The 72089-nt window shown below is 38.6% G+C and overlaps 2 protein-coding genes across 3 annotated transcripts; both read right to left on the reverse strand.

Annotated features, from left to right (window-relative positions):
* Positions 1 to 34123: 34123 nt before the first annotated feature.
* Positions 34124 to 37040, reverse strand: LOC111892752 (uncharacterized). 2 transcript variants are annotated; one of them, XM_042896240.2, is made up of 3 exons: positions 36766 to 37040; positions 36482 to 36659; positions 34124 to 36263 (listed from the first exon to the last, which is right to left on the reverse strand). In XM_042896240.2, the coding sequence occupies exon 3, from the start codon at positions 36214 to 36216 to the stop codon at positions 34321 to 34323; it is 1896 nt and encodes a 631-aa protein (XP_042752174.1). In that variant the 5' UTR covers positions 36217 to 36263; positions 36482 to 36659; positions 36766 to 37040; the 3' UTR covers positions 34124 to 34320. The 2 variants fall into 2 exon arrangements, with proteins under 2 accessions (XP_042752174.1, XP_023744574.1); XM_023888806.3 differs by lacking the exon at positions 36482 to 36659 and having other exon boundaries at positions 36766 to 37039.
* Positions 37041 to 44285: 7245 nt separating this feature from the next.
* LOC111892762 (uncharacterized) lies at positions 44286 to 47407 on the reverse strand. Its single transcript, XM_023888818.3, has 8 exons — positions 47112 to 47407; positions 46512 to 46639; positions 46358 to 46414; positions 46183 to 46275; positions 46023 to 46101; positions 45815 to 45939; positions 45577 to 45720; positions 44286 to 44724 (listed from the first exon to the last, which is right to left on the reverse strand). The coding sequence occupies exons 2-8, from the start codon at positions 46635 to 46637 to the stop codon at positions 44485 to 44487; spliced, it is 864 nt and encodes a 287-aa protein (XP_023744586.1). The 5' UTR covers positions 46638 to 46639; positions 47112 to 47407; the 3' UTR covers positions 44286 to 44484.
* Positions 47408 to 72089: the final 24682 nt, after the last annotated feature.

A 72089-nucleotide genomic window follows, 5' to 3' on the forward strand; every position in this document is an offset into this window, starting at 1 on the left:
CACATAATCACATATCATATCAAATCACAGATGGCTAACACATAAACCATAATCACATAATGGGCCGGCCTTGGTGCCTTAGACCCATTGGTATGGTGAGAAGACTCACCTGCAACTGTCGGCTAAAGAAATTAGATCACGCTGCTCTAACCACCGACACGAACCCCTCCACTGGTCAACACCAAATAACTGAACTCAATAAATACCAATAATTACCAAAATACCCCTAGAAGTCAACTGGTCAACTCTTGGTCAAATTCAAAGTCCTTAGTCAAAGTCAACTTCCTGACTGACTCTACTTGCCGAGTCAACCCGCTGACTCGTCGAGTCCAAGAATCTTCGAGTCCCATCTTGCTCAACTCACCGAGTCGTCCCTTGACTCACCGATTCATGACTTAACCAGAAAAGGTTAGGGTTCCATGACCAGACTCGCCGAGTCCAAGAACAGACTCGCCGAGTCCAAGGCAATCTTCAACAGACTCGCCGAGTTGTTCTTCCAACTCGCCGAGTTCATGCACATATTCATACAACTCGTCGAGTAAACTCATGTGACTCGCCGAGTATCTTCAGTTCTCAATCCATTCAGAGGCTTTTGAAGCCATGCAGGGACTCCAATCCATAGATCTACCCTTCTACAAGCTATCCCTTATGTAAAGTTGCAAACTTTACGTGATACGAAGGAGATATAAGCCCAAAACACACTAAGGCTTGGGTTTTAGACAAAGGGGCTTTACCAATAACCCAAGAACTGAAGCTTTATGACATTCTAAGTCATCATGAGTCTAGATCTGGACCAGCAACCCCAGATCTAACCCCCAAATTTGAGATAGGTCTCAAAACAAGCTAAGGGACTCCCAAAATAACCACCAAGGATAAACCAAAAGAAAATAGCTTAAGATAAGGCTCCTTACCTCAGAGATGTGCCCAAAACTGATGTAGATCACAGATCTATACAAGCCCTTGATGCTAACTTCCAATTTCTCATGTTCCTTCCACCAATTTCCTCTTCTAAGCCCCCAAACTCCTCAACAATGAAGCCTCACACGAATTTTGGGGTTTCTGGAACTCAAAGGGAAGGTAAAGACGCTGAAGGAGGAACATAACATTATTTATATAAGGCACAACCCCGAGATTAGGGTTTTTCTCTCTTCAGCACCAACTCGTCGAGTCCAACTGCCGACTCGGCGAGTTGGTCACTTAACTCGCGACCAAATCCCGCTCCGACACGGCGAGTCGGAATACCTACTCGTCGAGTCCCTTTCTTTATTTACACTTTACCCCCTGAACTCTTGATTCTGACTTGGGATGTTACATTCCCTTTCTTGGACTTTCTAATTTTGGGTGTTACATTGACCACAGGTTGACTATTGGACTTATGAGGGTATTTTGGTAAATTGGATTTTGATAGCAAAGGGGCATTGGTGAATATAGGTGTTGGAGTTGGAGCAACATCCGGAAGAGTTTGACACTACCTTCTGAGCTACTTGCGAGGTGAGTTATCCTCACTATACCAACAGGGTCTAAGGCACCAAGGCCGGCCCTTTATCGGATTTGTATCCTGGTTTTGTTTGATATGTTTATTGATCTGCTAGATATGCATCCTGGTAGTTAGGATGGTATTATGTTAGTGACCTGGTTTAGGTCGGTATCCTGGTATATAGGATGATGTTATGTTAGTGACCAGTTAGGTCGGTATCCGGGTTAGGATGTTGTTATGCTATATGATCTGTTAGATCAGTTTGTTGTCTATGGATTGTTACGTGATTATCTGCTATATGTGCACATGGTTTTTTGATTGGGGTTTGGGTTGAGGCGGGTCTTGCTTTGTGCTATAGGCCAACATACCCAGGGCGGAACGGATAGACTGCAGGCCCAGGAGGGCACCTAGTCAGGCCGAAGGCCCGACGAGCGGTCCGGATAGGCTGAAGGCCGTGAGAGGGCAGTCCAGACGTGCCAAGGCTTAGAGAGTGGGCCAGATAGAATGAAGACCCGATGCGGGTAGACCAATCACACTATAGACTCGTGATGCATGGCTATTTTGTACTTATATGTTTATATGATATGGTTATCTGTATGGCATTGGTATTTTGGGGGTAACTCACTAAGCTTTCGAGCTTACAATTTTAGTTTATTGTTTTAGGTTTAGCAGATGGCCGCGAGAAGGCGAAGGCGTGACCATACACTTCCTCGATTGATGATTATGATTTCTGGGAACTCTGATGTTTAAACTATTTTGAAAACAAATTGTAATAATTGAATGGTTTTAAATGATTTAAAAAGTTTTAAATTGGCTTGAAATTCATGGATGTTAAAGCCATACAAACCATAACCATATCATAATAAACAACATGCATATAGAGTCTGTAGTATGACTGGACCACCCTCACCGGGCCTTCATTCTATCTGGCTCACTCTCAAAACCTTCGGCATGTCTGGTCCACCCTATCGGGATTTCAGGCTGTCTGGACCGTTCTCCAGGCCTTCGGCCTGACTGATATGCCCCATTGGGCCTGTAGTCTATCCACGCTGCCCTGGGTATGTTGGCCTTCAACACAAAGAAGGTCCGCCTCAACCCAACCCTAAACATACAATCAATACATATATATATCAAACACTAGCTAGCATGTACAAACATGCAAATCGATCTAACATATCACTAATCAAAGCATCATCCTATATACTAGGATACCGACCTAACATGTCACTAACATAGCATCATCCTATATACCTGGATACTGACCTAACAGGTCACTAAGCATATCACCATGCAATAACCAGGATAATAATCCAAAAAGGGCTAAAATTGGTGCTTTCGACCTGTTACTATAGTGAGGACTCAACTCACAATGTCGATCGGAACTGAAATATCAAACTCCCGAAACACGACTCCAAACACCAACACCTACAACCACCATTGATCCAATTCCATAAATTCCCAAATTACCAAAATACCCTTAGAAGTCAAACTGGTCAACCCTTGGTCAAAGTCAAAGTCAATCGGTCAAGGTCAACAGTCCATGTTGACCCAATTTGTTGAGTGCAACTTATAGACTCTTCGAGTTCCTTCAGAACTCAGAAAGTCGCGAAAACCCCATTCAACTTGTCGAGTTACTAGACAACTTGTCGTGTCCATGCAGTATCCAGAATATCGAGAAAAACTCTAACCAACTCGTCGAGGCATCTCGCTAACACGCCGAGTTCATGCAGAATCCAGAAAGCGGGAAACCCTTATCCAACTCGTCGAGTTCCTTCAGGCATTTCTCATTCAACTCATTCCAGTCGAGTTCATAGCTCCAAACTCCAGATCTAGCTTTCTAGGGTGAAGTTACCACGTAAAGTTGATAACTTTACGTGCATGCAAGGTCTCAAAAGGCTTAAAACACCAAAACTAAGTATAAGAAGAAGTTTAGGGCATGGAGAAGGGCCAAAGATTCATAAAGCTTGAGATTTTATGTCAAAGAGGGCCTAGAGGAGTCCATATATGAAACCATGTCCTTGTGACAAGCTCAAACCCGAAAGTGACTCCATTTTGCACTAGAAATGACCATTTTCTTTCACAAAGGAAGATCTAAGCAATGATAAGTCATGGTATTAGCTTTATACCTCATATTGGTAACCAATACAAAGCAGATAACGGATCTACAACCTTCTTCTGGATCCAAGCTCCTCAATCTTCAAGTTTCCTTTCAAAAGAGCACCCAAAATGACTTCCAAGCTTACACACTCACACAATGGGGAAATTAGGGTTTTCTATGGTAAGGAGACGATGAGAAGGTGGTAAGGAGGCTAGAAGGAGGGCTTAAGGTCCTTTAAATAGGGTGTAAACCCTAAAAATTAGGGTTTTCATGCACAACCTCTACTCGTCGAGTAGGTTCCGTAAACCATGCGGCCTGATCAGTCTCTACACGATGAGTTGGGGTAGCCAACTCGTCGAGTAGGTCTATAATTATGAATATAAAAGCTTTAAAACTTTATACCTAGGAGTCAGGGTGTTACAGATATTCCTTGATGAGCCACTTATGGAAGATTCTCATGGAAGATGTTGATGTGATCATGTTCATGGAAGATGCACATGCGATGATGTTCATAGAAGATGTTCAGGGATAATGCTCATGGAAGATGGTCATCGATGATGCTCATGAAAGATGTGCATCGATGATGCTCATGGAAGATGTCCATCGACGATGCTCATCGGTGATTCTCATTGATGATGCTTATAAGGTTGAAGATTCTAGATGTGCCCACATGACATTATGTGATTAGTTGAAAATTAGGGAATCCCCTTTATGGGCTAATTATGGATGGGTCTGGCCCATCAATATTAGGGTTTCCTATGCTTACATATAAATAGGATCATATCCCATTCATTATTATTTGTGAGAGTGTCTGCGAGTACGTGTACATAGTAATTTCAAGAGAGCAATTATTGTGAGGTTGAGTGCACATCCTTTGGAGCAGTTAGTAAGCAAGAGAGTTTCTTTTGTTTTGAGAGCTCAAGTGGGATGTAACATTTGTGTGTGATTGTAATTTTTCTTGGATGTTTAATAAAATCCTTTCGCTCTCTCTCTCTCTCTCTCTCTTTGTCTGTCTGTTAGTCTCTCTCTCTCTCTCTCTCTCTCTCTCTCTCTCTTTTTCTCTCCCTCTCTCTCTTGTTCTCTTGTGGACATATGTCACCTTGACCGAACCATATTAAATATTATGTTCAATTTTTATTTAAGTTTTTTAGAAGTTTTATTCTGCAAGTTTCATTGAAGTTTATTGACATTTTTTCAAAAGTGCTTAACTTGTTTTGTTGTCATCCCAACACCTTACGCTACCTAAATGCATAATTAAAGAAACGCACCGATGAGAGTTTCTTTGTGACGAACTCCTTGGATTTTATTACATTTATTTGTAAATTTTTCACATCACCATTTCACTATGTATATTATTTTATTCCAATCACGACATTGGTTGAAGCGTTGAGACGTTTAACATTTCCTAAAGAATTTAGGGATATTTATAGATCACACTTACACAATATTAGTCCTGAATGAAATCTTACTACTAATAAGGAATTGATGCTATTAAGTGGATATGAAAAGTTGAAGTTCAACTGTGAGATTTGCCTTTGAAATTATTGAAATGAATCTCTCAAAGTATGTATGAAAGTAAAGAGAAAACTATGAAATATCATCAAAGGTTTAAAGCTGAAAATGAAGCAACATATCTAGATAACTAACACCAAACTCCTATCTAGAAAATTATGAAAATGTCACTAGAGGTCTGCTGCCAACCTGTATAATCTAGAGACAAAAATCTGATTTGAACGCTACGAAGAGGTCAGATCATATTTTTTTCAACATTTCTAAACAACATTTTTCTTCGAAAAATAATTTTTCCAATATTGGTGACAAAGTCTAAAGACCAACCGGATCACTTGAACTTTTTATTTTTATAGTAATTTTTTGTTATGATTTTATAAAATCTCTTATTTTTATAAAATATACTCTACTTAAATATTATAATTTAAAGTTCAAAGAGTATTAGTATTTGAAATTATTATGATGAATAATATGATTAGAATATTTTTTTACTTAAAATCATTGTGGCATACATTATGATGCTTTTTCATGCCTCTTGAGACAATCAATGTTCACTAAAAATCTCTGAATTGATTATAATATATAAATTCATTAGTCAACGTGTATTTTTGCTTCATATCATCAACACAAACTGTTTCATGCTCAAGTCTACTTGAAAACCTATTTGATTATGTCTTTCTATTGTTGCAATCAACTGGTTACTCACCATGATCACTCATTGTAAGAACCTAAAATTTAGAGAGATTTGACTTTAAGTCAAATATTGACCAAAAAGAGTAATTTGGTAATTTAGAAGAATTTTATAAGTTTGTGAAGCTGTAACTTCATGAAATTGGCCAAGATAAGTGAGTTCAAAATATGAAGTGGAAGAGAAGATGCATTTAGGCCAAAATGGTAAAATGAGAATTTGTTCTTTTTGAGCAAAGCTTTTGACTTAATAGATTAAGATCCATAATAAGTCAATCGGAAGCGATTTAATGGAGTTACAGAACTCATCCCCACCTTCATGTGGATATAAAGATCATAGAAAATGGGATTGAAACGAAGAAGTTATGTGTGTCAGAAGCTAGAAGAAAATTTGTCCCAAACTGTAATGGAATCAGCCATGAAGGTTGTTGTTATATAGCCACCACGACGTGGTGAAGACCTTGCTACACCGCAGTGAGGTGAAACGGTGATTCAGACAAAAGTCTCACTATAAGTAGAGGGTAATATACTTTGCCACCACGCCGTGGTACATGGGTTCCTGCAACGTGGTGGCGAAAGTAGGATGTCGTGAGAGATAGACATCACAACTCGGTTAAAGGCTGGCCACAGATTAATAGCTCACACCACGACACATTAGACATACCATCACAACATGGTTACACAATCAACCTACATATTATAATCTATCAAAGCCTCATTTTCAAACCAAAACACCCCCAAATCAGGGGAGAGCTGTAAATAGGCGATTTTGAGGGTGAGAAAGATATTAGATGGGCGAGAGATGGAACTTAACAAGGATTAACTTCCTTACACTCTTAAGGTAATGATTTCTCCTTTAATTAAGCATTGAGCTTTAAATGGTGAAATTTCTAGATTGGTTAGAATGGTTGAATTGATCAACCTATAGCTTGAATCTTGATTATGATTGTTGAGAGTGTCTAAAAGATTTAAACAAGATTTAGAAGTGATTTACATGGTAAAATCCCTCCATAAAGAATTAGGGTTTCAAACCCTAACTAGTGAGAGGTTAATCGATGCAATAAAGTAGAGTTTGATGAATTACATAACACCCTACAACTTTCAAACTTTTTTAAAAAACTTTTTCAAGCTATGGTTATAAAACCATTTCGGGTGTTTACCCACATTTAACAAACACCGGTCCGATAAAAACATTTACATTTAAAACATTGGGTGTTAGCATTAAGCATCTATACAACCATAACAAACAAATATGAATTACATAAATAACATTAAATAAGGAACTTAACAAGTTCCACTTCATTGTTTATCTCTTAATCTTCTAACTTCCATTTATCAATTTTCACCTTGAGTATAACCTGAGATACATGGCATTAAAAAGAGATATGTAAGATAATAATATCTCGTGAGTTACGTGGGTTTATGACCTAAGACATTTCAAAGCATATCAAACATTTGTTCTTCGAAATTCTTTGCTTTCAAAACATTCTTAATTTCAAAGCATTCTTTCAAAAGATTCTTTTCAAAAACATTTAACACTTTCATTTTAAAACATTTCATATATTAAATCATTTCCTTTCATCATCATAAAACCATTTTTCCATGTACCCTAAAGCAGGAAAATGCCAACACGTACTGTAACATCCAAACAACTAGGGATAAATTTTCACTTTTAAAATAATATAACGTCCATTTATTGTAAGTTACAACCATTTGTTCATAAACCATTATTCCGAAATCAGAGTTAATACAAAGGCAATGTGAAAACTGGAATCATAAAAAACTTGATGTGTGTGTACAGTCATGCATTCGCTGCTCGATAAGTACCTGCAAAAAATTTAATCCACACTGTAAACACAAAACTTAATGAGTTCCCCAAAATACTACATATAATACAACACAAATAAATATTTATGAGTTATCAACAACCCTGGAGATTACCCGAAGTCTAAGTGGGCAAACGGAACACCTTGTGGGTTATCAGCAACCTTGGAGACTACTTGAAGTCTCCATGGGAAAACAGCACACCCTGTGGGTTATCAGCAACCCTGGAGACTACCCGAAGTCTTAACACACACAATAACACATATCACAGTAACAGTAAATAAGACCCAACTAGTCAACACGTATATACTACCACACATGTAAGTATAGTGAGAGGACTCACTTGAATGAAGAGTTGGAACCCCTTACTTTTAGCCCCGCAAAATTAGCTACACGAACCTCCTAAAGCAATCACAAGCTAAATCTCAAGCTATAACTTAAAACCTCTCTAAGTTTGACTAAAAGTCAAATTGGTCAAAAAGTCAATGGTCAATGGTGTCAAACTCCACTTCAGTAGGTCACCACATTGTGGCCACCCATCGCCACATCGTGGGAGAAAAACGACAAAATAGTCGGGCATCCCCCAGTCTCCACATCGTATCGTCCATTCTCCTGAACTGAAATGAAATGCATGCTCTTGGTCAACCGATCCACGATGGCCAAAATTGAATCCACTATGCACGCAGTCCTGGGAAGCTTCGTGATAAAATCCATAGTGATGTCCTCCTATTTCCATACGGGAATCTCCAATGGCTACAAGTTAGGCACCGCTCGACATACCATGCCACATCCCACTTCATGCAGGGCCACCAATTATCAAGATGAAGATCCCTATACATCTTCGTCGCCCCGGGATGAATGGAGAACCTCGAATTGTGAGCCTCCTCCATCAGAATTCGATGTACACCGCCCCAATACGGAAACAAGACTCGTCGATGCAGATTCAATAAACCGCGACTATCAAAATTGAAGGAAGCCATCTATCCTACAATACGCTCGCTTTTCCGGTGATCTTCCTTCATAACATCAACCTGTGCCTCCCGAATCTGCTCCAATAACGGAGTAATCACAATCATCCTCACACACATGTCTCTGATCGGAGCCGCGACTGCCTTGCACCTGAGAGCATCGCCCACCACATTGGCCTTCCCTAGGTGATAAAGGATCTCACAATCATAATCCTTCACCACATCCAACCATCGATGCTGCCTCATATTCAGATTCGGCTGATCCATCAGGTACCTCAGACTCTTGTGATCCGTTTAAATAGTACAATGGATCCCATAGAGGTAATTTCGCAAAATATTTAGGGCAAAAACCATGGCCCCCAATTCCAAATCATGCGTCGGATAATTCACCTCATGAGGCTTCAGCTGCCTCGAGCAAAAGCGATCACACGACCTCTATACATCAACACTACCCCAAACCGGAGATCGAAGCATCACAATAAACCACAAAATCATCAACACCCTCTGGCAGGATTAGAATCGACACCTCACACAACCATTGTCTCAGAGTCTCAAACGTTGCCTGCAGCTTAGGCCCCCAACAAAAAGTAATAGACTTTTTGGTCAGTCGGGTCAGAGGGACAACTATCTGGGAAAAATCCTAGATGAATCTCCAATAGTAACCAACCAAACCAAGAAAGCTTCGAATCTCAGATGGAGACCTTGAAACCTCTCACTGCATCACGACCTCGACCTTGGCCAGATTGACGAAAATACCTTTCTGGTTGACAAGGTGCCCCAGAAACTGCACCTTGTGCAACCAGAATTCGTAATTGGAGAACTTTGCAAAAAGTCTCTCCCTCCTCAAAGTCTTCAGCACTTCCCTCAAGTGTTCATCATGCTGCTCATGAGTCTTGGAATAAACCAAGATATCATCAATAAATACTATCACAGAGCGATCCAACATTGGTCTGAACACGTGGTTCATGTGATCCATAAACACGGATGGAGCATTGGTGAGCCCAAAAGGCATTACCATGAACTGATAATGACCATATCGAGTCCAAAAAGTTGTCTTCTGCACATCCTCGTCCCTGAACCGCGTCTGATGATAACCCGATCGCAAATCAATCTTGGAGAACCAAGATGCACCCTGAAGCTGGTCAAAAAGAGAATCAATCCTCAGGAGTGGATAATGGTCTTCACCATAACCTTACTCGTCTCCCAGTAATCAATACACATACGGTGGGACCCATCCTTCTTTTTCACAAACAAAATCGGTGCTCCCCAAGGTGAACTGTCCGACCGAATAAATCCCTTTTCTAATAGCTCCTACAACTGTGTAGACAACTCCTGCATCTCGGGAGGAGCCAACCGTTACGGTGCTTTGGCTATCGGAGCCGAATCTAGAACCAGATCAATCATGAACTCAACCTGCCTCTTCGGAGGCACCCCTGGAAAATCCTCCGGGAATATATCCGGATAATCCTACACAATCGACACATCATCTACGGTCGCCTTACCCTTATCCCGGGTATCCATGACATAGGCGACATAAACTGAGCAGCCCTGCTAAAAATAACGTTTGGCCGTCACTGTAAAAGACATAATTAGACCACGCTGTGGTCTCTCCCCATGAATCACCAAATCACCCCCACTTGGGGTCCGTACCCGAACCAAATGCTTCTCACAGTCGATCACTGTCCCATTAGGGCTCAACCAATCCATGCCCACGATAACCTTGTTCCCACGTAGAGGAATGAGAACCAAATCAACCGAATACTGGTCATTGAATAGCTGGAGAGTACAACCCCGATGGACCCTTGCAACCTGAACAAACCTATCATCAACAATCTCGACATCTAGAGGACAATCCAGCTCCCAGGAGCTCCATCAAATTTCTTGTTAAGAGCAAGCGATACAAAGATCGGTTTGCCCTCGAATCAAACAATACCAATGCAGAAATACCATTCACAAGGAACGATCCTAAAATCAAACACACGAACATAAGCAAGCAATTTAATATAAATAAAGAGATAAGGAGAATATACATACCCGTCACCACATCGGGAATTGTACGCGCCTCCTCAGCCGTTAACTGGAAATCCCTGTGCTTCGCCACAGGCGCATCTGCCCGACCGTTAGTAATCCCAAGAGTCGCAGGAGCAGGTGCTGACACCGGTGCTGCTGCAACCAAACTCTAACAATGAGCCTAGTTGTGACCCATCTGATTGCACTAAAAGAAAAGTAGATCATATACTGGGGTGATGGTGGTGGTTGCAGTACAATACCTGCTGATATGACCAGTCCAACCGCACTTGAAGTAGCCAGAACCACCCACCCTACACGTCCCCTCGTGCGACTTGTCACACTTGGCGCAACGGCATCGGACCTACTGTCCCTTCCCCATCGAATTAATAACCTTGGGCATCTTTCCCATACCCTCAACAATCGACACAAAATCTGGCTTCCTCTTCTTCTCCATCTCTAGATTAATCTCCCTCTCCCTAGCTCGTGCTATTATATCCTCCAGCGTCTTGCAGTTGGATCGGCTCGCAAACTGCCGAATGTCACTCATCAACATTTCATGATACCGAGCCTTCTTCATGTCCTTGTCCGCAATATACTGTGGAACCAGAAGTGACCTCTCCCGAAACATGGCAGTGATCTCAACCACCGTCTCAGTAGTCTAGCGGAGATCCTGAAACTCTCGCAGCAACTGTTGCACCTCAACCACTGGTGCAAACTCAACTCAGAATTTGGTTGAGAAATCATCCCACGTCATTACATTAGCAACATCATCACCCACCACATGTCCTACCTCCTCCTACCAGTCTCATGCCCTATCCTTAAGAAGGCAGGACGCTAGTCTGACCTTTCCCCCTCGAGACAACGGTTGGTATAAAAGACGTTAGTAACGTCTGCTAACCACCTCCTGCTCGTAATCGGGTCCCTCATCCCATGATAATTTGGAGCTCCGCATGCTTAGAACTCTGTAAAGGTAAAAGAAAGCATCCCAACCAAATCCACCATCTCAGCGCGAAAGGTGCTCAACCACTCATCTAGAATCTCCAGTATACCCTCTTTTATCGTCCCAAAGATCACATTAGTATGATCAAGGATACTGAGCGTAATCTCAGACGAGATGAAGTCCCTCGTCTGGTCATGAAGTTGCCCAACTCTAGAACCTGAGCCCGAACCCTCACCAGCACCAGAACTGCCAACAAGTTTGCCTCTCAATGTCACCATACTGAAAATAGACCATATAAACCATCAAAATACGCATCATTATATATATATATATATATATATATATATATATATATATATATATATATATATATATATCGAGGGAATCACAAACTCCACAAGTTCCCTGGTTTCATCGTAGCCCTCCTTGAATCGAGTACGAATCCTCTGCTTTCAGTAGTACGGGACCATACTACCTTCCAAATCGTTCCATACTATCCTCAAATATTTCCTTGACTCAACCAAGTCACTTTATCTATACATCTATCCCTCACAAATAAGGCTCCCAGTACTAGATCTCATCCTAGGTTTTTCTAGGGAAAAGTCCACCCCACTCTCCACCATCAGCCGCAGAAGGAATTCCCCCTAGCTTCCTCTAACTAGCTCATGAATACAATTACATATTACAAAAACCAGATAATTCTTCGAATGAGAGGTATCACACTACAACGGTTGGACTCAAACAAGAGCTGCGTAATAGAGTTAAAACCTAGGCTTCTCAAATTATTTAGTTATCATAATATGTAACTTAGCATATTCGATTACTAGTTAGCTAAAGCTAGTTAGAATTCCCATAATCACAAAGCAAGCAACATTCGGGCATCAATTAACCATGTTCAAACATTGCCTAATCAGGCCACCCTATCACTGACTAATCAGCACTAGGATGCAATGCTACAAGCTCATACAATAGGCATACAAAGGCATCTCGCCTAGCATTCTATCATGAAAAAACTAAGCAGGTCCTTAGCCCTGACTAGCATGCGATTTACAGATTCACAGATCAAAACATAAAAGATAAAATGTATGGGTATTTTGGGAAAACTTACTTGAGCTCGGCTGATTGCATGTACCACACCCTGTCTTATTTTAGAAAAAACTTTTTCTTAAAATGTATTTCTTTTTGAAAAACTTTACCAAAACCTCAGTTTGAGTTCAGACACACCAGAGAGTGTGCCAAAATCCCTCAAACCAAGGCTCTGATACCAACTTGTAACGTCCCAAAAACACAATCCAAAAATTTCATATTTAATTTACTAAAAACGGTATTCTAAAACATCATCCATACAACCCAAATGAAAATAAGTGTATCAAACATAATATCAATCAGAGTATATCCCAAAAGTGGAAATCATGGTGGTGTGTGTGATGTAGTCATCACAGGCTCTTCCCATTGGAACCAAAAGTACCTGAAACATAAACTAAAAACCATAAGCACAAGGCTTAGTGAGTTCTCCAAGATACCACATACCATACATACATAGCATATTACGGGCCCCACCCAAAGAGTATAACGGGCCCCGCCCTAACTTGCATAACAGGCCCCATCCAAATGAGTATAAGGGCCCCGCCTTAACTTGCATAACGGGTCCCACCCAAATGAGTATAATGGGCCCCGCCCACATACAATTCATATCATATAACAAATAATAAGATACGGGATAATCATTGGACCCCCACTTAGGAATCATACATGTAGCACCTGGTTCCTGGTATGTACTCCTTGTGATTAATATTTTAAAATAGTGCATTTTTGCCTTGGACTCGGCGAGTTGAAGGACCAACTCGCCGAGTAGGAGCGCGATAAAACATGGGGTATGAACTTTGGACTCGGCGAGTCGGTCCCCGGACACGGTAAGTAGACCCTGTTTGGGCAAAAACCCTAATCCAGGTGTTTGCACCCTATTTAAACGCTCTAACTTGGCCTCCTTTGTCCCTAACACTTCCAGAAAGCTGTAGAAAGAAACCTTAGCCCCCATATTGTTCTTGAGAGTGATTTTGGCTTTGTGAAGAAGGTTTGGAGCTTAGAAGAAGAAGGAAGAGATTGAAGTGTGCAAGGAGGGGAGGTAGATCCGGAATCTACACTGTGAGAAGCTTCCATTCAGGTAGAAAAGTTCTTACCTTGATCACTAGTTCAGTAGATCCCCTTTTTGTCCCAAATTAGTGGTTTTCAAGCCCTAAAACCTCAAACTCCATGTATTTATGCTCTATGTTCTGAAAGGACTTTAGATTGGGACCTTATGGACATCTTAGAAGAGTAAAGTCTCTGTGGTTGGAGTTATTGAGGTCCCTATTGAGTGTATGACCTCTTAAAGAGCTTGGATTTGCCTTCTTGGGATTATAAGGCCATGCATGCACGTAAAGTTTGCAACTTTACGTGATAAGCATGCCCTAGGAGCATATATCTATGGTTTAGAAGCATTGCATGTCTCATATTTGGTCTGTATGCGAAGTGGGTCGAAGGGACTCGGCGAGTCCCAAAGTGGAACTCGGCGAGTTCTATGAAGATGGTCTTAGACTTGGCGAGTTGGATGAACAACTCGGCGAGTCCTATGAAGATTTCCTGGAACTCGACGAGTTGTTCTTCAAACTCGGCGAGTCATATGAACTGTCACTGAGTAAGAGGGATTTAAGTGTTGAAGGTCCAACCCTTCGTATCGGCACGCAGAATTAGCAATTTAACGTGTAGCAATAGTCCCCGAACCCCCCAAATCCTCTTAAGGGATGCTCGGGTGAGGATTTGGAAGCGAGTAGGAGATCTGCTCGTGGGGACTCGACGAGTTGTTCTTGGACTCGGCGAGTCGGATCATGATTCAGTTCTATAGTCCCGAGTAGTGAGTTAAGGGTGACTCAGTGAGTGGGAAGAGGGACTTGGCGAGTAGGACCGGGTTAGTAGGAGAAGGACTCGGCGAGTCTGTGCCACGACTCGGCGAGTCCAGTCAACTGGAAGTTGACTTTGACCATGGAGTTGACCTTGGACCAGGGGGTGGGTCAGTCAATTGACCTAAGGGTAGTTATGAGTGGCTAATCTATGTTTATGGATTTGTAGCCAGAGGATTACCGGTGCAGCAGCCAGACGTCTAGCAGTCAGACTTTCGGTAGCTACTTTTCGAGGTGAGTTTCCTTCCAGTAGTAACGGGTCTAAGGCACCAAGGCCGGCCCGTATAGACGTTGTGTTAGTGTCGGAGTGTGGGCAGAGCCCGTATCTCATGGTTGAGTTTGATTATGATATATGCCAGTATGATAGAATTGTTTATACTCGTTGTCTGTGTGATACTTGTATGTTATGGTTTAGCAGCTGAGTGTGGGTGAGGCTCGTATCTCTCAGATAGTGGAGTGTGGGCGAGGCCCGTATCTCTCAAATAGCAGAGTGTGGGCGAGGCCCGTATCTCCCAGATAGCGGAGTGTGGGCGAGACACGTATCTCCCAGCTAGCGAAGTGTGGGCGAGGCCCGTATCTTCATGAGTGTGGGCGAGGCCCGTATCTCCTAGCTGTTCATTGTATGTTTGTAAGGTATGAGGTATTATGGGGGAACTCACTAAGCTTCGTGCTTACGGTTTACAGTTTTGTTTTCAGGTACCTCTTCTTCAAGGGGGAAGGAGCTGGCGCGGTAGCGACACATCATACACGCACCTTGTTTTCCGCATCATGAGTCATTCTGGGTTTTTGTACTCTGATAGTTGATTGTTTTCATGTTTCGGTTTTCAGACACGATGTATGTTATGAAATGGTTTGACCGGACAGTGTTTTAATTACAATCGTTTACTAAAGTATTGACTTAAAAAGAAAATTTTTAGACGTGAAATTTGGGTCGTTATAATACAAGCACATACACATACTAGTGTCACATAGACAATGAGTATTCCAACATATCAGATCATGGGTCGGTATGATGGGTTTTGAACATAACATCATTCCTATGGTGTACATGCAACCTTAATTGCTTTGATTTAGGTTTTTCTAATTTAAACATACAACTATGAATACAAAAGCAGTAACCTATATATAGCTGTGGCTGCTAGGGTTTTCAGGTGGAAACCCTAATACCTAACTTAGACAACAAGCAGCCCATGAACTTCTTCCTTAGAGCCCATGGACGAATTCTATAGGGCTTCCCTATAGAATTTCGTCCACTCCACTCTATGGAGTCCATCAGCCCATTTATGTAACTATCAATGTTTTGCATAACAGTCACCCCAGTTTCTTTTGATCACCAAATTAATTTCTGATCAATACTAATTAAATAATATGATTTCCAAATAATATATTAATCTTGTAATATATTAATAAAACCATTTTCGAGTACTAATTTATTATTCATATAATAAATTCTACTTTTCCTCCTCTCGTCATCCTGTCAAGTTGCATCAGTGAAAGCAACCCAAAGGACCATGCTCATAATCGGGTCAAGTACATACCAATAATAGTTATGAGCTTAGACACCTAATTCAACAGTCTCCCACTTGGATAAGTCTAATAACTATTATCGCAAGTACGACTTTAGAACCTGATTAGCAATTCTAGCTTTCAAAAGCCGATGTTAAGCTCTAATCTTATCAGCAACACATCCTTTAGATAAGCGATCATATATTCCTCCATTCTCAAGATATCGTATAGACATGAGACATGGATTGTAATCATTCTCTCCGTCTATGTGTTGTTTCCCGATTTCCGATTGATGGAACCTTGCTCTTGATGAGACCTCGCTTCTGACTCTGGGATGGGACCTTCTTGGTTGCCTGGATGTATCTGCAAGATCACAAAGAACAAGGGCCGTCAGCCGCTTCCTGGGAGGAGTTCCCGGGAGAACACTCTGATGGTCAAGTTAGGATGGCTTTAGGGTTTGTGTTTGTTCTTTCTAGATCGGTTGGGGAGCTTACCTCGCTAGTATGAGAGTGCGTCCTTTTATACCTAGCGCCTCTGCCTGGTCCGTACCAGACAGGATCGCTTTTTTGGGGAGACAGGATCAGAGGAGCTGATTGGAGGGTCATGTGCCTTCCACTGTTAGAGTGCTCTCATTGGCTTTGATGGTAATGCTCTGATCCCATTGTTGGTCTCCTGGCCGTACTTTTGTCTTGGAGCGAATAGCGTCACTTGGCGGGCGCGAGCCTTTCGCTGGGCGTTCCGCTCCCGGGGGCGCCAGCGGGCGCTGAGCCTGCTGGGCTGGATCTGGCTGGTGTTCCCGGTTCTAGGGCTTGGATGCAACTCTGTTGTGTTGCCCTAGGCACGCCATCAAGTCCCCCAGTCTAGTAGCCGTAGCGTTGCAGCGCTAGTTACGGCGTTCTGGACTTAACTGAATGACGCGTGCTCGTTTTTCTTTATCCGTCGCTCCGTTTTTAATGGTGACGTGATTGTTGGCAGTTACATCATCACATCAGTCATTTAAATGTCCCGCCTCTTCTTCTTCTTTAAGAGGGCCTTTGCACACTTTCTTTTGCTTCCTCTATTCTTCTTTTCTTTTCGTGTTCATTCTTCTTTCCCTCTTATGGCTAATCTTCCTGGGATCGTCTCTTCTTCTGCCGAGTACCGAAAATTGGAGGTCATATATGGCTTATCCTCCTTAGAAGGTGTGGAATTTCCCTCTGCTGGCTCAAGTATCTCTTCTCCCCCTGGAAAAATTGGGGTTTTCCTAAAAACCCTAGATGCTGGCATATGATCGCCTCTGACAGATTTCCAAGAGGAGGTTCTTCAGAAGGATGGCTGTAGTCTTCAGATGTTGACCCCTAACGCTGTTAACAAAGTGGTTGCCTTCGAGATGATCTGTAGAGCCAATGGGTATGTTCCCGACTATTTCGTTTTCAAGTTCTTTTCCGGTTCTGCCTTGCCGGTGACAAGTGTACTTTTTCGGCCCGTCGAGGGGGGCATGCCTTAGTTCTTGATGGGCGTACCCCCAAGAATTGGCAAGACAAGTGGTTGTGGGTGAATCAGGAACTGGTTGGGAGTGGTCGTTATCGTGCCAATATTTTTGCCGATACTGTCCCCAAGCTCTTTCCTCACAATCAAGAAGTCGCCGATTACCTGAAAAGTGTGCAAGTAACTGCTGAAGATTACTCCGAAGCGATCCTGTCCGGTGTAGGGATGAGCCCCTCCTGGAGGCGGCATGGCAAGATGGCGGTGTTCTACTCTGTCGTTGATGGTGAGTGTCGTATTCGCTCGCTTTATTTTACTTTTGGTGTTTCTTTTAACCGCCTCCATGTGACTTGCATTTCATTCTACTTTTCTTTAGGTGTTGAGTCTTCCTTATCCATGGATGAGGTATTGCGTAAACGCTATCGAGGCAAACTGGAGTTTCGTGAGGTGGATCTGTTCGAGCATCTTCCCCCTCCTTGTTGGGCAGATCGTCTCAACACCCCTACTCATCCAGTCCCTCCAACAGGCTCATCGGCACCTAGGGGAGATCTGTTGTTTGCCCGCCCAATTTCCTCTGTTATGCCAACGGGCGGTGTTTCTTCCTCTTCCCCGGAGGACTGTGAGGATAGCAAAGAGGGTATTATTGCTGACGTTCGACGAATGCAGGTGAAACGGAAGGCTATGCAGGCGATGGGTGAGCCGGTGACTGGCGCTCCTCCCGCCCCCAAGAGAGTGCATACTAGGAGCAGCTTTTCTCGCCTGCTGAGCTCGATGAGTTCCACGCCAGTAAACTCCACCTCTTCTGGCGTGGTTGTGATTCCCGATGATGACGTGCAACAGTCTGAGGGGGTCAATAGGGCGACTGAACATCCCGGTCTTTCAGATTTTTCTTCAATCCCTTCTCCAAGTGCTCCGTTTGTCCCCTCCAAGCTTTCTTCCCCAAAAGGCTTCAACCCCCCTCCCCCCGGGCCAGTTACAGTTTCCACAGATGGTGGCCCTGGTGATGGTGCTTCTGGGTCGGCGGTTTTTGTGCCATCTTGGGATCTTCGCAACGATTCTCGTCTTTTTGTTCGTGCCAATGCCTTGGAGTTCTCGCGCCATGCCTTCCCTCTAGCTGCAGTGGGGGATATGGATGTGATGGGTAGCCCTACCCTTTCTCACAACATGGCTTATGCTGGGGCGCAAGCGATGTTCTATCTTGTTGCAGGTTCCCGGTGCATCCATAGCCTTGGTGAGATGGAGGCCGCTCATGCCACCTACGGGTCACGTGTGGCAAGCCTGGAGCACCGTCTGGGTGAGCTTGGCGATGATCTTTGCTCCACCGAAAAGAAATGCGAATTGCTGGCGTCTGAGAAGAATGTTCTTGATGAGGCTAGGGCTGCATTAGAGGCCAATGTTGATTCTCTTACTCAAATGAATGAAGGCTTAACGATCCAGGTTGAAAGTCTCGAGCGTGACGTCGTTGACCGTGACAAGCTTGTGTCGTCGCTGCAAGCAGATGTGTGCACTGTTCGTTGAGATTTGGATTGGCTGCTGCGAATTGGTGTTGTGCGTATCGTTGATAATCTGATAGAGCATCCTGACTTTACCAATCCTATCAGTCTTATCCGCCATGCTGCATATGTGGCCGGGGTTGAATCTGTCCAGAAAACTTTAAGTGGTGGTGAAAGTGGGGAGGCGGGTGCTAGTTCGCTGTCTGTCGGGCCTATGGTTAGCGTAAGTGATGCTCTCTTATCCTTTGCTAGTATGGATCACGCAGGTCTGTTGGGTCTGGGAGAGATGGCTATTGATGGTTTGCGAGAGTTGTGTTCTTTTGGTTCAGAGGGCACTCCTAAGGATGCTGCGAGTCGTGAAATGGTGCTTGTGAATGACATTGGTGTGGGAGGGAATGGTAAAGATTGTGGTGCTAGTGGTGATGGTCGAGCAGGTGCTGGAGATGGTGATGGTCGAGCAGGCGTTGGAGGTGGCGATGTTGATGAGGTGGCAGATGATAGGGAAGTTTCTGATGGGTTGGCTGGGAAAGTGAGTGCGGATGATGTTGTGGAGGGGGCTGTGGTTGGTGATAAGTCTGTTAGTGATGGTTCGAAGCCGTAATATTTCCTTGTTTTGTTTAGTCTATGTGCTTTGCTTTGCAATGGTTGAATTGCCCAAAACAATGTTTTTTCTTTTATATGTATGTGTTTGATATGCACTAAGCATTATCTATTATCTCCTTTTGTGTTTTGTGCTTGGCTTATTCGTTTATTACCTATTGCTCAAGATGTGCCAAATATTTTGCCTTGTTTGTTATTATTGACACGCTAAGTGTTCACATTGAGTGCGCTTAGCACTCATCATTCAATCGTTGGATATTATTACACTAAGTATGAGAAATCAGCAATTGCATTACTATTTAACCGCGGGTTTTTTAAATACACTAAGTATTAAGCTCATGTCGCTTATGCATGAAATTTTATATATGTCGAGTACTAAACTCATGCCTTTAAATATAGGAATATACTGAGTATAAATTCTCATGTCACTTAGCATGGATAAATGTACTCTAAGTACTTCTAAGGTGCAATATACTCGATGGGATACCAACCAACTAGAGTTACATCTTTCCTCTTCCTTAGAAAAAAATATTTCTTTACGTTCCTAGCATTCCATGTTCTTGGAATAGGTCTTCCTTCCATCGTCTCTAACACATATGCTCCGTTCCTGTTTACCTCTGTGACCCTGTATGGGCCTTCCCACGTTGGGCCTAGCTTTCCCTGGGGCTGTGCCCGATTGGCCTCATTTTTCCTCAAAACATACTCGCCCACTTAGAAGGCCTTCTCCTTTACCCTTTGGTTGTAATACCTTTCTGTTGCATGTTTATACGCAGCTTGGCGCACTCCCGACTCTTCGCGCTTCTCCTCTAGGATATCTAAGTTTATCCTCAGGCCTTGTACATTGCTTTCCTCATCTTGGTTGGCCACCCTTAGCGTATTCACTGCCACTTCCATGGGGAGCATGGCTTCAGTCCCATATGTCAAGCTGAAAGGGGTTTCCCTTGTGCTTTTCCGTGGTGTAGTCCTGTATGACCATAGCAGCATTGGTATCTCCTCTGCCCAATTCCCTTTTGCTTTGCCCAACCTCTTTTTGATCCTATTGACAATGGTTCGGTTGGACACCTCCGTTTGACCTTTCACATGGGGGTGTGCCACCGATGTGAAGCGTTGGCTTATCTCTTTGGCAGTGCACCATTCTCTGAACGGGTTCTCAGCGAATTGCAAACCATTGTCACTGATGAGAACCTTAGGTGTTCCAAATCTTTTCATGATGTTTTTCCACACAAATTTTATCATGTGCCTCCCAGATATGCATGCCAATGGTTCAACTTCAATCCACTTTGTGAATTAATCCACGGCTACCACCATATACTTCAACTTCCCTGGTGCTTCTGGGAATGGACCCACTATGTCTATGACCCACTGGTAGAAAGGCCATGGGCTGGATATGTTGCTTAGCGGCGCCGGGGGTTCCGCCTGGATTGGGGCGTAAGATTGACACTCCCCATATTTCTTGGTTACTTCTACTGCGTCTCAATGTATCGTTGGCCAGTATACCCCCATTCGTAGCACCTTTCCTATCAAAGCCCTCGCCCCTTCGTGTGCGCCTACCTGCCCTGAGTGTGCTTCCTGCAATATCTCTCTCCCCTTGGCTTGATCTAAACATTTTAGCCATGGAGACGTGAACCCCTTCTTGTACAACTCCCCGTTCACCATTGCGTATGAGGGCACCTTTATACGTATTTTTCTGGCTTCGTCATGGTCGTCCGGCAACACCCCTCTCTGGAGGTATTCACAGAATGGCGTCATCCATGTGGGTCCTGCGGGGGTCAGGATGTTCACCTGCTTTTCATCAATGCTTCTCTCCCGGAGCACCTCCACTAAGACTTTCTTTGACAGGTGGTCGAAACAAGTGGACGCTAGCTTGCTCAAAGCGTCTGCCCTCTTATTCTCACTTCTGGGTATCTGCTTGATTGTAAATTGGCCGAATGATCCTACCAGTTGCTTTACCATCTTTACATACCTTCCTATTCTTTGGTCTCTTACCTCAAAACTCCCATTGACTTGGTTCGCTGCTAACCTTGAGTCGGTTAGTGCTGTTACAGCTTTTGCACCCATCTGTATGGCGAGTCGCAATCCTGCGAGCAGTGCCTCATACTCCGCCTCGTTGTTCGATGTATGGAAGTCGAATCGAAGGGCGTAAGTTACCTCTTCTCCTTCTGGACTAGTCAGGATCAGCCCCGCCCCTGAGCCTTCCCTGCTGGACGCTCCGTCCGTGTACAGGGTCCATGAACCATTGCTGGTAGGGGCCTCTTCAACTACCCACACCTTTTCTTTCGCCGGATTCCCTTCGTCAAGAATTTCTAGTAAGAAATCAACCAACGCCTGCCCTTTGATACTTGTTCTTGGGCGGTAGTTTATGTCGTGCTCTCCCAGTTTAATTGCCCACTTGGCCAGCCGACCCGATGTCTCCGGCTTAAGCAAGATCTGTTTAAAGGGGTAGCTTGTGAGTACCTCGATTTGATGTGCCTGGAAGTATCGCCTTAATCGTCTCGCAGCGTAAATAAGTGCCAGCACCAATTTTTCCAGCGTGGGATAATTGAGTTCTGGTCCTTGCAGCGCTCTGCTAACAAAGTATATCAGTCTCTGCTCTCCTTCCCTTTCCACAGCCAATACCGATGATATCGCTTCACCTGACGTCGATAGATACACTTGTAATGTTTCTCCCGGGATGGGGGTTGCCAGGGTCGGCATCTTGTGCAGTGCCTCCTTGATTCTCTGGAGTGCCTTTTCAGCTTCATTCGTCCACTGGAAATTGTTTTTCTCGATGCATCCCTTTAAGGTGTGGAACAGTGGCATAGCCTTGTCGGCAGATTTTGAGATGAACCTACTTAGAGTTGTGAGCTTCCCGTTCAGACCTTGTGCATCTCTAAGAGAGTTTGGGGTTGGCGTCTCGATGAACTCGTCGACCTTGATCGGGCTGGGCTGGACGCCTTGTCTAGTAACATAGTAACCCAAGAATTGCCCCTCTTCCACTCCAAACGTGCATTTGGCTAGGTTTAGTTTCATCTTGGTTACCTCTAATGTTTTGAAAGTCTCTTCGATGTCTTGCAACATTTTTTCTTCATTTGGGCTCTTGATCACCATATCATCTACATATACCTCAATATTCCTTCCAATTTGCTTGGTGAATATCGAGTCAACTAGCCGTTGGTATGTCGCCCCTGCGTTCTTTAACCCGAAAGGCATCTTGGTGTAGCAGAACGTGCCATGGTCTGTATAGAAGGATATTTTCTCTTCGTCTTCTTTTCTCATCAATATCTGGTGATACCCTTTGTATGCGTCCAAGAAGCATTTTAGCTTGTATCCCTGTAGCGATTCTACCTTCTGATCGATTTCCAGGAGTGGGTAGCAATCTTTAGGGCATGCCTTGTTTAGATCAGAAAAGTCGATGCACATGCGCCACGACCCATCCTACTTACGGACCACAACTGGGTTTGCGATCCATGTTGGGAACGTTGCCTCCCTTACTATTCCGGCCTCCGTCAGCTTAGACACTTCTGCATTGATCGCCCTGTTACTGTCTCCTCCTTGTACCCTTTTCTTCTGCTTAACCTCTTTTACCCCTGGTTTGATCATCAGCTTATGTTCGATGACCTTCCTTTCTACCCCCACCATATTCGTGGGGGTCCAAGCAAATACATGTTTGTAGCGTTTGAGCAGGTCAACCAGTGCTCTTCTTGTGTGGCTTGGGAGGTCGCTTCCAACATCGATCGGCTGATTGGGATATCCCTCATTGATTACCTCCTTCCCTTTTGCCGGACTGCCCCTGATCCTCTTGGGCCCTTTGGTTATTTCTACTGGCTTCATAATCGTATAGCACCGCAATTCTCTGGGCGGAGTGGCCAAAATCGTGGCTTCGCCCTTTGGTGTGTCGAATTTCATGATCCCATGCATGGTTGAAGGTACGACCCCTAGCTTCAAGAGGGCGGTCCTTCCCAAGATGATGTTGTGTTCTGCCGAGTGCCGAATGACCATAAAGTCTATCAGGGCGGTCTTCTTCCGCTGCTTGTCGTGGCTAGTGATTGTTAAGGGGAGGTGGATTGTGCCCAACGACCACAGGCTGTGGCCGGTGAATCCCACCAGCCTACCCGTCGTAGGTCGCAAATTGTCTTTCCAGCGATCCGGGAGAAGCCGGAAGCAATGCTCATATATGATGTCTGCTGAGCTCCCGGTGTCGACATAGACCCTATGGATAGTCACGTCTTTGATGGATGCCTGTATTATCAGAGGGTTGTCGCCCTTCCAACCGTCTGGCCGAGGATCCTGTATGGATAACGTGAGCGAGCATGCTGGCGTTTTAACAATGATTTGCTCTCCTCGCTATTCCTCCCTACTTCTTTTGCTACATATCATGAATATCTCCTTGGGCTGAACTCCTTCGCGGGATGGACCCTTGGCGTTCTCAGCATCGAATTTGGCGCGTAGGCTTCGCGCCACCTCCACCAGGTCTCCCTTAAGTTGTTTCTCCTCCATCTCCTTCTTTAGCACCGAACAACTAGCTGTATCATGCATTTTGCTTTTGTGGTATTCACAGTACCGAGTCTTAGACGAATTGGCTGGCTGCTGTTTCTCAGACACTGTATATACTTCTGGGCGGCGACCCTGTCTGTCGTCTTTAATAAATGGTCAGAAACGCGGTGATGGTCTTCTTGCTTGGCCATAGTGTCTTCCTCCCCCTCGGAAGTCCATGTGGGTCGGGTGGTGATGTCTAGTCGCCATAGCCTTCAAGTAGGCCTGCTTGGCCGCCTCACCGTCTTCCTGCCGTAGGTACCGCTCCACTCTTTCTTTCAACTCAGCTCGTGTTAGAGGCTTCTTTCCCATGAGTTTTTGCGAGAGGGTCCCAGGCAGGAGTCCCTATGTGAAAGCACCAGCGATGAGCCCTTCGTCATGCCCCGGTACATCCAGCGTAGCATTTATGAACCTTGTAAAGTATTCTCGAACAGTCTCCCCTCCCTTTGTTTGCAGCCTATAATTGAATGAGAATCGCCTTTGTATTTACATAGCTGCATGAAGTTGGTGCGGAAGAGGTATTTGAGCTGAGCGAAGTTTGAAATGCTGCCCGGTTGTAGCGTTTTGAACCATGTGCCGGCGTTGCCATCGAGCGTCGTTGGGAAGTATGTGCACCAAAACTTCTCGTTAAGTTTTAACGATGTCATCGTCCATTCATACGTATCAATGTGGCTATCTGGGTCGATGGTTCCATTGTACGTTTTAAGCGTCGGGAGCTTCGCAGTGTTTGGTATTTCGTAATCCAGCAGCTCTTTAACGAATGGAGATGTTACACTTCGGGAAAAACCATCCTGGTTTGGAGCAGTTGACGTCCCTTGCTGGTATTGCGAACTCATTCCATGCTATAGGGGCGTAAGGTAGCTTAGGCTTGGTCTATAAAAGGGGTATGGTTGGAATGGTAACTGGATGGGATGGCTAGTGGAGAAAGGGTGCATGGACGTAACAGGGTTGATCATTATCGGTTGTTGTAAGCTGTTGTTCGGGGGAATAGTCGGTCCAGTCCATGCTCCGACCGTTAGGTATACGGGTGGTGAGTTGTTCATCATGATTTGCGCCAATGGTGGTAATAGTGCTGCAGAATTCTGTCCACCAGTCGTCTGGAATGATGTAGGTGTTACAAACGACGGTGAAAGGTTGAAAATGTGGCTCGATGGAGGTGCAGTTGAGTGGACTGTCCGCATCTGTTGCAGCGGCGGCGCAAGGAACGGTGGCGTCTGAAGCTGTGTGGGCGAAAGTAGCTCCACCGGAGTTGCTCTTTGCTGAGAAGACAACGGTTGCGAAATATTTCCGACGGCTGCTGTAGAACTTCCTTCGCCCAAAACTGGCCTATTGGTCGCTGTAGGCGGTGGCGTTTCGTTCAACGTCGCCATGGGACGTATGGGACTAACTGGCCGTCCCTCGCTACCGTTGGACGCCATTGATGCTTGATTTCGTGCTTTTGTTTGTGTTCTTCGTCTCACAAACGGATGGCACCAAATGATGGAACCTTGCTCTTGATGAGACCTCGCTTCTGACTCTGGGATGGGACCTTCTTGGTTGCCTGGATGTATCTGCAAGATCACAAAGAACAAGGGCCATCAGCCGCTTCGCGGGAGGAGTTCCCGGGAGAACGCTTCGACGGTCAAGTTAGGATGGCTTTAGGGTTTGTGTTTGTTCTTTCTAGATCGGTTGGCGAGCTTACCTCGCTAGTATGAGAGTGCGTCCTTTTATACCTAGTGCCCCTGCCTGGTCCGTATCAGACAGGATCGCTTTTTGAGGAGACAGGATCAGAGGAGCTGATTGGAGGGTCATGCGCCTTCCACTGTTAGAGCGCTCTCATTGGCTTTGACGGTAATACTCTGATCCCACTGTTTGTCTCCTGGCCGTACTTTTGTCTTGGAGCGAAGAGCGTCACTTAGCGGGCACGAGCCTTTCGCCTGGGCGTTCCGCTCCCGGGGGTGCTAGCGGGCTCTGAGCCTGCTGGGCTGGATCTGGCTGGTGTGCCCGGTTCTAGGGATTGGATGCAACTCTGTTGTGCTGCCCTAGGCACACCATCACCGATTTAAGACGATTGACAGTAGATTTCAGTTGAACACATCAACTTAGTCCAGGCTTGGCCAAGCGCTTAGGGTGTCATCACTAAATCATCGAGGGGCCCACATATATTGCTTTTATCCCACTTTGGGTAAAAGGAATGGATAAACATTGACTCATATGCTTGCACTATTTACTCATCAAATCACACACAACAATACGTTTTATAACATCAAGTTATTGATGCATTTACGCATTATCAATGTGCAACCGAATCGCAAACAACAAATCATATCTCTTCGTTTCAAGAATATAGGATATTATCATCTCACAATCACCCGTGATAAAATCCATGAAGTGATTCACGTGATCGTGGCTTTATTCCAATACTCAAATCTTATTTCAGGAACACTCATGAACACTGCAACAGACTTTTGCTATGTCTAAATGCATTAGACAAACTACATTCAGATTCATGACAATCTTACCTCATTACCTACTTCCAAAGTATGATTAACTATGGATGTTTGAATAACCTAGTTATTTGGGAAGTGAAAACATGCAAAGTGAAACACAAGGAAAATCAAATCTAATATGGTCTTAAAACTTTTGAGTATAAATAAAAAACTTATTATTTAATCACCATATTAATTACACATTATTCATTGTATAATGTTTCGGATAATCAACTTAATACTTGAATTATAACAATAGTTGTCCCATGCTCCAAGCATGCACACTATGTTTACTAATGGTCCTTACTTTGTGAAATAGATTAATTGTACACATTTCCAATGATGCTCATTTCATAATTTCTAATCCTTATTACAAGTGTAAGAATACCAAATTCTTGCCACTGTTAGAATATGTTAGATTCTAACATTTTATGTATAGATCATTTTGTAATGTCATAGCACCAAAGTCACAAAGACTTTGCCAATGAAATTACAAAGTGCTCTATTGGAGATTGTTACAAGATAACTTTATAGAAATGAAGTCTATAACACCCCGAATTTAGAAGGTCAAGAAAGGAAAGGAAAAACCCCAAGTCAATAGGTCTACTCGTCGAGTCCAGGGAGGAACTTGACGAGTAGGAGCGAGTTCCGTGTCACGGATTAAGTGGCCGACTTGGCGATTCTGACTTGGGTTGGGAAACCCTAATTTCGGGACTTGTTGTCCTATTTAAGCATCATATTCTCATTCCTTCAGCCTCTAGACCCCAAACCCTCACCCACGAAACCCTAGTGCACCTTGTGACTATTTGAGCCACCTTTGTGTGATTTGTGTACTCTTGAAGAGGAAGAAGGAGAAGAAGGAAGTTGGAGGTTCAAGAAGGAGGAAGTAGGTCCAGAAGATACACTCCAGTGGCTGCATTTCTTGGTAATCAAGTCTTCATGTTGGCTTTTGATTTAATAGATCTCTTTATTGTCCCTTTTATGAAGATTTTGGTCCATGAATGGGTGCTTGTGGGATTTGGACGTCCCCAAGCAAGATCCTTTCAGATCTGAGAGTATTGTGGATAGTTAAGGCATAAAGGTGGAAGCTTTATGCCATTAGAACTCCCAGTGCAAAGTTTAAGAGGTTGTTATGGCCTTTTGAGCAAAAAGGGCAATGCATGGATGTAAAGGCAGTAGCTTTGCGTGTTATTCCGACCCTAGAAGGTTAGATCTGAGTCCTGGATGCTTTGTGCTCGACTGAAATCATATGAATAGATTTCGACATAGAGTGACTCGGCGAGTTACTTATAGGACTTGGCGAGTCAGGTCGTTTCCTTGCCCAAAACCCTTCTGCTAGCAGGTATGAGTTGAGTTAGTAAGGGACTCAGTTAGTTTGGGTTCACAGTGGACCTGAAGATCATCGTACTCGACGAGTTCAAGGCAATCTTCCTAATTTATGAAGGTGGACTCGACGAGTTCAAAGGAGAACTCGGCGAGTCAGATGAAGAAGTGTCCCAACGTGTTGAAGGCGTACTCGACGAGTTCAAGGAGAACTCGACAAGTAGGATCGAAGTCCAAAAGTAACCTGTGAATTGTGAGACTCGACGAGTTGATGAGTCAACTCGGCGAGTTGAATTCAACTCGGAGCGTTGACTTTGACCGTTGAATTTGACAAAGTTTGACCTGGTTTGACTTTTGAGGGTATTGTGGTCTAAGTGTTGTTTTGGGTATTAATAGTTCGGGGAGCCGAAGGATCATCGGTTCAGGAGTCGCCTGATAGCAGTAAGAAGTGTTCAACTAGTCTTCAGTAGTGCAAGGTGAGTCTCCTCACTGTTGGTATGGGTTGGCGGGTCAGAAAACATAAACTCAACCCAACCAATATAATATATAGGTTAACGGGTTGGAAACCTTAACCCAACCCAACCCATATAACCCGTTTAAGTATATGGGTTCGCGGGTTCACAAATTAATGGGTCAAACCCAACCCATATAACCTGTTTAATAAATAAGCAACGCATTTTAAAAAATAAGGTTTTTTCAACATAAATTCATAAAATAATTAAAGTAATTAACATAAAAAAAAGCTTTCAAACAATAATTTACAAAGTCAATAACATCCAAATAAAAATGAAAAATGAAAACATTCATAGAAAGTGGATGTGTTCTTTATTTGTGACTTGTGAGTATCTAAAAATAACGACATGTATTTTTTCTTTTTTTAATTAACGAATCGCAAACGCAGATTAGTCACATACGAATACGGATGAAAATCAAATTTTATTAATAATTAAATATATCATTTTTTTAAATGTAATATATATATATATATATATATATATATATATATATATATATATATATATATATATATATATATATATATATATATATATATATGGATTGACGGGTTGACCCGCGAACCCAAACATATAACCCAACCCAACCCATGAAATAAACGGGTTGGTGGGTCAAAAATATCAACCCAAACTCATCTATTTTCGGGTTGGGTCAGTGTCGGGTTACGGGTTGGGTCAGTGTCGGGTTACGGGTTGGGTCGAAAGTTGCCACCCCTAATTTTTTTTATATGTTTACATTTCATCTCAGATTGAACATATATATTTTTTTTCAATGTTACACTTTTGGATCTGATTTATTACAAATTTGATTTGAACATTAAAGTTTATTATAAATTCATCATAAATTTAGTTTAGTTTACAAATTATTTTTTTCTACAACTTTTTAGAATTTTTTACATTTTTTATTAAGATTTTTTTCTTAATCTTTTTTTAGTTTCTTTAATTCTTTTATAAAAAAATTACAACTGTTTTAGAAGATCTACTAGTTGTTATAAATATTTATAAAAAAGTTAGAAAGGTGTGTTACAACATTTTAAAAACATTTCGATAGATTTTTTTATATTGTTTTTTTAATACTTTTTCTAACATTTCAAAATACTCTCATTAAATATATGTCCTATGAAAGTATAAAAAAGTTTTAGAAAAAACGTAAAACAAGTTTAAAACGTTGTATTAAAAAATATAGAAAAAAACATATAAACTTTTATTTAAAATATATAAAAAAGTAGTAATTTATTTAAAACATTTACAAAATACTTTTGTTTAAAAGAAATTAAATTAAAATTGTATGAGAGTATAATTTTTTTAAAAGTTATAACCAAAGTTTTAGACATTGTATTAAAAAAATATAAAACACGTTTATAACTTCTTTTTGTAAATAAGTATAACAAGCAGTAAATTTTCTATAAAAAAATTATAAAAGAGATTAGAATAACATGTAAAAAAATAAGTAAAAAATCTTTATAAAAAAGTAGTAGAAAATTCAAATAAAGTATTGAAAAGTGTTGTACAAAAATTAATTTTAAATTAGACTAAATTTTTGACGATATCATAATAAAATTTAATATTCGGATTAAATGCATAACAAAATTTAAAATTTGAACAAAAGGTGTAAAATTTGAAATAAAAAATTGACACATTCAACTTAAGAGGCAGCAGGTAAACGTACAAAATAATAATAATAATAATAATAATAATTTTTAAAAAATAAGTATGTATTTCTTGGCATTTGAAAGACACACGAAATAGTTAACTTTAAAAAAAATTGATAACATATATATAATCATATTCAAGAAAACAATGTTATCCTTTCATAGATATAGAGATAAGAAATGATGACAAATGTGAAGATCGAAGGTATACATGTAGTAGGTGTACATTTATTTGTAGGTAATAACCAAGTAGTCAAACCCAAAGATTGTCAAACTACTACGACGATCATAAACAAGCAACGTCAAATCCTATGCTTTTATTTGCTTTTTTAATGACAAGACGACAACCACTTGAAAGAAAAAAGATAATTTTCACATGATCCAACACAAACTACAACTAGATTTGGATATCTTTTGCAATCATGTTTCTGCATTGTGTTCATAATTTCACACAAATCAGACGAGTGAAATCCATCAAAACTCAAATGACTATATATGCAATCTCTTCCGCTCTTCGACTTCGTCTTCCTCTAGTTTTTGTTGTTTACAACAGTTTCAGACATCTAATTACATACGAATTGCAACTTTCCCACCAATACCCATTTGCAAGAATGCAAAATCTTGAATTTGGTATCATCTTTCATACAATTAAACACAAACCCTAAACCAACAAGAAATACAGTCTATACTCTATACTGACTCTACCATGGGTGGAGTAGATCGAGCTTTAAGAGCATATACATTGGCCCCACAACAGCAGTGGGGTAGGGGGTAGAAAATATTCGTGAAGAAGATGACAAATTGACTTTGAAGTTTGAATCATGGATGTGTTATTTTCAAGATTTTAAGTTTGTCTAGCTCCTCATAAAAGAGATAGGGGCAAATGACCAGAACGAAAAGGGAAACAGGAAGACAAAGTGTCAAGTCATCTGCGTAAAAACTAAGTTTTTGTTTGTGGATTGAAATGAACAGACCTATGGAAGGCGATTTGAAACAGACAACAGACACACTTTTGCGTCTAGCATAAGGGACCCTCTTTACTTACAATGGTGTTCCCATGCCCACTCAGAAAGACCCCATCAACCACTTATTATGTATGTAGTATGCATGGCATGTATTATGTATATACAACAAAAAAAAAAAAGAAAAAGAAAAAAAAAGTGGGAAAGGGTTACAAAATATGATGTGATAGTACTCTAATGTGCAGAAAGTCATTGTTGTGGAATCTCGGCCCCCACACACATGTAGGGATGATTTGGTGGATGCATGGGGCTGATTTTTTCTTTTGGAATAGTCTCTTTTTGAGTGTTTAAATCTCAATTGATCACGAAAGGATCAATAGCAATTTTTTTTTTTTTTTGTAAATTGTTGAAATAACCAACAAATTCAGAACTGTTTTGAAACTTTGAAAGGGTAGAACCTATAATTTTGAAGTAAAACTGTTTTTTGTACAAAATTGTTTCGAATCTCTGGAAGTTTCGAAATGCTATTGACAATTTCAAATATCATTTTATTGAGAATAAGTTTGTGTCAAGTTCGACTGACAAAGTTTCGAAATTGAAATGTTTGTCATTTTCTTGAAAACAAAAATCATGAAAAATATATTGAAAAAGCAATTTCATGAAAGAAAAATATGTTTGGCAAAATGATTTGTTATTTTGTGATAAAAGTTAGAAAATTTTGTCATATAATAAATAGGGATATACGTAGAAACAACTACTTATATACATGTATGCATAAAAACCTTATATTATTATTTTTATGTTTAAAAAATCCCTTATAGTAATAGTTACCAATCGAAAATATCAAAATATGGGTTTTCAAGAGAAATTAACAACTACAAATATGATGTTGCATATATTTGTGTTTTTTACTAAGACATTGATGTTAATTACAATAAAACACAATTAGTTAAGGAGAAAAAAATCAATCGTACAAAACAAGCCGATGGTGATCTCACTTTCAAAAGAGAATAGAAAGTGTACTGACTCTGACTGCTATCTACGATGCGATCAGGGGGAATAGCGCAAGGGCTTAAGTCATCGATTCAAATCCTATCTTTTTTTCGGTATGCCGCTCCACGAGCAAGGAGCGAATGACAAAGATATATAATAAAATCATGGCTTCCTTTTTAGTTTCATTTTAAGTCCTTATTTTTACTATTTTAGCAACTTTGCTAGAAGTAAAGCTTCTCAAGTGGTGTTTTCAATTCTTTTATTATTTAGTGTTCGATTTAGACTTAAACATCCACGATGATGTCCTGTTATTACTTGTCTTGGTTTTGGTTTTCGTCTCATGGATCTTGGTTCGTGCTTTATGGCATTTCCACTATAATAAGTGTAAGAATTCATGGGTACCTGGGATCACTTGGACCATTTCCACTCTGTGTTGTCTTCTTGACCTTTGTTTCATATGGAGAACACAATCGAGCAAAAGTAATCAGAAAAAATACACGTTTTAACATGTTTTCGCATACAATCAATAAAATATAAGAGATATGTATGTGATATTATATTTTTAGTCGGTCATTTCTCTTAAAATTTTGCAATTTAGTTTTATTTGAAACATTAATAATAATATAAATTTTTTTCTGCGTATACATGTATAATTGGTTGTGTCTTTTCTTTCTCTCTCTCTCTCTCTCTCTCTCTCTCTCTCTCTATATATATATATATATATATATATATATATATATATATATATACGTATTGGAGTGTTACTGCTTATATCTCCATCATTGTTCTAAAAGACGCGCCATGGAGTGAGACTTGACTTTGCCGTTACGAAAAGCCACATAACATTGTTGTTAGGCGTGTCGTGTGGCAAAGCGTGATATGGCGTGCTGCGTGTCATGGCATGTTATGGCATGTGTTTTCTCGTTTGAGACACAATTTTTGCTCTTTGTTATGTCTTTTCTAACATGGAATATACGTATTGTGTTTTTTGTTAACTTTTTGTTATTAGTTATTGATATAACACTTCTAAAAAGTAGTTATATTTAATATAGATTTATATTTATGTGGTAATATAAATATAAACTAATACAAAATCGCCGCTTCACATCACACCTTGAAAAACGTCATTGCTCTAAGTTTGAGGTTTGACCTTGCTTCCACGTCACGCCTCATGTCATTTAGAACCTTGATTTCCATTGATCACAAAAATAATCAATATTTTTAATTACATTTGACAACATATCCATCCTTTTGTTAATCGTTAAAATGACCACTAAATTTGAAACTGTTTTGAAACTTTGAAAGTTTTTTCATAGTTAAACTGATTTTTCTAATAAAGTTGTTTCGAAACTCTCACAGTTTCAACTTTCAAAATATATATAATTTCAAGTTTTTTTTGTTCAAAGTAAGTTTTTGTAGATTTTGAGTTTTGACCGACAAAGTTTCGAAATTTTGTTAGTTTCGAAATTGTGTTGTTTATGTCATTTTCTTCAAAAAAGAATATTTGTGAAAAATATGTCGAGAAAGCAATTTCATGAAAGAAAAATGTTTTTGAATTGGTTATTTTATGATAAAAGTTAAAAAGATAGTCATTGTATAATATATTACCTTTCTATTTTTTGTTATTTGTTATTAGCCCAATTATTTATCTACCATACTCTCAATTCCTTATGGAAGAAGAAAAGAATGGATCCACTATCACTGTTTTTCTTGCATAATTCTCTTTTTCTTTATCTGTAAAAGGAGTTGGATATGTTTGTATTATATGCAGATTGTAAATTTCTTTAATCTTCATTTGTTGAGAATCATGTGAAAGTGTAAAGAGACCACTTATGTTCCTTCTATCTCTGCTTTAAGAGGCTACTTTATTCAAATTCCTTTTTTTTTTTTTACTTTCTTCAACTTTTTGGCTTCTTTTTCCCCCTTTTCATGTAATAACAAGTCTCCATGAAGATATATTCATCCTCCCCACCCATAAAAAAACTTATCGAACTATAATTTTATAAAAAATTTAAACTTTGTTCAAAGCCCTCATTCATGAGACCAAGATTCTTGGAAGCTAATCAAACTTGGATACATCAAAACACAACTTGAAGATTAAGCACAAACATAACAACAAATTCAAACCACCATTAATGTTAATATGTAACTAACAATATAGCATTAACGTATATAAACTTAAATGTTAAAAAGATGCATTCTTAAAAGTATTAAAAGGTAATACAAGTAGAGCTCAAAACCAACACATAAACCCTCTAAAACAAATTTGAGCATTAAACAGCCGCGGATTTTTTTTTTTTTAAATCCCCCTCCATGATCATTCCATCCATCTACCTAAAGTAAAAATTCTCACACACATCATCACTATATGTGTTTAAATTTATACAACACTATGAATCTTATCAATATCTTCAACCTTTTCATCTTCTTCTTCTTGTTGTTGTTGTTCTTCAGCTTCCATTGCAGCTCTTAGAAGCTCTTCAGGAGTTGCAGCAGGGTCAAGATCCCAACACCCATCTGGCAAATTCAAAGCTTGACCTCTAAGCAAACACGAAGGAACTTGATGACTGAATCTCAACATCTCTTTTCTTGGAATCCAGAAGCTTCCATTCATTAAATCCCTTTGATAAACCGTTTTATAACCTTTTAACTTAACCAAATTAGTCACACAAACTCCAAGCTCTTCTGAATAATCCTCTACAACTTCCACCATTTCATATTGATGTCTCACTTCTTTTGGTGTCTTTCGATTCCAATTAACTGACCAATTTCTATACACTGCCCAAATGTCACCACTTTTCGGGTAGATCTTCACACACCCACCTCTCCCTGCTTTTTCACGCCCCAAAAGATGAGAAAAGATGTTGACTTGGTCAACTATGTCTGAATGAAACACCCGGAAGCTTCCACATGATTTTGTGAAACCCGATTCGATCCATTTCACGGATCCGAATTCGGAATCGGTTCTTGAGTTTAAGTAACTTATGTAAAGCTGAAAGGGTTTTAAAGAGATGACCTGGCGAATTAAACAATAAAGACGTGGCATTCCATCTTCTTCATCGTATATTGCCCAAATTTGTTTGGGTTTAAACACTTCTTCGGATCTATCCATGTCAAAATCATGGAAATCTGGATCAGGGACTGTTATTGGCATTGGGGATTTCTTCAGGGTCTTGATTGTTTTCGAAGCCGATTTCATTTCTTCTAACTTTAACCGAATCACCTTTCTTGCCTTGTCAATCAACAACTTTCTCGCATCAACAACCGGAGGAGGGGCAAAATTGACATTTTGACTAACATACCCGTTACTCAACGCCACGTCAGCATCTGTTTTATATAACATTTTTTCACCGTTTGTATTGAGATTTTGTATCATGTCTTCCGTCTTTCTCTTTTTCGGAGGCCTTCCAAGCCTAACAACAGGGATTTCACAATTCGAATGATTTAAATGATTTGACTTTGTGGACGATTTTGCCCTTCCGTTTGGTTTATGAACAAGATTGGGGTCTTGACTAGTCAACGCGCCAGAGGACATATTCCATTGAAAGGACAGATTTTTGGTGTATTCTGAATGAAACCCTGAGGACCCATCGCCTGAAAAAGATACTGATGAATTTTGTATATAAGTAGCAGGAGGAGGAGGATTATTATAATCATTATATGAAGAATGATTTCCATATCCATTTTCAGTTGTTGTTGTGTAAGACCAAGGGCAATAAGTCACAGGGGCAGCTCCTGTTTCAACAGCTACAAAAACCCCACGACAATTCTTACATGAAAGTCTTTTATTCACGTATTTTCTTAAATATTCATATTGGACACGACATGAAGTGCAAACTGTCCAGAATGTGTCAAGTCTTGAAGCTGAAGTGGTTAAGTGTTTATTTCTTCTGACATCGTACAGGTTTCTTTTTGTGTTGTCAGAAAGAACACTCCATGCTTCTGAAACGAGTTTGAAAGCTTCATCTGCTCCCATGGTTTTGTTCTTATCAGGGTGAAGAAGAACAGCCATTTTCTTGTATTGTTTCTTGAGTGATGATTTGTCTGAAGAAGGGTGTAATCCAAGAACAGAGTATAAATCGATTTCACCGTTTATTTTTGTGACAGTTGCTGCGTATATTTCAAAAGTGGCGACCATTTGGGAGATGCCCTCGAGTTGTGGGCATATTGCTTGAGCTTTTAAGGCGTAGTGTTTGGCACCTGTGAAGTCTTTTACTGTGAATAGCTTTTCTGCGTTCTCTTTTGCTATAAGAGCTTCTTCTATGTTTGATCCCATCTGAAAATGACGAACTCTGTGTGCTTGATTACAAGAAATCTACATATCTGCAAGAGAATGATAACTCGAAAGATGATGAAAGAACGAAAAATCTAGCAAAAAAGATAAAAAGTTCGTAGATTAAGATCGCATTACATTCGCGAAACATGTATTAAGTAACAATTGGGATATTTCGATCTAGTAATGAAGAGAAATGATATATTGAAGCTTCAATTTTCAATCTAAGCCTAAACTGAAAAACACAGGTTGTAATAAGGTTAATTACCGAATTCCCAACTAATTTCCCCCAAATGAAATGCAATTGCCATTTTGGGAAAGTTCATACTCGTCAACAAGATTTCAACTTGGACTGAATTTGATAGTAGTCCAAACTCAAAACTCACAAACAGATGAAAACAGACGAAAATGCGAACATAATTTTGAAGTAAACGCTAAGATCGCATCTGAAATGAAGAAAAATATGGAATTGGGAGAGATTGAAAACCCTAAAAACGATTTATTTACTTTTACATACACAGTATCTAAGCAGAAAACTGAAGTAAAACTTACCTAGATCCGCATCCAGAAGCAATTGAACAGTACCAAGATCTCAAATCAGTCGGTGGATTCGTGCCCAGTTTGCTTCAGATCTCGGATAAATGAAAGACGCTAACTTTGTTGTAAATCTTGAAAGTGAAAAATAAAAAATCAAAAACATCAACTTTAAATATATATACACATATAAAAAAGGGCGAGTATTTAACTATATTTATATACTGAAATTTAGGATTAGGGTTTCGAATAGATGCATAATTAAAGGGCAATAAAATAGGCAACTGTCGAATTACATTATAACGGCGGAGGAAGAAATCGGAGATTCCGTCAAATAGCCGACCACAAAAAATGTAAGGTTTAAAATATTAATAAAAAATATATATAAATAAATAATATATGTGTAATGTGATAAAATTTTTATTTTTTTATATAATAAAGGGAGCAAAAGTTTTAAGCTAAGTATTTATTAATTTAATAAAGGAGAGAGTAAAAGTGCGCAGGTGTGTGTGATGCGCACCCACCTTAGCTTTGGTTGTATTTGATTGGTTAAAGGAGATGGACCCATTTTGACCCGAATCTTTGGGACCAAACCACATTCGACAATCGACAATCGACCCTGGGCCGTACTACTACTTCCTAGTTCCTACTTTCCTAGATTCACTTCACTCACAATTATTTGTTGCCTTGTTGCAAATTTGTTGTAGCCTTAGTCTATAGGAATGGTCAATGCCCAATCAATTTATGTCTCATTTAGTCTCAATTATATTGCTCTTTATTTTTCAACACTTAATATTAATTTTTATAATATTAAATTTTTTAATTTTATTAATATAAATATTATTTAACAACCAAAAATTAAAATAAAAAAGTTTCATAATATAAAAGATTTATATATGGCAGCCAATAATCCGATTGATTAATGTTGTTCCTAGGACTTGATTAGATCTTCATCTCCATTATATTTTCTTGTGTATTTTGTCAAGTAACTTATTTGTTTTTTAGGGTTTAATGGTGCAGTGGTGGGTTGTTGATAGGAAAAAAAATGTGTTCGATCGAATTGCACCACAACAAGAGAAAGGTATCATGATCGATCGTATTGGCTATACACAACATTTCACTCACCGAGGGAGTAAGCAGATTTTATACAAATGTCTACGTAACGAATTTTCCAAGTAACATTGATTATAATTTACATGGCTTTGAGACGATTATGTGAAAAGATGGGTTTGTTTTGGATGTCTTTATTTCCTAGAAATTGTTAATATTGTGAAAAAATTTGGATTTTGTAAAATTTTATTCATGTTATTGATGAGGAGCACTCATTAAAAACCTTTGCACAATTTGGATTGGTAATTATAAACTTTTTACATTTGTAGCTAAATTTTGAAGGACAAATAGGGTTGTTGTCATTAACCTAAACTAGTTTTGAAACAGACCGGTTGTGAAGCCAAATGTTGAAAACCCTAAACCTTTTTATGAACATCTTAGGAAGCACTCTTATGAGTCGGATGTGGTGGGTGGTTATATCAAGTCGGTGTTGTTAAACCGGGTGTTGAACCGATTCATCTTAAGGTCGTGTATTTTATTGTTGAAGATGGTGAAGTTAATAAGGTGTTATTTGGATGTGTGTAAGAATTTACTACTTTGTGTGTGCTCTTAAATATGTGAAAAAGTGAAGGTTTCCTTGATGTTGAACTTCAATATATTGGATAGATGTAGGTAATGTTCGAATTTTCGATAGATTGTGCTTGTTATAATTTTTGTCAAAACAAGGTTGTAAAATCATAGTTTAAGGAATTGAACTCTTGGTCTCATGATTTTTTTTCCAAAGAAAGGTTGATTTGGATTGATATTGAAGGGTTACCTATCCATTCTTAAATTAAGAAGAATTTTCAGTCCATTGCCAATAAATGGGATTTTATTGTCTACATGGATAATGATTTTGGGGTCAATTTGTTCACCAACACTTTGAGTATAGGGACAGACAAGAAGGGGTTTATTTATGAAGAATTACATATGTCTATTGATGAAACTTAGTTCATTGTTAGAGTTAAAGAAGTGGCTGGATGGTTCCTTGGTTTCAAAGATAAAGAAGAAGATGAAACTAACGATGATGAGTTGATTTATAGGGATGATAATACTTGTGAAGAGTCAGAGTCCGATAATGCATATTTTGTCCATACATATGATATGGAGGGAGTTTTTTGCATTAATGAGATGGACATTCGTCATTCTAATGAAACTTTATGGTCATCGAATTCGGAGACGTGTATATCGATTTCATATTGAGATGGACATTCTCCAAGTAGAGATCTCATGTATTGTTACATTGCAAGAGGGTTTGTTTGGTTTGAAGATTCTTCATAGAAAAAACAAAATGATTAAATTTAATGCTACATGAATTGTCATTAATAAAGTGATGCACATAAATAAGGTTTTTAATTATATTGAGAGTAATGATGAATTCTTCAATGAAAGAGGATGATATAGATTAGAGAAAGAAAGGCTAGTATCGACCATATTACTTACAACAGATATAGATCCATCATCAACTAATACAAAAGAACAATACATGCGATCACTAAAGATTTTAAGAATACCTGCTTCTGCGTGAAGGTGAGTTGTGGGCCAATGTCCATGTACCAATTGTCATTGCTTGGGTTATTTAACGACATAACATTAAATAATTATATGAGAGCAGTGGACTAACATTGTTGTTGAGATGAAGCAGGTGGACCAAACCAAGCCAAGGAGGAGTGAGTTGTTGTTGAGTCGAAGATGCATAAGCCTGATGAGGAAGTTGGCTCGACCTAGATTAACGAGGCTACGAAGATGTGATAGGCTAGGAGGGTTGTTGGGTCACTGATTGGTGATGGGAGGCAACAAGAGCTGACCAATCTACTAAGGAGATGAAGACAAGCCCATGGAGTCGGCGAGTGGGTACCACCGATACCCCACCAACCAAAAGTTGCAGGTTGACCAACATGACCAAATCCAGAACTGGAGTGTCCTTCATTCTAGCCAACTCTTCCACCTTTCCTTCTGCCTCGGTTTCCTCTGTCATCAAGTCTGCCACGTCCACCACTATTGCCGCCACGAGAAAAAGATAATTGTCTAGAGGGTCTAGTAACGAGAGAAGATGACAAAATACTTTAATCATATTCATTTGAAACTTATAAAATTTCAACTTATCATCTAATTACTACATATCAATAAATCTTCTATAATTGTATTATAACTCAAAAGTTTTTGTAACTTATGGTATATTAATGGGTTGATTTAGAGTGTGTGTGTGTGTATATATATATATATATATATATATATATATATATATATATATATATATATATATATATATGAGGAATTAAATATTTTCCTACTTTTTTTCCTACAAATCCTCCTACTCAATTAAATGATGACATGTGTCATATTAGTATATTAAAATATCATTAAATGAGCATTAAATGTTACACATGTCACTATATAATTGGGTAGAATGATTTGTAGGAAAAAAAAGTAGGAGAATATTTAATTTCTCTCTCTCTCTCTCTCTCTCTCTCTCTATATATATATATATATATATATATATATATATATATATATATATATATATATATATATATATTTCATGGGTTCATATTAGATTGTTAGGATTTCAGGATTAAGATTGGGGAAAAAGAGATAAGAAGACACAAAGTTTACTTCATGGGATAGAACATGAAAAATGATAAGGTTGTTTGATAGACATTTTCATTAAATAGATTATTATTATTAGTTTCGTTCTATTTCTTTCTTTATTTTAAACTTCTTTTGTTTTTTATATATTGTTTTCTATTATTATAGTTTAAGTTTTTATTTGTCATTTTAAATTGTTTCTCATTCTCTAATTTCTAACTGAAACTTATCTTTGTTGTTGTTCTATTATTAAGTGTATTTTTTTTGTTTTTCATTTTAATATTGTTTCTTAATTTTTTATTTTTCATTTGCAACTTATCTTTTGTTGTTGTTTTATAATTTATCAACAAAACTAGCATCCAAAAATGTTTGATATGAAGTGATGGATATCATTAATAACATATAAAGAATAACAAAATATTAGTAAGAAACAATTTGATGAAATGATTAGTATAAAAGTTATTAAATCTAAACTATAACAACGATTTAAATATTTCTAATACCATATATGTATCAATAACATAACTATAGTATTGTAATCGGTGGATTATATTTGTCCATTTTAATCACCATAGTTTTATTCATGCATAACACGCGAGTTTTCGCCTAGTTATTACATAATTATTGGTGTATAGTTGATTATATCACTAAGACCGGGTCATTCTTATTTACATAATGATAAAATTTTGTTACGGTATGACATATCATATACGACTTATTTTCGGTTTTGAAATTTGTTTTTTATGTCATTTTAAAGTATATATTTTTATATCTTGATTATGTTAATGTAGTTCATAGTCATATTCTTTACTCTTTACTCTGATTGGGCTAAGCTAAATAAATTAGTAACCAAATTTGATTCATTTAGTGAAGACACTCTATTAAAGCTTAAAAAAATTACACCATTTCCCCCAAATTCTTCAAATGGGTTGAACTTTACAACCCTAATTTACTCACCCTTGAAAGGAATTCAATCATTCTCCATATCCTCACCAAGAACCGTAAATTTGTGTCTGTTGAATCTGTTTTGAAGAAGATCGTCGGTTCTTGTAGTGTACACCTCCATTCTGAGCTCGTCGATGCTATTCGATGCAATTTTCAAAGTGTATGTACGCATGAAGCAGTTCAAGAATGGGTCGAAGCTGATATTTTGAATTATAATACATTTTTGTTAGGGACTTTTTAACGAATGGAAAACCAAGAAAGTTGTTTACTTGGTTAAAAGAACTTGGTAAAAAGAAATTAGTACCAAATTCTTCGACGCATGTTGCCCTAAAAAGAGGATAATGTGCCCAAAGGAACCCAGATCAAGCTTTTCAACTATACAAAAGCATGGTGAAGAGTGATTGTCATCCAAATTAAGATACAATGAAGATGTTAATTTTTTCTTTACTGAAGAATCATGATTCAGATGGGGTGTTTAGTGTTTTTAAAGAGATTTTAGAGAGGCCTAGTGAGTCTGATTTGGTTGTTTGAGTGAGATGTGTAAAGGGTTTTCGAAAGTTTGGAAAGATAGAGTAGCTATCAAGTTATGTATCTGTTGAAAGATGTGGATGGTCGGCGTTTTGGACATAGACATTATGAGAAAGTCAAAATCATTATCTATGAATCTAACAATGCATACGAATAAAAGTTTGAACTTTGTGGTGTATATCGAATAATGGTTTGATCTTTGTGATGTATATCGAGTAAAGTTTTGAAATTTATGATGTCTAACGAATAAAGCTTTGAACATTGTGATGTATATCAAATGAAACTATGAACTTTTTGATGTATATTGACTATTGAGTAAGCATTGTGATGTATATCAAATAAAACTATGAATTTTGTGATATCGAATAAAGTTTGGAGCTTTGTTATGTATATTGAAAACCAAATAAAACTTCAAATTTTATTGTGATGTATGTTGAATAAAACTTTGAACTTTATAATGTGATCGAATAAACTTTAAATTTCACGGTGTATATTGAATAAAGTTTTGAACTTTTTGATGTATATCAAATAACGTTTTGAACTTTGCAATGTATATCAAATAAAATTGACTTTTTGATGTATACTGAACGAAGCTCTAATTTTGTGATGTATTATACTGAATAAAAAAAATTTGAACTTTACTTTTTTATGTATATTTAATGAAGCTTTGAACTTTTTATGTATATGGAACAAAGCCTTGAACTTTATGATGTATATAAAATAGAGTTATGACCTTTAGGATGTATATGCTGACTTTTTAATGTATATGGAATAAACCTTTTAACTTTGTAATGTATGTGGATGAAAGTCTGCCTTGAACTTTATGATGTATATCTGTGATATATATCAAACTAGGTGTGAGACCCATGTATTACATGGGTTTATTTAAAAAAAATATAAAATTTTAACAATTTGAAAAGTTTGAATTTATAAGAAAAATAAGAGATTTTTTGAATTATTAAAATTAATAAGGCTTTAATGTATTTGATACATTACATATATAAACCATTTCTAATAAAAACCTTATATATATATATATATATATATATATATATATATATATATATATATATATATATATATATATATATATATATATATATATATATATTACCTTATATATTAAATGTGGAATTTTAATTTAATAAAATGAAAAATATAATAAAATAACAAGTGGAAAATAGAAATTTTAAAATTTTTAAAAAAATGTCATGTGTCCAAATAAAGGAGAAGATGACATGTGGCAAAAAAACGTTCATTTATTAGAGTAGATAAAGTTGTGATTTTGTGATATATATCGAATAAAGTTTTGAACTTTCTAATCTACTCTAATAAATGAAAGTTTTTTGTCACATGTCCTCTTCTCCTTCATTTGGACACATGGCATTTTCTATTATTTTTAAATTTTCTATTTTCCACTTGTCATTTTATTGTATTTTTCATTTATTAAATTAAAATTCTACATTTAATATGTAAGGTATTTATTAGAAAGAGTTTATATATAATGTATTCAATACATTAAAGTCTCATTAATTTTAATAATTCAAAAATTTTCTTATTTTTTATATAAATTCAAACTTTCAAATTGTTAAAATTTCATATTTAATTTTTTTAAAATAAACTCATATAATACATGGGTCTCACATCTAATGTATATGAAATAATAAAACTTAAAACTTTGTAACGTATATCGAACAAAAGCTTTGAACTTTATGATGTTTATCGAATAAAGCTTTAACCTTTTCATTATTATGCATATCCAATAGAGTTGTGACTTCGTGATGTTAAATGAAGCTTTGGACTTTTGATGTATATTTAATAAAGAGAATTTAACTTTACGACATGATTAAATGAAACTATTAAGATGTATATCTAGTGAAGCTTTGAACTTTTTTTTTTTATTTTTTTTTATTTATGTATATCGAACAAAGCCTTAAACTTTATGATATATATAAAATAACATTTTGATATTTTTCGATGTAAATCGAATAACGTTTTGAACTTGATAATGTTCATTGAATTTTGTAATAGATAATTAGATATGTCGAATAAAAGCTTAAACTTTTTAAGGGATACCAAGTAACTTATAGAGTAAGTTACAAATTCGGTCCCTATCCTTTACAAAAAATCATAAATTCAAACCGTATTTTCAGATTGTCCCAAATGTCATCCTTAGGTATTGCACTTCGGGATTGGTCTCCTTCCCAATCTTCGATGCCAAATCAAAAAGATTGGTAAAGTAGCTAATCCAACACTACAAGAAAACCGAATACTCAAAGTACAAAAAGTCAAAAACTATCCAACAATAGTAACTTCCATCAAACAAATAATGATCTAACTCACTACCATAAATGATAAAACCATAGTAACAACTTTCAAAACACACATCCAAAACATCTCCCTAGTTTCAAATTAAAACATAACTACCCATATCATCATTTATAACACGTTACATCAAAATGTCATTTTTAACCTCTCATAAAACGTTCTTCTAACCAAAACTATCAAAATAATCAACACAATAACACCTCTCTCTCTCTCTCTCTCTAATCTCTTTACATCCATTAAAAACATGATCATGATGAGTCACTCCTCTTCCATGGTTGCTTCAGCTGCAGCAATTTCAGAATCCAATTTGTTCATCAACTGCTCACTCACATGTTTTCCAACCGATATCATATCAAGTACAACACTCGGATCCAAACCGGCCCCACCTCTTTTGGTCAACCCACAAATCAGTCCTTGTCTGTTGACCGAAACCGAAACTGCTGAACTCATTTCTGATTCCTCCTCTGAAGTTGCATCCACTATATAATGCCTCCCAACCTACAATACATCAAAAGTTTAATTAAATTCATAAACACCCCAAACTATGGAATGGAGTCACAAAGGAATGGAATCAATCATTACATTCCATTGTCATGTTTGAAAAGAATGATTCACTCAAACATCTTTGTCATGTACAATTATATACATCTAATTAGCAACAGTTTTGTATCTTGGCATGTTTGGTCCCTATGTAGAAAATAAATTACAAAAAACTGTCCCTCTAATTTACAGAAAAGGTCCCTGTGCAGATTTTTATTATAGAAAGGATCCATGTGTTTAATACTTTTGTATGTTGGCAGGTTTGGTCCCTGTGTAGAAAACAAATTACAAAAATTGTCCCTGTAACTTACAGAAAAGGTCCCTGTGCAGATTTTTTGACAGAAACAGTTCATGTATTTAACAAATTACAAAGCTGGTCCCTTGAGTTAACTGTCTGTCTAAAAAAAGACTCGAACTGCACTTTTTGGGATACAAGGACCAAATCTGCATGGAAATTTCAATTTTGGACTGATCATGCAAATGAAAAAAAAAAATGGACTCGTACTTCACTTTTTGGGATACCACAGGGACCGATTTTGCAATTTACTCTAAATTATATTTACAAAAATAAAAAGTTTAATACCCATGAAATCTCGAAAAAGAATTACAATTGTAAAATACCTTTATTTACTTTTTGAAGAATATTTCAAAAAGAAAAAGAAAAATCTTGTTATTGAAAGTAATATAGATAATCAAAGTAATTGATAATTATAATATATCATTCCATTCCATTCCAACGTGGAAAACAACCATAACTTTCACATTACACTGTAATGCTTTAATTCCATTCCCTCTTTGATTACTGCATACCTTAGTTAAAGTAACTATGACAGGAACTGCAGTTGTGTCAAATTGTAGAAACTCTTCATCACTCACATCAACTTCTGGTTGTTCATCAGAAGGAGCAGTTGAAGCAACATTGACTTTTGGGATACCTGTGTTGCTTAAAGCAGCCTTTCATCGAATAAATAATAATAAAGTAAGATTTTTTTTTGGTATTAAAAAGAAAAAAGAAAAGTATATGATGTTAGAAATAAATAATATTTACCTTGATAGCAGCACCTAAGGCATCGAGTATATTTCCATCTATATTTATCACAAGACCATCAATGTATAAATCCCAGCACACTTTCCCATCCACTATTGACAAAGATGAAAGATTAATTCCAGCTCCTGTAATATAAACATTCTTTGTAAGATGAAAGGGTAAAATGGTCATTTGACATGCTTCTTTTGTTTTCAACTACATTACATACCTGCTCCAGTTTTACCACCCAGAAGACATTGTCGCAAGGCTGCAGAGAGTTCCATTGACAATTCTTCGCCTCCTCTTCCCTAAAAAGGTAGGAACTTTTGTAAGGGTAAATTGTGTGTATTCAAAGAAAGTTGGAGGACCAAAAGTAAACCATTTTGAACCTCGTATTGTGGTGCTGCTGTAGGACTGCAATCGATGTATATGGAAACTTTTCCTTTGTCAGGGGCTGAAGAATTTGGTCTTCCTAATTCAGCCTGCAATCATGTAGGTCATAAAGATCAACAAACATGCATGAATTTACATTTATATCCCTGAAGAAGAAGGGCCAAAAGATACCTTCACACTAGCTATGACTTCAGTTTTACCCATCTTTACTCTTGCTGAACCATTTGCCTGTCATTAATTAAGCTCATTAAGAACATAAACTAAGTGTTTTTATTAAAAATTGGGAAATGTTATTGAATAAAAAAGAATTTGAAAAGGTTTTTGCCTGAGCAATGACTCCAGTTTCAACAGATATGGGGCGATAAGTTAATCTTTTACGCCCATCTGTACGAAGGTCTTGAGCAATTCCTCCCTGTATAAAATGCTTCTCTCCAACAGATAGTCCCACCATTCCTGTATAAGGGTAATGAAAGAAAAAACAGGTTTTTAGCATCAAATTTGATACCATGTGTAATTAAGTAGCAAATAATCACCTAATTAACAGTTCAGAGTAGCAAGAAATATATGCAATGCATCAAGTAATTTGTCATAAATCGATCTAACTCTGTTAGTTACATTTCCAAAGGATATGTAAATATGAATGCAGCTATGAAACATGAATCACATATCAAAAGATGGAACAAAAGATTATGGAACATAAGGTAACAACATCAACCGAATGGTCACTGGTGAGTAAAGGGCACAATCGAATTCCGACAAGAAATGAGGAACTAGGGTTCTGTAACCATGGGAGCTATGGATGAGCTAATACATTGTTGCCATCATATTATTGACACTTAAACCAATAGGGAAAAGAATTTACATCTTCATCTTAATCTCAAAAACGTTCAAAAGAAAAGAAAAACAGATCGTTTAAAATTGTTACCGTGGTCTTTAATTATTGCTTATAGAATCTCTTCAAATCAAACTGTGGCGAGTGTGCAACCGAGAGGCCTTAAGTTGAACAGAGAAGTTATCTGCAAGTGGCGACTGTGGGACAAGAGGCGATTGCAGAATAGCCAGTGGCTCTGTGCGTGTCTGCGTGAACCCTAGAAATGGAAAGGGGCGTGAACTGGGAAGAGGGTGACGAGGCTGCCGGAAATTGAGGAATTGGAAAGAGGGGAACGAGGGTTTAAGCAAGAATGAAAGAGCCGTTTAACTTTGAACCCTAATTTTATCAACTTATTAAGCATATAAATTTAAAATTAGAAACCCAAACCAAAATTCGTTCCAGTGCATTGCAATTGGAACTTGTCGGTTGCATTAGTTTCTTTTTTAAAAGTAACAATGACTTAAAAAATAATATTCTCTGACCATTTAATTTGTTTTTTTTTTTTACGTTCGGTCATTATAACCGGTTACTCGATCTTAAAACCGAAAAAATAACTTAATAGTATAATATATTTTTCAGTGTATACATTTAGCCTTTAACTAGGTTTTTACCATCCGCACGTTACAGCGGCGTAATGGGTTTAAGTTGAATTTTGACGATTGTATTGATAAAAGTTAGACAATATTGTATATGTTGGTAGATTAATATAGCAGGGTGGTATCATAAATAACTTCATTTTATATCGTCGTATGAAAATGTATTATATATATAACCAAACTCATACGTAGGAAAGGTACAGAAAAATAATCACAAAAACGTACACAAAATTTACATCAAAACGTAAAGAAACTTGAATTTATATCATCACATACATAAAAATAAGCAGGTATGTTTATTTTATTAAGTTAATGCATGAAAGTTAAAATAAAAACCGTATTATATGTGATCGATTGATATGTGACAACCCGAAATTTCTATTATGTACAACATTTCAATTCAATAGAAGTCAGAACAGTTTCTGCTAACTTTCAAGTTTTTTGGAATAAGTTTGAGTCTTTTTAAGTTAGTATTTCGGGAGATACCAGGAGAGAGGATGCCCTAGGGTTTATTGTGCAACAATAGAGTTCCAAAAACTCCAAGAGTTTGGAGTTTACGGCCCAAATGGTATTTGAACCGTAAACCCTAATGACTATATATATATATATATATATATATATATATATATATATATATATATATATATATATATATGACACTTAGCCATTTTTCACACTTTTTCATCATTTCAAAGCTAGAACTCAAATCCTCTCAAGTAGCATCCGACTTTTCCTCCTTGATCTTCAACTTGTAAGTGTTTCTAGCCCTATTAAGTTGATATATTACTTAATCTAGTGATCTAACACACTTTCATCTGTGAAATCATTCCAAAAGATTAGATCTTCAAGTTTCACCAAGAACACACACTAGTGTTCTTGGACTTTTAGCACCTTTTCAAGCCTCTATCTTGTAAGTACTTTTATCCTAGAGTATCTTAAGGCTTGTTACACTTCCATATATCAAGAAATCACCCAAGAATCACCAAGATCAAGGTGTTTACGGTCTAAGATGTTCTTGAACCATAAACCCTAAAAAGGGTGTCAAAGTGTGCCCTAGTCCCTTCTAAGACTTGGAAACTAGCATAGATCCTTTCCTTGATGAGCTTAGCACTTGAAAACATCAAAAAGACCATAAACCATAGGGTTTTACGACCGTAAGCCCAAAGGAAAATGGTCTAAGGACCGTAAACTCCACTTAGGAGTGAAATGGTGCCCTAATCCCTTCCATAGACTTATACTTCAAGTGGAAATGCTTCTAAAGACTTGTAGAGCTTCAAAACAACGCATGGTCAAAGAAGAATGAGTTTACGACCGTAAACTCAATGGGTTATGGTCACAAAACCGTAAATTCATATAAGGGGTTCCCTTGAACCCTAAACTCAATAGCATTGTCCTACAACACTTAGATGCAATCCTTAGGACTTATAACACTTATACAAGATGTTTAACATGCCCTAGGTTGTCTTAATTTTGTTAATTAGTTGTTTAAAGACTAATTGGATACATATATGTGTCATTATATGTTAACTAGGATCCTTGTGTGTGCTCAAGTCTTCACTTGACACCTAGCAATCCTGTTTCATCAGTTCATCCATACCACTCACTACAAGTGAGTTCATACCCCCTTATTTAACCTTTTAAATGTTTTTAAATACTTTTAGGGGGGGGGGGGGGGATACAAGTTGAAGAATTATAATTATTATATCAATCACATGTGATTAATAACTACCAAACAAATGATTTCTTACTTTTCAAACTGTGTTATCAAACTGTCTTGCTTCAAACTATTTTACAAACTCTTTTACTTGTCAAATACTTTTACTTAAACTCTTTTTATACTTTTATATTGTCAAATGCATGCCTATGGATGTATAGTTATACAAGTATTGTTTAAAGGACTTAGGAAGGCTAGCTCGCTTTATCTCCTTTTCCTTGTTTGGATGTGGCTTTAGGGCATCGGTTAATCGTCCGAAGCTCGTCTAAATATTAGTTATATATTATGTATACATATATAGACATAAAATTTCTATCAATCATTTCAATACCCTTGGGTGGCAAGGGTATACATTCATGTTCATACATACAAGTCATATTACTAGTAAACTACGATAGGCGTAGTTTAGGAAGTTACTAATACTATTACTAGAACAAAAAAACATACAATGAGTCAGTTCATTCATGAGTCAATACTTGCTAGATAGAGAAAAAACACAATACAGCTAGTACACACAGTACATTTCAATACTTGCTAGATAGAGAAAGAACACACAATACAGCTAGTACACGCAGAACATTACAATACATACATGCTAGACAGAGAAAGAACACACAATATAGCTAGCACATACATTACATATACATTCATGCAGTTATGTGAGCCACTAAATGGGGCATGGCACTACCTACCATGACCGTTTTTGTATCCAGAATCTCCTTAATTGGGGAGTGTATGAGTTTGCGTATAGATCTATACTGGATTGACTATCCTACACCTTGTTGCTCGCTACAGTGGGACTTGCAAGTCTACGGGTGCCAAATGTCATTTCTTACGGCGTCTTACATCGTCGTTTTACTAGAGTCGGTAGCAGGATACAAGCTGATCACATGTTACTTTAAATAGCAATTGGTTTAAAGTAGTTAGTACAGTAGTAGTTACGTAATACGACACTACAGTACTATAATATTTTTCCCTTTACATTCACTTCGTGAACATTCACACGATGCACGGTAATGTAAAAACTGTATTTTTGGTTAATGATAGTCGGATTTGGGAAAATACACACTCTTACAAGAGACACGCACAGATACTAGATGCCTTGGTAGAAGACTACTTTTAGTAGGAAACATAGGGTTTTCTAGGAGGTTCAAAACTTTTACATACCTATACTTCACATACTTACAAATACTTTCTTACAAATACAGACACTAAAATACTTATGATCTCACCAGCTTTAAAGCTGATACTCTCTTTCAAAATAACTTGTATCCTCAGGTCATCAGTAGACAGGTACCGGTGCAAGGTTTAGAGAAGATAGAGCTCGTTCAAGACTCATCTTTCATTTTGATTTATATTTTGGTGTCTATATAACTTGACAGAACACACTTGTATGAAATTATATTATTAATACAATGGATGATGTTGTTGCTTGTTTACTACTTTGCATTGTTGTGATACTGAACATGACTTCCTCCGCCCCAGAACATTTCCGTCGTTCATTGTTTTGGGTGTGATAGACTGATACGTAGGAAGCATATGTAAAAATAAGTACGAAAAAAAATTATGTCAAAATGAAGGCAAAATCGATTTTATACTAATACGTATATAAAAAACAAATATATATTTTTTAGATTAACAAACGGAATTCTAAATGTACGACAAAATGTTGACAACTCGAATTTATACAAAGTTATACAAAGTTTAAAGCTGAAGAGGTTAAAACGACATTTTACAAAGTTTAAAGCCGAATGTGTGAAGATGCATTTTACAAATTTTAAAGCTAAGGGGACAAAGTGAAATTTTACAAAGTTGAGGGTGATAATTATTGGAAAATCATATTATATATACCTCGATATGCTATCAATTGCACGCTATAGTTGTGCTATAACGCCGCTATAGCGTTTCACGGTGGTCAACAGCCGCTATTTCCAAGTTAGCGTTTTCAATTCGCGGTACCGCAATTTGCGCCGCTATTAACCGCTATCCACCACTATTTGCATGACCGAGATAGCAACACTATGGCCGCTTTTTCATTTTCTTTCATATTTGATTATATTTGGGCCATTTGATTAATTTGTCAATGAAAAAAAAATTAGTGAGCTTGGTACTTGCATTTTAAAAAGCCCAATAAATAACCAAATTAAAATCATTCAAAGTACCCGATCACAAAGACAGAAAGGCAAACATGACTTGATGAGGGCTTGAGGCTTGATCTGCTATGACGAAGATAAACACACCTGCGAGGCTTCTTCTTGGGACCTAACTCGTTAATTAATCGACCACGAAAACTTGAATTTGGTCTTTACTCTTCATTACCCTTCAATCGACCTCCACGGTCCATACTCCACAACATCGACTCCCTTCTCCCTTAATCGGCTTCCAACAGCCTAACAGGTATCAGGTATGTAATTTTTCCTTTAATGCTTTCTTTTTTAGACAGTAGAGACACACACACTGTGATTTCCTTTAATTTTTCCACACGGTGACAGTGTTCACTTAATCCGTTTCAAGTTTCAACACAATGACAGTCTTCAATTTTCCTTTAATTTGTCCTTATTCTCCGATTGCCACATGTATATTCAGAATCAGTAGATAGTTGATCATACTTGGGATATATATATATATATATATATATATATATATATATATATATATATATATATATATATATATCACTGATCAGTTTCTTACATCTATGTTACATGGATATCAAAATCTATTTATTTTGACCTTAATGATATGAGAGTCACTTGTAGAGTATGTCAACGAAACTTGTATGGGCAAAAGTTCCACTGTCCATTTATGTTTGTCAGTTTGTGTACTCATGTGATGTAATCTGGTAAGATTTAGGAAATAGGAACATAAAACATTAAGTTGTTATTCTGTTAATGAATAATGAGTAATGACATGTGATTGTGAAACAAGTTTAATCAATTGTAAATAGGCAAATATGGAAGGGAATTCTTCACATGCTTCTGTGAATCTGCCCCCCACCACTCCTACTAATACGAGATCGGATGCCAATACAACTAGTGTAAATGTAAATAAAGATATGGCTTGGGAATGAGGAGTTCAAAAGGATCCAATAAAAAAAACAAAATATTTGGTGCACCTTGTGTGATAGAAGAGTATATGGAGAGATCACAAGGTTAAAAGAACACCTCACTCATACGGGAGGAAATGTAGTTGCTTGCACTAAGGTGACTACTGAGATCACCAAGAAAGTGCTTGAATCAATGAAAGAAAAAGATAAGAAAAAAAGGAAATAAAAAGAACAACATAAATACTTAGATCAACAAGTTGTATAGACCTTACTGAAAACGAGGATGAGCAAGACGATACCCCACAAGTTATTTTTTTTTTGTAAGTTCTAGTAATATACGGGGTCCTATTGATATGTTTATAAGTCGGACCATGGAAAAGGAAAACAAAATACATTGGATAAAAATAACCCGATTAAAGAGAAGTTAAAGAATGTAGCTTGGAAAAAGATTACGCTTTGGGCTTATTTGGTAGGGTTACCTTTCAATGTCGTACGTGATGACGATTCTTAGTCAAACTTGTAGTGCTTCACCTTATGAACGAAATTGAAGTACATTTGACAATGTAAGTTTTTTTTACCTATTTTTAACAAGTATTTTTATAATTATAAATGATATTAATTTGATTGGAACATCTAACATATTAACTAAAATATTTTTAATTCTTTTGTTGTAGCTACATTGTAAGAAAAGAAATTGTCTTTTTCAACAAAAACTAAATGAACTTGTATTCATCCAATACAACAAAAGGTTGCAAAAGCATTTCATGTCTTTACAAAACAAATCTTTGGATCCTATTTTGCTACGAGATGTTGAGGAGAATGATGATCGGACAATACCAACGGAAGATAAGCTTCAAGACTTTGTGGATGGTGGTGATGACCTTCTTTGGTTAGATATGCAAGAAGCAATGGGAGCAAATGTAGACGCTCAACCAAATATTAGGAGCAAACGATAATGTTATAGAGATGATGATGATGATGATATTAGAGATAGGGGTGAGCATTTGGACTGGTGGACTGAACCGGACCGGTGAACCGGACTGGACCGTTTTTTTGGACCCCCGGGCCGGTTCTCGGTTCTAAGATTTCTCTCCGGTCCAGTCTGGTTTCTTTCCCGGTTCGGTCTGGTTTTTACCGGGTTTAGAACCGGTTGGACATGTTTAAGATTTTTGTGACGTTTTTAAACACCCATAACTCATTCGTTTTAAGTCGGATTGATCTGCGGTTTTTTCCAACATTTAGTTTACAGTTTGTAGATGAATTTAAACTATGTGTTGTTTATTTTGGTATTATATTCACCGAGTTACAATCCTTCAAAGTAGAGCTATCAAAGCTGAAAAAATTCAGCTTTTCAACAAGATTTTGTAATCTATGACGTTTTTTAAACACTCATAACTCATTCGTTTTGATTCGGATTGACTGGAGATTTTTTCCAACATTTAATTTACAGTTTGTAGATGCGTTTAAACTATAATTTTGTTTATTTTGGTATTATATTCACTGAGTTACAATCCTTCAAAGTAGAGCTATCAAAGCTGAAAAAAAATTCAGCTTTTCAACCAGATTTTGTAATTTGTGACATTTTTTAAACACTCATAACTCATTCGTTTTAAGTCGGATTGACATCCGGTTTTTTCCAACATTTAGTTTACAGTTTGTAGATGAATTTAGACTATAATTTTGTTTATTTTGGTATTATATTCACTGAATTACAATCCTTTAAAGTAAAGCTATCAAAGCTGAAATATTTCAGCTTTTTAGTATTATTTTATGCTATAATTTCGAGTCCGCGTTTAGCACATGTGGTAGAGTTGTAAGTGAGTATTAGACTAGTTTATCAACATTGATAGTTGAAGCTTTGTTATGCGCCTAAGATTGGGTGATAAAGTCTACAAATCTGATAGTTGACAATGTTGATGACATCTTGAACGATGATGATATAGCTTTGGATAAAAAAAATTACAATCTTTATTCTTTTTTTATACAATTATTACTTTTTATTAAATACTAACAACATTTTCATTTATGTTTATGTAGAGACTGCACAAGCTTTAAATATGTTACATATGGATGACAATGATATGGGGAAGAGGCCAATGGAAGATTAGATTATGAGTTTATGAAGTTTGTTAGTTTGATTGATTTTAAAGTTTAAACTATGATTTTTGTTGGTACGGTAATACTTTTGTATGTTTGTCTTAAAATTGTTTAACTTTTGTTGGTGAACTTGATTTATATGTTAGTTGCTTTTATTTGGAAAATTAAATTTTGCAAATTGCAAGTTATAATATTATACATCAATGTAGATTACTTATACTCTATGCAATTAAAGTTGTACCGGTCCAAACGGGTCCAAAAACCGAAAAACCGGACCTGGACCCGGACATGGACACGGACACGACTCATTCGGTCCGGTCCACGGTCCATAAAATTCTCCATAACCGGTCCGGTCCGATACAAATGCTCACCCTAATTAGAGATGTGGGGAATGATCTTGATCAAGAGGTGAATGCCTTGGATGATGTTGACTCGGAAGTCGAACCCGTGCCATGCGATTAAACTTTATTTGACACTTTGACACTACGTAGTTTCTATATTACTATATTATTATGTTATGTTTTTATATGACTTTTTAGGTTTTATGATATTAATTTTATATAGATTTATAGTTTTAATACTTAATACTCAAATATATAGATTCTATATAAATATAATATAAAATTATTAAATTATATGTAATATTAAAAAATCCGCTATAGCATCGTTACACCACCGTGTAACATCCGTACTCCTAGGTATATTATTCATGAGTTTAATGTTGAAGTTTGTTGAGGGACTCGACGAGTTGTGAGTCGAACTCGTCGAGTAGAGTCGTGTTGACCGCGTGGGATTAATGATTGGACTCATCGAGTCAGAGAGCCGACTCACCGAGTTGGTGCTGGGCAGAGAAACCCTAATTTACCGGGGCTGGGGGGGCTATATAAGAGAACTTATGCCTCATTTCTGCCTCCCCAGCTGCCTAACCTTCCTGTGTAAAACCCTAAACGTGTGTAGTCAGCTAGGATGGTCTTAGAAGCTAAACTTGGAGTAAACTAGTGCACCTCTTGAGTAGATGAAGAGATTATCCTCCAAGGAAGCAAGAGAATCGGTTGGATCTAGTGTATCTTCATGCAAGGGCTACAATGGGAGGTAAAAGCTTGCAACTTTCTTATTTATTTGCCTAGATCTCATGACTATGGAAGATTAGGGTTTCTTCCACCTTTTGATGGGACTTCGAGCATATAGAGTTATCATGTGGTCTAAACCTCAGATCTGGACCTTGTAAAGTCCCTAGAGTCCAAAGGTCCCAACTTTATTCATCCACATGGGGATTTTTGTGCTTAAAAGCTTGTGAGAGCATGCTTTGGTATGTTGGAGCAAAATTACCATGCATAAACGTAAAGATCAAAGCTTTACATGACAACCGAGTCTTGAGATGCTAGATCTAGTGTTTGGAGTGGTAGATCTGCTTAGAATCGTCTGAATGGGGAATGAGTTTACATGGACTCGCCGAGTCGATGAACCGACTCGACAAGTCGGTGAGGGTTTGTTCCGATGAGCTTGATTATGCAATAACTCGGCGAGTTGGGTGTCAACTCGACGAGCTGATCTGGACCTTCACGAGACTTCTGAGGAAATCAAGTGGACCCGACGAGTCACATAGGTGCACTCGGCGATTCGGGTCAAACATGGACTGTTGACTCGAGTTTGACTTCTGTTAACTTTAGGGTTTGGTCAAACATGAGTAATGGAGACCATGGAGGGGTAAAATGGTCTTTTATCCATTTCAAGAGTTAGAGAGAGAAAGAATAAATTTCGGTTATTAGAGTCGTGAAAAGAGTATTAATTGGAGATAGTTATCCTTTGTGTTAGGCGGAGGCTAGTTCGGGAATCGAGTATGAGGTTAATTGCTTGTGAGCTTGCGAGGCAAGTCTTCTCACTATACTTACCATGAGTGGTATCTATGAGTGACCTGTTGGATTAGTGTCTAAGGCTGTAACTATATTTGGTAAGTACTTGACCCGGTTGTGCATGATCCTTTTGGGTTGCCTTCACCTTAGCAACTTGACAGGATGATTTGCAAAGAGAGAAGAGATATTATTGTTAATATGTTATGAGAGTAATATATTAAAGGAATAATAATGTTATTTGATTGATATAAGTCATAAATTAATTAAGAATTAATTTGGTGGCTTAAAGAGATTAATTGAATAAAGGGGCATAAACTGTCAAATGTGTGATAGTTGTGTTTTGGGCTATGTATCCTTATGGATATAAGGGTGGACAGATTTTAGGGTTGGGAAACCTTAAAATCGTCCAAGCCTAATATCTAGGAGGATCTTTGGATTGCTTAGGGTCTAAGTTACTCAATTAGGGTTAAGGGTGAAACCCTAGTAGCTCATAGTATAAATAGATCCCTTGGGTGAGGGAAATCGGCATTCATGCAAGGCAAGAAACCCTAGAGCTGATTTCTTACCCTCTCTCTCTCTCTCTCTCTCAAGATCATCCTCTTGTTAGTTGGTGTTTGTAAGCCATTAGAGGAGTGACAATTGTGACTCTAAGCTCCAAGAACAAGAAGTTTCAAGCAAGCAACTTAAGGTATTATTCTAGATTTGTTTTATATATGATATGATTCAATTGTTTACACTAGATATAGAATTATAAGCCTTGGATACATTGCATGTTCAGTTAGAGAAACCTAGATCCAAGCATTAGGGTTTGCATGTGCACATAGGAAAGTTCTTATGGCTAAAATCAATCAGTGGTATCAGATCTTTGATTGATTTCTAAGCCTTTTAAACATTGCTTATATAACTATACATATACGGGCATGCAATTTATAATAAGTATAACAAAGTTTAAGTAAAAGTATTTGATAAGTAAAAGATTTTGTAAAGCAGTTTGATAAACAGTTTGAACAGTAATAAAATCATTGGTTTTGTAGTTATTAATCACATGTGATTGATGTAATAACTATAAGTATTCAACTTGTATCCCCCCATTAAAGAATTTAAAACATTTAAAAGTATTTCAAAGGTTAGTTAAGGGGTATGAACTCACTTGTGGTGAGTGGATTGGATTGAAATGTCGGATACTGTGCTAGGTGGCAAACGACGACTTGTACACACACGAACCTAGTTATCATATAATGAACATATATATAACTAATTAGCCAAATTATAACTAATAAATTAAGTTGGGACACTCTAGAACATGAAAGCACTTTGTATAAGTGTTATAAGTCCTAAGGGTTGCATCTAAGTTGTTGTGGGACAAGGTTAAAGGGGTTTAGGGTTCCAAAGGACCCTATACATGAGTTTACTCTTCAATAAACCTCACACAAGGGGTTTACGGTCGTAAACCCTTGATTTTACGGCCGTAATCTCCTAAACTTAATGTAATTTTGTGTTTTGAAGTGTTACATGATTCCTAGAAGCAATTCTACTTGGTGGTTTAAACCTTGGAAGAGTTTAGGGCATTAAGACACTCCTTTTAGGAGTTTTCGGCCCCAAGGCCATTTCCCTTTGAGTTTACTACCGTAAACTCATATGGAAATGGGTATTTTTATGTTTTCAAGTCCCATACTTATCTAGGATAGGTTCTAGATAATTATCTAAGGCTAATGAAGGCCTTAGGCACACTTTGGTACCCTTCTTTGATGTTCACGGCCCAAGAACCATTACCCTTAGAGATTACAGCCGTAATCTCTCATGGGGATGGGTTTTTGATGTTTTAAAGTTCCTAAATTAACTAGGAATAAATAAAGGCTATTGTCCAAGGCTTTAGGAGTGATTAAGGCACTCTTTGGCCTTTGAGTTTGGAGTTCACGGTCCAAGAACTTCTTGGGCCGTGAACACCTAAACCTTGGTGTTCTTGGATGATTTCTAGTCTTAAATACACCTACATACAAGCCTAAGGTCGTTACTTAACAAGTGGAAGGGACTAGGCATCATTTAAGCCTTATATAAGAGTTTACTCCCCAAGTGTTCTTGGGCGGTAAACTCTCGAATCTTGATGTTTTGCTATGAAATCTATGTTATTATGCACATTATAAGCCATATAATACAACTAGAGAGAGGTACTCACGATTTGGGATGAAAACCCGAAGATCCGTGAGAGAGAAAATGACTTTTCTCTAGTTGGAAATGTAACTAATGAAATAATTTGGTTAAGAATCATATATATAGTCTTGGGATTTTTGGCAGAAAATATTTTTATTCAAGAAATGAACTCTAATATCATAAGGTTTTGAAATACCCAAGTTGCACAAACCCATGTGCATCCACTCTCCTGATATCTCCTTAAATGTAAACCCTGAAATACTCAAACTTATTCGGAAAAGTCTGAAATTCACTGCAACTGGTCTAACTTCTATTGACTTGATAATGTTCGTATAGAATGGAAATTTCGGGTTGTCACATCATCCCCTCCTTAGAAGGAATTTCGTCCCGAAATTAGAATTTAAGCAAATAAATAGTTACAAATAACTAAGTAAAAAGATGAGGATATTTTAGTTTCATCTGATCCTCACGCTCTTAAGTGAATTCCAGTCCTCGCTTGGCGTTCCAGCGAACCTTCACAATCGGGATACGGCTTTGCTTCGTCTGCTTGACTTCTCGGTCCATGATCTCTACTGGTTCTTCCACGAAGTTGAGGCTCTCGTTGATCTCGATCTCGTCGAGTGGGATTACGAGAGTCTCGTCGGACAAACACTTTTTCAAGTTAGATACGTGGAATGTAGAATGTATGTTACGAAGTTCGTCGGGTAGATTGAGTTTGTAAGCTATAGGGTTGATTCTTGCGAGAATCTTAAAGGGCCCTATATATCTCGGATTAAGCTTCCCACGCTTACCAAAGCGTATTAAGCCCTTCCAGGGTGAGACTTTAAGAAGGACTCGGTCTCCCACCTGGAATTCCAAAGGTTTCCTTCGCTTATCAGCGTAGCTCTTCTGTCGGTCTCTAGAGGCTTTCAATCGTTCACGGATCTGAACGATCTTCTCTGTCGTTTCCCGAATGATTTCCGGGCATGTGAGAGTACTGTCAGAGACTCGCCCCCTAGCTAATTGGGTATCACCCACTTCAGCCCAACACAGAGGGGATCTGCACTTTCGGCCATAGAGGGCTTCAAATGGAGCAACCTTGATGCTCGTATGATAACTGTTATTGTAGGAAAATTCGGCAAGGGGTAAATGAGTATCCCATGCCTTTCCAAAGTCAATCACACAGGCTCTCAACATATCTTCCAGTGTTTGGATGGTCCTCTCACTTTGTCCGTCGGTCTGTGGATGGTAGGCTGTGCTCATGTCCAGCCTTGTTCCTAGGGAATGTTGTAGCGATTTCCAGAATCTTGAGGTGAACCTACTATCTCTATCGAAGATAATGGATATAGGTACACCATGAAATCGTACGATTTCCCTTATGTATGTTCTCGTAAGCTTCTCCATCTTGTCAGTTTCTTTGATAGGAAAGAAGTGTGCAGACTTGGTCAATCTATCGACGATGACCCATATGGTATCAAGTCCACCCATTGTCTTGGGCAACTTGATTAGGAAATCCATAGTGATCCGCTCTCACTTCCATTATGGAATCTCTGGTTGTTGTAGTAAACCGGAGGGCTTCTGGTACTCAACCTTAACCTTGGCGTAAGTAAGGCATTTACTTACGAAGGTAGCAATCTCTGCTTTCATATTAGGCCACCAATATAACTTTTTAAGATCCAAATACATCTTATCTGAACCTGGGTGGACAGAATACCGAGTGTTGTGCACCTCGGTCATGACCAAGTCTCGGAAACCACCGTGTTTCGGTGTCCAGATCCGATTCATGAAATATAAGGCTCCGCCCCCTGGCTTCTAAATTTTTATCCATTCCTCTAAGGGATTCTCTCGTCACATTTTTAGGTTTCATGGCTTCAAGCTGGGCCGCCTGAATTTGCTTAGACAAGTGTGAATGGATAGTCATTGTCAACGACTTGACCCTTCGACCAGAATATTCCTTCCGACTTAGGGCGTCTGCTACTACGTTGGCTTTACCCGGATGATAACGAATATCGCATTCGTAGTCACTGAGTAGCTCGACCCACTGTCGTTGTCTCATGTTGAGCTCCTTCTGATCGAATATGTGTTGTAAACTCTTGTGGTCGGTAAAGATAGTGCTTTTCGTTCCGTACAAGTAATGTCTCCAGATCTTCAAAGCAAACACAACTGCTCCTAGCTCAAGATCGTGTGTGGTGTAGTTAACTTCGTGTGTCTTCAGCTGTCTCGAGGCATAGGCGATGACCTTACCCCGTTGCATCAGAACACATCCGAGCCCTTGATTTGATGCGTCGCAATAGACAACGAAGTCTTCTATCCCTTCGGGGAGGGATAGTATTGGTGCGGTGCACAAGGCTCGCTTGAGCGTTTGGAATGCTCTCTCCTGTTTCTCTTCCCAGTCAAAGGCCACACCTTTCTGGGTTATTGTTGTAAGAGGTTTTGCATTCCGGGAGAAGTTCTGTATGAACCTGCGGTAGTAGCCAGGGAGACCTAGAAATTGACAAATTTCAGTAGGCGTCTTTGGTGTTGACCAGTTCTCAATGGCCTTAATTTTGGATGGGTCCATGTGGATTCCTTCTTCGCTTACTACGTGTCCTAAGAATTCGACTCTTCGGATCCAAAATTCACATTTAGAGAACTTCGCATAGAGCTTCTCCGTTCGTAAAGTTCCTAGAACTTGTCGCAGGTGATCGCCATGCTCTTCCTTACTTTGGGAGTAGATCAGGATGTCATCTATGAAGACAATAATGAACTGATCCAAGTAAGGTCGGCATACTCTATTCATCAGACCCATGAAAACCGCGGGCGCATTGGTCAATCCGAATGGCATCACCATGAACTCGTAGTGTCCGTAACGAGTTTGGAACGCTGTCTTCGGAACATCCTCCTCTAGCACTCGTAATTGGTGATATCCGGATCTTAGATCAATTTTGGAAAAGTAGTTCGCCCCTTGCAGTTGGTCAAATAAATCGTCTATGAGAGGCAGAGGGTAACGATTCTTGACCGTTAGTTTGTTGAGTTCTTTGTAGTCGATACACATACGAAATGATCCGTCTTTCTTCTTAACGAATAAGACCGGTGCTCCCCAAGGCGAGAAACTTGGTCTTATAAAGCCCTTGCTGAGCAGTTCGTTAAGTTGACCAGATAGTTCCTGCATCTCCGCTGGTGCTAATCGGTAGGGCGACTTGGCTACTGGGGTAGCTCCTGGGACTAAGTCGATTCTGAAGTCGACCTGTCGTTGCGGAGGTAATCCTGGTAGCTCTTATGGGAAGATGTCGGGAAAGTTGCTCACTACTGGAATGTTCTTTAGTTCTTTCGTTTTGAGGATCGTATCGACGACGTGAGCAAGGAATGCATGGTATTCTTTACGTAGATACTTCTGTGCTTGAATACTTGATATAATACGAAGGCTCGCACTGGGTTTGTCGCCGTAGACGATAAGAGTTTCGTTAGACGGGAGGTTTAGACGGACTGCTTTCTTGTAGCACATGATGTCGGCGCGATGAAGACTTAACCAATCCATGCCGATGATAACGTCAAAGCTTTTAATCGAGATCGGCATAAGGTCGATTAGGAATGAATGGTTATCTAGAGTTAGGGTACATCCTAAGTATATGCTATTCGTGCTTTCAGTTTTTCCATTAGACATTTCTACTATGAATTGTCTTTAAGTGTGTGAGGTTGTTGTTTAAGCATGCGAGCAAATTTGTGGTTCACGAAGCTTCGCTCCGCTCCACTATCGAACAGAATGCATGCATAGGAGTTATCGAGGAGGAACGTACCAGTCACCACTATCGGGCCAGCAACTGCTTCCTCATGGCCTATTGCTAGTACCCTCCCTACTCCGCCATCATTCTTCGTTTTGGGGCAGTCCCTCTTATAGTGGCCTGCTTCACCACATCCATAGCAGGTCGGGCTCACACCAGAGCCGGGGACTTGGGCGATCGGCCTCGCCGGAGATTTACAGAAACGGACTGTGTGTCCTTTCCTGTTGCAGTTAGAGCACTGCATTTCACGGCAGGGGCCGTTGTGGTGGTAGTTGCATTTGTTGCACTTAGGCAAACTTCCAGCATACTGCCCCACCGGAGCAATAGCAGCAGCAGGGGTTATTGCGGCAGGCACTGCCACAACTTGCTGTTTTTTGGCAGCTCGGTATTTCTTCTTCTCCTCCCAGAACTTCCGCTTAGTGTCAGCGGGTTTGGAGGGTTCCGGGATGGCTAGGGTTGTTGTTGCTGTAGGGGTTTTGACTCCATGGTCAATGAGTCTCTGTGTCAGTCGCTTGGCACTGTCGAAGGTAGCAGGGTTTGATGATAGGACATTCCCCTGATACGGAGGCACTAGCCCCCATATGTACCTTTCGATCTTTTTCCCTTCAGTGGGAACCATATTGGGGCAGAGGGCCACCAGTTCGCTGAACCTGGCGGTATATGAGGCTACGTCGGATCCCTTCATGGTTAGGTTCCACAACTCCTATTCTAATTTCTGGATTTTGCCCCTCGGGCAGTATTCCTCTATCATGAGGTCCTTCATGGTTTCCCAACCCATGTCATTCGCCACTACGAGAGTTAGCGCTTTAACGTGGCCGTTCCACCACGTCAAGGCTTTTCCTTCAAAGGTGCAATCGGCATATTTGACTTTGCTCGCAGCAGGGCACGAACAAATTTCGAAGACTGATTCAGTCTTCTCGAACCATTGCGAGAGGGCAATGACTCCGCCGGTTCCCTGAAAGGACTTCGGCTTGCAGTTGGTGAAATCCTTGTAGGAGCACTCTCTCGAGCACACAGGGATTTCAGCAGGAATAGAGTCAACAGGGGTTGCACCTTTGCTGGCATCAGTAGAGTGATACTGATCCATGGCAGTTGCCACTGCTGCAGCTACGGCAGCATTCAGGGCTGCAATATCGATGACCGGAGGAGGAGGAGGTGGTGGAGGTGTAGGGTTATTCCTGGGAGATTTGCGAGGAGGCATCTTTTAGCTATAAGTTTATAAAGATAAACACAATGGTAAGAATCAATTGTAAGTGGGGTGAGAGTGACACATGGACTAACTAACCATAGCCTAACAGTTGAATGAGTGTTTGAGATCACAACAAAGAAGATTAGTAGGAAAACACAAGTGTACAATTTTTTCCCACAGATTAGGTAGTTGTCAATAATACTAGTATTACTGATGTAATAAGTTCAGGGAAAATCGACCTAACAGTAGGTCTTACATCACACCATGCGGAAAGTTTGACAGTTCCTAGATTCCTAGTTAGAGTACTGAAAGTTAGGAATATTTTACAGTCAAGTGCTACTTAGAGCACAGATACGAAAGGCTATTCCTTAACCAAAAGACAAAGATGTGCTAGCCATCTTCTAACGGCGGTGGGAATTCCTCGGGCGAACCCTGAGGTCTGCCACTTGACGAACCACTTCTTGAAGGTGTCGCTCATGAGCTCTCTGACGGGCTCGAAGTTCCAGGACTTCGGCTCGAGAGGCAGCCAACTATTGCTGCAGGGTTTCATTGGTTCTCCTGGTCCGTTCCATTTCTTCTTCAAGATGGCGGATGCGGATTGTGTTGACACCGGAGTTGGCATCAATCTCCATGACCCGGTCGATGGCTGCTCGACCTTGCTCAACATTACGAGCTATTCTGCAGATAATGACGGGCAGAGCTCGATCCGTAGAGCCACCTTTGCTGACATTGTAAAAGCTTCGGTCCCCAAAGTAAGGTAAGGGTTGAACCTGTTCGTCACTCCAGCGATTCAAGTTGGTTGCCCACAAGGGAGTGGGGCCTGGGAATGTTGGTCGGGGATTGTTGTTTGGGGCTTGACCTACTGGCGGTAGGTTGTTGACTTCAGGCTCAAAGTCAGATCCATCAGAAAAGCCTTCTGCGAGGTGATCATCCAAAGGGATTGGATGCTCATCTTCGGGCTCTTCTTCGATCCACCCAACTTTGCCTTCATTTGGGAAGTACGGGTCGCCATGATGGAATCCAGCCATTTAAATCTACGCGATAAGAGAGGTATAAGAATCTAGTGTTTAAATAGCTTGTAGTAGCACAAAATACCCCTATGGTATTTTAAGTTTAGGTTCTACTGTTCTCCTTGTGGTATTGTTGGTAAGTTTTTAGACTTGTTAACATATCACAACCATTCTAGGTCATATGCTAATCACTCCTCGGACCAACATAGTTGACCAGGCTATGCCATTCCTGATGGGTTTTAGCCATAAGAACTTTCCTATGTGCGCATGCAAAACCCTAATGCTTGGATCTAGGCTTTCTACTAAACATGCTTTTGAATCCAAGACTTCTAATGACTAATTAGGTTAAATAACAACATTGAAACAGATCTAGAATCATACCTTTGAGTTCCTTGTTGATCTTGAGGTCTTGGAGCTTCTAGAGTCACAAGTGTCACTCCTCTAATGGCTTACAAACACCAATAGCAATAAGAATGATTTAGGAGAGAGGAGAGGGAAGGAATTCGACCAGAGTTCTCTTGCTTAATCAGAGGTGTCGAATTCCCTATGTCATGGGGTCTATTTATACTTGTAGACTCCTTAAGGGTTACAACCTAAACCCTAATTGGATAATCTTCTCTTAAGGCTATCCAAATCCATTCCATAGATAAGCATATGGACGATTTTAGCTATCCTAATACTCTTAGAATTCGTCCAAAGCATATCCAAACGGATTTACAGTCTAAAGCTTAACTATCAAACAATTGACAGTTTATACCCCTTTATTTAATTAATCTCTTTAAGTCACCAAATTAATTCTAATTAATTCTATGACTTATATTAATCAAATAACAAATATATTATTCATTATATTATTCTCATAATATATTAATAATATTTACTCTCTCTTAATAAATCATCCTATCAAGTTGCTATGGTGAAGGCAACCCAAAAGGACCATGCACAACCGGATCAAATACTTGCCTAATATAGTTACAGCCTTAGACACTATTCCAACAACTCCTAGGACTGACCATACATCCCCGAGCTCACTTGTGATATTTAACAATCGTAATACTTTTGTTCTTGTCATTGTGACACTGATTTTAGTATGAATGCAGAGTAGTATACTTAATTAAATATTTTAATATTTAAAGTATAGACTCTTGGTCAGAGTGTTTTAATCCCAAATGGGTTTATAGTTAGTATATCTTTTGTGGGTTGATATACTCAATTCACTATAAACAATGCTCTGATACCAATCTGTCACACCCCAAAACCGAGAACGGCGGAAACGTTCTGGGGAGGAGGACGTCATGTAAAGTATCACAACACAATATAATAGTAAATAAGCAAACAACATCATCCATTGCATTAAATATATATTTTTTAATACAAGCGTGTTCTGTACAGTTATAGACACCAAAAAGTAAATCAAAATAATAAGATGAGTCTTGGATGCGCTCCATCTTCTCTAAAGCCGGCCTCGGTACCTGTCTACTGACGACCTGAGAATACAAGTTATTTTGAAAGAGTTTATCAGCATTAAGCTGGTGAGTTCATAAGTATTTTAGTGTCAGTGTTTGTATCAAAACGTTTGAACGTAGTTTTAAGCATGAGTTTGTAAACATTGGTGATAAAAGTATGTAAATGTTTGTAAAAGTTTGAATCTCTCAGAAAAACCTATATTTTCTATTTAAAAGTAGCCTTCTACCAAGGCGTAACTATTTTGTATGTTCGTTTATCGTGAAAGTGTGTAATTTTCCCAAGTGTAACTATCATTAACAAAATATAGTTTGTACATTAATGTTTAAGTGAAATGATCACTAACTATATGTAAATGGTAAATTATTGTAGTACTGTAGTGTTGTATTATATGAACTACTGTTGTATTAACTACCTTAAACCGGATTTATATTAAGGTATCATGTGATTAATTGTACCATACTATCAACAAGGTAACAACGACAAATGTTGGTCGTAAAAAGGTATGACGTTTGGCTCCCGCAGACCTGCAGGTTCGACTGTAGCTAGCAGCAAGGTGTAGGATAGTCAATCCAGTATAGATCTATACGCAAACTCACGCTCTCCCTCCAATAGACTCTGGCTACAACCCGGGCCACGACATTTAAGGCATACTCTGATACAATCAATGTTGTAAAAATCTCGATTAGGCCCCGATTAATCTCTGATTAATCCCTAGGTGCTACTCGACCGATTAGAGAGCGCCTAGCGATTAATCCATGCATACAAAATGACTGAAACAGTAGAACCCGATGAAATTTTAATACTTTGAAGAAGTTATATCTCAATAGAAACTATTTGAGGTATGATTAGTGTTGTATTTATCATATTAACCTATTTTGTTATGATATTAGTGGTATTTATGAACTTTTATATGATATTAGTTCTATTTAATTTTTTAAAATATAACAATTTAACAATTAATGGTCCCCGTTTAATCCCCCGATTAATCTCCACCTAGCCGATTAATCCCTTAACCCCAGTCCACCGACTAGCTAACGTCGAGCGATTTTTACAACCTTGGATACAGTGGATCACAATTTTGTCAACGTATTCATGTATATATAATGTATTGTTACTTGTTCTAGTATCGTTGTATATGTTCACTTTCTAGTATAGTTGTATATGTTCTTCTTCTAGTATAGTTGTATATGTTCTCCTTCTAGTATAGTTGTATATGTTCTTCTTCTAGTATAGTTGTATATGTTCTCATAGTAATGTAATGTATATGTTCTCATAGTAATAAGTACTGACTCATGAATGAACTGACTCATTGATCTAGAAATAGTATAAGTATGATCCTGTGCTACCCCGATGGTAACTTACTAATGATGTAACTAGTACGCATGAATATGGAAGAACTTTTATGACTATATATGTATACATGATATATAATTAATATTGAAACGACCTTCGTATGGCTACTTGATATCCCACCAGACCACATCTCAAGCGCGGAAAGGAAATAGGGCGGACGGCCTTCCTAAGCCTTTTAAACATTGCTTATATAACTATACATATACGGGCATGCAATTTATAATAAGTATAACAAAGTTTAAGTAAAAGTATTTGATAAGTAAAAGATTTTGTAAAGCAGTTTGATAAACAGTTTGAACAGTAATAAAATCATTGGTTTTGTAGTTATTAATCACATGTGATTGATGTAATAACTATAAGTATTCAACTTGTATCCCCCCATTAAAGCATTTAAAACATTTAAAAGTATTTCAAAGGTTAGTTAAGGGGTATGAACTCACTTATGGTGAGTGGATTGGATTGAAATGTCGGATACTGTGCTAGGTGGCAAACGGCGACTTGTACACACACACACACGAACCTAGTTATCATATAATGAACATATATATAACTAATTAGCCAAATTATAACTAATAAATTAAGTTGGGACACTCTAGAACATGAAAGCACTTTGTATAAGTGTTATAAGTCCTAAGGGTTGCATCTAAGTTGTTGTGGGACAAGGTTAAAGGGGTTTAGGGTTCCAAAGGACCCTATACATGAGTTTACTCTTCAATAAACCTCACACAAGGGGTTTACGGTCGTAAACCCTTGATTTTACGGCCGTAAGCTCCTAAACTTAATGTAATTTTGTGTTTTGAAGTGTTACATGATTCCTAGAAGCAATTCTACTTGGTGGTTTAATCCTTGGAAGATTTTAGGGCATTAAGACACTCCTTTTAGCAGTTTTCGGCCCCAAGGCCATTTCCTTTTTATTTTACTGCCGTAAACTCATATGGAAATGGGTATTTTTTATGTTTTCAAGTCCCATACTCATCTAGGATAGGTTCTAGACAATTATCTAAGGCTAATGAAGGCCTTAGGCACACTTTGGTACCCTTCTTTGATGTTCACGACCCAAGAACCATTTCCCTTAGAGATTACGGCCGTAATCTCTCATGGGGATGGGTTTTTGATGTTTTAAAGTTCCTAAATTAACTAGGAATAAATAAAGGCTATTGTCCAAGGCTTTAGGAGTGATTAAGGCACTCTTTGGCCTTTGAGTTTGGAGTTCACGGTCCAAGAACTTCTTGGGCCGTGAACACCTAAACCTTGGTGTTCTTGGATGATTTCTAGTCTTAAATACACCTACATACAAGCCTAAGGTCGTTACTTAACAAGTGGAAGGGACTAGGCATCATTTAAGCCTTATATAAGAGTTTACTCCCCAAGTGTTCTTGGGCGGTAAACTCTTGAATCTTGATGTTTTGCTATGAAATCTATGTTATTATGCACATTATAAGCCATATAATACAACTAGAGAGAGGTACTCACGATTTGGGATGAAAACCCGAAGATCCGTGAGAGAGAAAATGGCTTTTCTCTAGTTGGAAATGTAACTAATGAAATAATTTGGTTAAGAATCATATATATAGTCCTAGGATTTTTGGCAGAAAATATTTTTATTCAAGAAATGAACTCTAATATCATAAGGTTTTGAAATACCCAAGTTGCACAAACCCATGTGCATCCACTCTCCTGATATCTCCTTAAATGTAAACCCTGAAATACTCAAACTTATTCGGAAAAGTCTGAAATTCACTGCAACTGGTCTAACTTCTATTGACTTGATAATGTTCGTACATAATGGAAATTTCGGGTTGTCACAAGGTCACTCTAAGCAAACTCCAAGGGCTCCTAAGGACTGCTGAGAGCAACCTCAATGACAAGTCTGTTGCAATAACTCCCAATCCACCTGCTGCTCCTGTTTTGGCAATTGGACAGAGAAGAGGCAAGAAGAGGAAGGCTTCTTCGAAGAACCACCGCAAGGAAAAGTCCCAAGATGGTTCCTCTTCTAGTGGGACAAAGGTTGACCTTGTTAAGCCTAACCCAAACCCAAAGGAGGTAGAGTGCCACCGTTGCCATAAAATAGGGCATTGGAAGAGAAGCTGCCCGGAATATTTGCAAGCCATCAAGGATGAAAGATCAAGCCATATTTTGCATGTATTTAGACAATTAAATCTAATGATTCATCTCATGCTATTTCTTGGGTTACCACATTTGTTCTGATTTACAAGGACTAGGAAGAAATAAGGATGTGGAGCTTGGAAGAATAAATCTAATCATGGGGAACAAAAGATCGTCGCTTGTTACCAAGATTGGAGTGTATTCTTTAGTGCTTAGTAATGGATTGAATTTAGATTTAAATAATTGTTGCTACTCGCCATATATGGCAAGAAACATCATTTCTTTTCATGGTTTATTTAGACAAGGATTTATATATTCGTTTAATAATGAGAATGGTTTGATTTATGCTTATCTAAATGGTGTTTTATATTTTGAAGCAATGCTTTGTAATGGAATTTATGAAACTGTTATGGTTGTAGATAACCTAGGAAATAATGTGTTGTGTATGGATTTTTCCAATAGTATGTATAAAGCATCCTTATGCATTGTCGTCTTGGACATGTCAACAAGAAGCGCATAGCCCAACTCCAAAAGGATGTAGTGTTGGATTCATTCGACCTTAGGGAAGATGACACGTGCGAATCTTGTTTACTTGGAAAGATGAACAAGTCACCCTTCACTGGAACTTGTGAGAGGGGTGAGGGTTTATTGGATCTCATACACACCGACGTGTGTGGGCCCTTTAGATCCACCACAAAGGATGGGAACTGCTTCTACGTGACTTTCACCGATGATTATAGTAGATATGGGTATATTTACTTAATCAAGAACAAGTCGGAAATGTTTGAAAAGTTCAAAGAGTTCAAACATGAAGTGGAGAATCAATTGGGCAGGAAAATCAAGATGCTTCGATCCGATCGAGGAGGAGAGTACCTAAGTCTTGAATTCCACGACCATCTAAAGGAATGCGGAATAGTTTCGCAATTGACGCCACCTAGGACACCGCAGTTGAATGGTGTGGCAGAAAGGCATAATCGAACTTTGTTAGACATGGTTCGTTCTATGATGAGTCGTGCTTCACTACCTATCTCATTTTGGGGGTATGTGTAACGCCCGCAAATCCGGGCTAGTCAATTTAGAGGCAATAGGGGTCGAAAATGACTTTTCGACAAAAGATTACTTAGAATAAATAATCTTAACCAAGTTTTAGTATATGTCACGAGGTTTCCGTACATATAAAGAACGCCGAAATCCGAGTTATAACGAAGAAGTTATGACCCGTCGAAGTTTCGCGACAGAACCGGCACGGAACCGGGAAGTGTAAATAGTGAATTTACGATAGAGCGAGATTTAGCCTTAGCGATCTAAACGAAAGTCGTAGAATATGTTAAACTAAGAATATCGATAAAAAGAACGCCAAAATCTGACTTCGTATGAAGAAGTTATGATTTTTCGAAGTTTCGAGTTAGCAGTGTACAGCCCGAAATTTGAATACTAGATCGAGCGGTTTTTAGCCGATACGACCTAAACGAGAATCGAAGATCTCGTTGAGAGTAGCGTAACGAGAAAAAGATGGGCGAAAACGGATGTCGGATGAAGAAGTTATGAGGATTTAACGGACCAATCCTGTCCCGGCCTGTTAATAATATAAAATTTAAAATCGAGCCAAAATTAGCCGACAAAGTCTAAACGAAAGTTGTAGAGTACATTCCCACCTTCGCGTGGATATAAAGAACGTCGAAAACGGAGCTCGTATGCAAAAGTTATGATTTTTAGAAGTCGAGAATGCAATTTGCGAAGGCTGATAAGGAATTGATGATGTGGCACATTGTGGGCCGCCCATCGCTGATCAGATCTCGCTTCGGATGAAGAACACGTCGCCCTCGCTTACGCCCCGCGTCCGAAGCCAGTACGCACCGCGTACCCTCGCCCTTATCTCTTCCGGAGTGCAAGCCAGCTGGTCCGAGGTGGCGCCCTTATCCGATGGTTACCCCCCGCGTAGGTCCGAGGTACGCCCAGCGTACCGAGGCCTCGCAAGGCTATAAAAAGGGGCCGGGATTTCTTCATTCTTCACACCATTTTTCACTTCTCTCTCTACAAATTTTCTCTCTCTAAGTGCTATAAACCCCCCTAAGCCCTAGTTAAGCCCCTTAGCCCCCAAGGGAAGCCCCGAGGCTCCCGGAGTCCCGAGAAAAAGGAGTTTTTCGGTTTCGAAACGCTGCTCCAATTAAGTTCCGGTTTTCAATAAAATTCGCTGTAAATTTGCTACGCTTACACAGTTTTTAATATAGCTTTCAAATGATTATAGGAATGTTATTAGGTCCTTAAAATAATTATTTGGGCTATTATTATGAGTTATATTGAGCGTTATTAACGCTTAATAATAGTCAGACTAATTAATTTGTCACGGTTATCGTTAGACTAAACCCTAGTGGTATTGGTACTAGGTTTTATCGAAGGAATATCGTTTTGAGAGTATCGAAGCACTGTCCGAGTGCTGAGTCACCACCTACTCAGGTGAGTGCATACTCTCTTTCATCTTACACATAGATATGAAGTATTTTAATATAAATTACGTGCTATGTGTGCATATTGTTTGAATACTTGTTGTCTATGCGGGATGAATGACTTATACATGTTTTAAATGATTTAAACTGTATATTTATTTTATATCTACAAATATGTTGGGATAAAACATGGGTAGATGAAATAGTTGGTGAGTGATGAAATAAAATAATGAGAGATAGGTGATGATAGGAAGGTGATGATA

This window comes from Lactuca sativa, chromosome 7, assembly GCF_002870075.4.
Source record: "Lactuca sativa cultivar Salinas chromosome 7, Lsat_Salinas_v11, whole genome shotgun sequence".
In the NCBI taxonomy this organism is placed as follows: Eukaryota; Viridiplantae; Streptophyta; class Magnoliopsida; order Asterales; family Asteraceae; genus Lactuca; species Lactuca sativa.

Bases quoted from the DNA above. Each gene is read 5' to 3' on its own strand.
- LOC111892752 (XM_042896240.2), bottom strand. From the start codon at position 36,216: ATGGGATCAAACATAGAAGAAGCTCTTATAGCAAAAGAGAACGCAGAA.
- LOC111892762 (XM_023888818.3), bottom strand. From the start codon at position 46,637: ATGGTGGGACTATCTGTTGGAGAGAAGCATTTTATACAGGGAGGAATT. The intron at 46,276-46,357 runs GTATCTTTTGGC...ACATGATTGCAG, and splicing joins AAGTCATAGCTAGTGTGAAG to GCTGAATTAGGAAGACCAAA. The intron at 44,725-45,576 runs GTATGCAGTAAT...GATGTATTGTAG, and splicing joins TCATAGTTACTTTAACTAAG to GTTGGGAGGCATTATATAGT.